Below are 60,948 nucleotides of genomic sequence, written 5' to 3'. Positions count from 1 at the left end.
CCAGCCGCTTGAATAGGGGGACTGGGAGAAGTGATATTTGAGGGAAAAAAGGCGCAAGCTAGGCAGCCATTTTATGACATCGTTATGCTCTAGACGGAGAGCGCGTGTTATGACGCGCTCTAGTCAGCGAACGCGCGCTGTGCAGAGAGCGCGCGCTGCCATATAAGGCTGTTTACCTTTGGCAGCAAGCGCGCGCTGCAGCGAGAACGGCTGTGAAGTAAGCGCGTTCTCGGTATATCCAGCAGCCTGAGTTCGCTTGCTCCTCTAGGATTCTCTGCCCGCGGCATATCAGGGCGGCGGAGTGAGAGAGAAGGAAGAGTGAGGAGAGCTTATGTTGAGTTCACTCGTGTGCAGAAGTGCACATCTTCTGTCCGCGGCGCTATCCGCGTGGCGGCAGTATAACATTCTCTGTCTGCGGCCCTTTTCAGGGCGGCGGAAGTAAGAGAAGGCGAGTGAAGAGCCCGTATGTCCGCGGCGCCATTAGCACGGCGGAGATAACGTTCTCTGTCCGCGGCGCATTTAGAGCGGTGGAGGAGAGAGAGGAAGGCGCGTGAAGAGCTCCGTATGTCCGCGGCGTCATCAGCGCGGCGAGGACATAACATTCTCTGTCCGCGGCGCGTTTCAGCGCGACGGAATGAGAGAAGGGGAGAGCTCCGTATGTCCGCAGCGGGGATATAACGTTCTCTGTCCACGGCCATTTTAGAGCGGCGGAGATGAGAGAGGAAGGCGAGCGAAGAGCTCTGTATGTCCGCGGCGTCATCAGCGCGGCGGGGATAACATTCTCCGTCCGCGGCGCTTCTCAGCGCGACGGAACGAGAGAAAGGGAGAGCTCCGTATGTCTGCGGCGCCATAGAGCGGCGTGGATATCACATTCTCCGTCCGCGGCGCTTCTCAGTGCGACGGAACGAGAGAAGAGGAGCGCTCTGTATATCCGTGGCTTTTATTTGAAGCGGCGGAAGACCAATGTTCTCTGTTCGCGGCGTAAACACGCTGAAGAAGAATTAATCTGACTAACCTTGCGAGACGGGGTCTTATATACCCTTGGCTATGCAAATTCTGTTGCCCCTTGTGGCGGGAGTTTAGAAGGACCTGATTGGTCCGTCCCGCCCCACAGTCTCGCCATAGGTTGCTGCAGTTGCAGCGGCACAGCCAATCAGCACGCAGCTGCTTCCTGCTGAGAGTTGTGCAGCTGCACTGCGTGTACATGGTATTTTTGGATAAAAATTTGCTTCAATATCTCGAGGAAAGGAATTCCCCCATAGCGTTTTAGCAAAACGCAATACGAGAGTACTCTCGTAAGGGAACTATGTACATAGTAATCATCAGAATATCTCTTCTCCAGTCTCTGTCCGAATCCATTACCTGGCGGGCAGACCCCCAAAATGGCGGAAGGGGGGCGGGGCGCTGTGTCGTGACGACATCTCATTCTCAATGCCAACTGCCAAAAAAAACTAACGAAGAAGAATATACATCTTCTTCGTCGGTGTCATCAGGGGTTGGCGGGCTTTTGTATTTCACCGGCGTCGCAGTTAACCGGCTAACATGGACATAACACATTTTTTTTAAAGGAACACTAAACCTCACCGGCCAGAGAGAGATTCAGCGTCAGACGAACCGCAGACAAGTGTTACAGGTTTGTGAATCCGCTGTTGTAACACTTGAGTTACATGACTGTATTGTTGGCTAGCTAGCGAGTTAACGTTAGGTGTTGCTTATTAAGGCGAGACACGACAGGTGAAAACATAGTCAATTTTGAGATTTTGGGCCAGTTTGCTCCCTTAACATATAAGCTTTCATGTCAAAATAAAAAAAATGTCAACATTACACATTAAGGTGGTTATTTCATTATATTTTGTCACCGTGCGCCTTTAGATTTCTACCCGAGATCATCAAACGTTATTCAAGCGCGATCTCTCGTGCCGTCTCCATTCACAGAAACATGTCATGCCTGGTATCATTATAAAGCTCTCAGTCTCACACACAGCGCTGGCTCATCCAAATATGGGCATTTCCTTTGTAGAACTAACCAACCGCGAAAGTTTGCAGCCGAAAACCACATCTGATTGGTCGATGTGAATTTCTCACTACGCGCTGCAAACTTGCTTGTGTTTTATTCTCCGCCTGATAGAAAAGTGCAGTCAACACCGAAATCAGCACATAAACGTTCACAGAAAAGATCAAGTAGCAAGAGCTAATAAAAAGAAAAGTAAACAACAACAGATTAGACGACGAAACCCCGTTAGTTATAGTTATAGATGGACATATACAACAAACAGGGACAGTTCGTCTGCAGTGTGTGTGACTGGTGTTATGTGTGTTTGTTAAGGTAGTTCTCTTAAGGTAGTTCTCTAATAGCTATTGCTATTAATAATTTATTCATTTATCAATTTCCACGTGTTTTAAATATTATACACTACTGATATTAATTAACTGAATATATATATTTTGTTTGTAGGTTCGGGGTTTTATAGAAATGTATGCAGTTATACAGTGTAAAACTTTAAAGGCCGTTTTCTCAAAATGAGTTTTTTCCTCACACTCAGAGTCAGATATATCCACTTCAGTAGCACCTACAAGCACCAACTTTTGCAGACTTATACTGAACTATAATCTATTATCTCAAACAGCCTGAAAAATAGTGCATTTAGCTGATGTAAATGGGAAAAAAATCTCCCCGGGGGAGTATGCCCTCGGACCCCCCTAGGTTTGGGCTAAGCCCTGAATGTTTAAATCGTCTGGCTCCGCCCCTGGTTCAGAAGGAAGCTTATGCAAGGACTGCAACGCCATGTTTATAGCTTGGTAGCGATCCTTAGCTCACGAGTCGGTGGGCAGGGCTACAGAAGCATATTTATCTGTAGATGCCGTCTAGGTCCTATTACGTAAGAGATCTGCATTTTCTGAGAGCTCTCGTTTTCTGGGCCAGGTGTCAATAAAAGCTTTTCTTTGACTAACAAGGAAGTTTTCAGCTCTGAAACTTACAGGATATTCTTATATTACCATAACCTTTTATGTATCAAAAGCTCAAGGAAAAGTTGATTTCTCAGTTCATCACCCCTTTAACACTGCATTATTCACTTGTTCCTGTGTAGTTATTCATTGATGATGGAACAATATTCTAGAGTGTTACCTTTATGTTGTTTGTTGTGGGACAATGACTATAAAACACACTAAAACACAGCATACACTGATCATGAATAATGATAATTTTATTTGTGCACTGTAATCCAAATTTTCCAAATAGAAATGTTTCATGCTCAAATGTTAATTTTTTTATCACAATGCAGAACAACATTGTGAGGAGCTCTGGAAACATACATAATGTAAACATAACGTGACGTTTCCTTTCAGCTGTTTTGCCAGAAACAGAAACTCAGCACACTTATGTAGAAATGAAAGTAAAAATGTGGCAGGTTCAGGAAACGCTGATGTATCAGGAAGCAATGATCAAAGAGCTCAAGTGCATCGAATCTGCTCAACTTGACAGCGGAATCGACGACAGTCTCCTTTCCCACAGACTTTATCTGGAGATAAAAGGTAACTTTACCTTCAAATTATGATGATGCATGAAGTTGACTAAAATAAAAAAAATTGTTTAACAATCATAATAGTAATAATAATAAAATACATAATAGTATTGTTGTTTAATTTATCCAACAAACATTTGACAAAGCAAAAAAGGCATTCATTAAAAAAAAACATTATTAAAAGGTCTATAACATTAAAAAAACAACTGAAGTGTTGCATTTTATTATTATTATTATTATTATACATTTTACATAAAGTGTGGTTCTATCACACATAATTACTTTTATATTTGGGCAGACACTTATTTAGTAATGTTTCAACAGACACTAAACATATGATAATGACGTATTGACAACATATAAAATTTTGTCTGTCTAAAAACAAATAACATTTCTCTAATTCATCAAAGCAAGGAATGCAAGAAGTGCTGCACGGAGTGTAAAATCTCGGTGCTCTTTGGTTGTGTGGGATAATTGAGTTTCTTTCTTTCTTTCTTTATTTTATTTCGAACAACAACCAATAAAATAATAAAAATAAAGTAAAACATACAACATTTGTGTTACCAAATAGACGCAATATCAAAAATAAAATAACATGTGTTCGAAAAGGAGCGGGATGAAGCAAAAGCTTGTTATTTTCCCACCCCTTATATAACCATACAAAATTTCATCAAAGTTCAGAAACAAAGGTAGTCCAAGGCACTCGATGGGTGTGTTGAAAAAGATAAAAAGCCTTTATTTTTTCATGGCTTAAACATTTAAAATTGGTGACAGGTACACCTACGCGTTGCGGCTTTACATGCCTTCATCAGGGTGTGTATCATACACACCCTGACGAAGGCATGTAAAGCCGCAACGCGTAGGTGTACCTGTCACCAATTTTAAATGTAATAACTAGTAATAACGTAAGTATTACTATCCAAAACCTTAAGAAAACCTCCAAAGTTTACAATGATTTCCATAATTACTATAGAGTTATGTTTTTCACTTCAGAATACTGATCTCAAAAAATAATGATTCCTTTAGAATGATGTAGTAACACAAGTTATTACTAGTGGGTTACCATTACATTCACATTATAATTAATTATATACTATACATTATTAATATTAATTATGAACCTGTATATAGTAGTTCTTAGTAGTCCTCTGGGACTACATTTTTACTTTCATTTCTACATAAGTGTGCTGAGTTTCTGTTGCTGGCAAAACAGCTGAAAGGAAACGTCACGTCAGGGTGAGTATGATACACACCCTGACAAAGGCATGTAAAGCCGCAATGCGTAAGTGTACCTGTCACCAATTTTAAATGTTTAAGCCATGAAAAAATAAAGGCTTTTTAACTTTTTCAACACACCCATCGAGTGCCTTGGACTACCTTTGTTTCTGAACATTTCTCTAATTGTTTACCCATTTCATCATGTAATATTTATTTTGTTTGCTGTGGGACAATGGCCATAAAATACACTAAAAACACAACATAAATAATAAATATAATTTTATTTGTGAGCTGTAATCTGAGGATGTAGTATTGTGGCTTCTGCTTGCATGTATGCTCTCTCTCTCCAAACGATCTTCTTACCCTTACATTTAAATTTAAATGTACATTACATTTACATTTACATTTAAATGTAAATGTACCCTGAGAGCTCTAAAGGGCCTCTTTTATAATCACTATTGACACACATTATCTCTACATTTACATACATTCTACTTGCGTTAAGATATTTCCTGCTTGCTTTATCTGTTACATTATTTGCGTCAATTGTTCATTCTTCACTGGCAGTGTTGGGAGTAATGTACGCATTACAAGTAACTTGAGTTACGTAATAAAATTACTTTTTCCAAGTAACTAGTAAAGTAACACATAACTTTTCAAATTGACAACAAAATATCTGAGTTACTTTTTCACATTAATTTGACTGACAGCTCTCCTGCCCCCATGTTGAGAAAAATAAGTGCAGAGGTGTTGTGTGTAAACATGATTGTTATTGTAGTTCTAGACTAAATGTGAGCATTTATTTATTAATGATTCTGTACTCCTCAAAATCAATAAAAGCAGTCAAATGCAAACCTCCAATAATTAAATGTTAAATAAAACAACTATTTTTATGCATTTAATCTACCTTTATATGTCTTGCTGCTGACCTTTAATGATGAAAATTACTAGATTGTTTGGTTTTTTTGGTAAAACTTTTTTCTCCTGCATCCTATTACCATTATCCAGAATGGCAGCACAGCAGAGCTGCGCCCTCTACTGTTAATTTTTACCTCAGCCTGGGGCTTATTATTTCAATTTTGGTATGAAGAGGTCTTTACTTTTGCACAAAAATATAACTTTTTTTGTTATAAAAAAACAACAAAAACAAGCCCAGGTAAGAAAAAGTAACGCAAATAATTACATTTTAAGGGAGTAACGCAATATTGTAATGCATTACTTTTCAAAGTAACTTTCCCCAACTGTTCATTGGACATTTTATCAGATTTCTACTTTCTAGACATTTAATTTTTAACTGTCTTCATATTTGGCAGTTACACACAACAATGTGCGTCTCCCCTCGAACTGCTTTCACTAAACAGTTCACCGCAACATCATCTTTACAGGTTGTGGTATATATGTATGTGCACAGTGTGTTTTGGCAACGCACTGTTGCCAACCCGAAGAAAAAATGAAAGACAAAGGATATAACAATAGGAAAGCAATATCTTTGAACGACACCAGCATGTTTAAAACTCAGTAATTCTCTCAGAATATAGAATGAATGAATGAATGAATGAATGAATGAATGAATGAATGAATGAATGAATGAATGAATGAATGAATCAATCAATCAATCAATCAATCAATCAATCAATCAATCAATCAAACAAACAGTCAATCAATCAATCAATCAACCCTACCCTCCATCACTTTTTGTTTTGACAGGGACTTGCGAGAGAAGAGAGCAGATCTGTCGATGGCTACACAGACAATTCATTTTATGATCTGGAATGTTAATGGACTTAAACGAAACAGAGATAAGAAATTTCAAAAACTACAAAATGCGGACATTGTTTTCTTTCAAGAGACGCATATTAAAGAGGGAGATTAACATATTATAGAAGGTCTAAAAAATGAGTGGCATGTTTTCTACACAAAGTTTACCTGCCAAAGGGGATCAGCCATACTAGTCAGGACAAGTCTAGATTTTGAATGTATAAGTGATGAAAAAGATAGCTGTGGAGCTTATATTGTGTTGAAATGTAAACTGGAAGGTCAGCTGTACACTCTGGTTAGTGTTTATAACCATGAAACAGACACAGAAACCCTTGATAAACTTTCAAGGTACCTACAGGCAATGACCACAGGACTCTTGGTGATTGGTGGAGATTTCAACACGGTTCTCAATCCATTTATCGACAAAAACCATTCAAAAGAGGTGAAAGACAGCACAATCCACAGAAATCTGCGCCGTTGTGTGAATAAGTTCATGAAATCTCTTCAGCTAATAGACATCTGGAGAAGAAGGAACCCTGTAAAGCAAGATTATAAGTTGCTTATAAGTTCCAAATTAATCAAATGATAGTTGATTATAAGTTCCAAGTTGCGTCCAGGCTGGATTACTTCTTCGTTCCAGAAGAGTGTATGTGGCGAGTCAAAAGTTGAGAAATCAGAGACTCAAAGACACGTGACCATCGTCCTGTGTACTTGGAAATCAACAATGTTTCCACAACCCTTTTTCAGAAAGATCCCCAGATACATTGAGTTGACCAATGGCTGAATCTAAAACAGGATCTTTTGACAGATGAGACAGGTTCATCACTGGGTGAAGAAACCTCACATGCAGTCAGTGAGGTTGATATTCTGTCAGCTGTACATTCTCTTCAAGTGTCAGACACCCCGAGACCAGACGGCATCCCAGTTTCCTTCTATAAAGAGAACATCAAGCATCTCATTCCATACATAAAGACACTCTATGACAGAATCCACAGTGGTTCATTTAACTGCTCTGAGAAACACTTTAATGAGACTGTGAAAAGTCCACATGACGATAATCAACATTTTTTTAATGTTGACTACCTCATCTGTCACGATTCTATGAGAGAGGACTCAAATGCAGGAATGAGTGATCAGGGGTTTATTGACAAACAGCAGACAAAACAAGAAATGGTGAGGAAGTGAACAGTCCAAACAGTAGGCGGGTTAGGAGCACAATCACAGGCAGGAAGAGCAGCCACAATAACTCGCTCCAGAAGGTGGTAGACGGGAGAGCAGTTCTGACAGAGCAGCATGAGACCAGAGGATACCAGCGATGACCAGGCAGGATTCCTAGGGTAATGCAGTCAGGTCATATCAGGAAACTCACCAAGCTTTCAGCTAGGCAAGGACAGCAAGCTGCCAGGGAAGCTCTACTTGCAGGACAGGAATTAGAGACAGAAAACAAGAGGAGACAAGACCAAAAGGCAGCACAAACACTTAGCACTACTAGTATAACACACGTAGGTATAACGTATAGTGAACCAGCAACCACATGAGGGAAAGAACACACCTTATAAAGGGAGCAGAGAACAAGAGGAACAGGTGAACACACTCAGACAAACAAGGAGCAGAGAACATGAGGAACAGGTGAACACACTCAGACAAACAAGGAGCAGAAAACATGAGGAAAAGGGTGAGCACACTCAGACAAGGAACAGGTGAGCACACAATCAGTGAATCAATGAGGACTAGACAAGGACTAAACAAGGGGGCGTGGTAACAGGAAACAAGGAGGCAGGACACAGGGAGCACATGGCAAACACAAACCAAGACAAAGCCATGTGTTCATGCACAACACAAACAAAGACACATTAAACAAAGACAAAACATACAGAGCTGTCAGAGGAGAACCCTGACAGTACCCCCTGTCCAATGGACGCCTCCAGGCGTCCAAACCAGGCAAAGAAATCCCCGGTGACACCAACTGGGGGGGCGGGAAGGGCATAAACATGGAAGTCCCAAACTGGCCAGGGAACACAGAGGGAGGGAAGGGGCAGGTGGGTACCGAACCTGGCAAAATGTTCATGGCAGCATTGAAAGGTGCTAGCTTAGGGAAACCATAACCAGAAAACATGGAGGGTGGGAAGGGAGGGATGGGAACTTGACTGGGGAGATCCTTAGATACAGGGAACGGCCTAACTGGTCTGGACTTCCAACTGGGCTTGGTAGACTTGGGGGAAATGACAGAATGGGAGAAGACTCTAGAAACAGTCTCTGGGACAGACACAGGACTTGACTCGGGAGTGCCCTCATGGGCTGCACTGACAGGCCCTGAAATGGGAGACCAAGTACTCTCAGGATTGGGGACAGAAGAAGCCATCACTGTGACTGCGCTCTCCGGAGCGGGAACGAGCTCTGTGACTGCGCTCTCCGGAGCGGGAACGAGCTCTGTGACTGCGCTCTCCGGAGCGGGAACGAGCTCTGTGACTGCGCTCTCCGGAGCGGGAACGAGCTCTGTGACTGCGCTCTCCGGAGCGGGAACGAGCTCTGTGACTGCGCTCTCCGGAGCGGGAACGAGCTCTGTGACTGCGCTCTCCGGAGCGGGAACGAGCTCTGTGACTGCGCTCTCCGGAGCGGGAACGAGCTCTGTGACTGCGCTCTCCGGAGCGGGAACGAGCTCTGTGACTGCGCTCTCCGGAGCGGGAACGAGCTCTGTGACTGCGCTCTCCGGAGCGGGAACGAGCTCTGTGACTGCGCTCTCCGGAGCGGGAACGAGCTCTGTGACTGCGCTCTCCGGAGCGGGAACGAGCTCTGTGACTGCGCTCTCCGGAGCGGGAACGAGCTCTGTGACTGCGCTCTCCGGAGCGGGAACGAGCTCTGTGACTGCGCTCTCCGGAGCGGGAACGAGCTCTGTGACTGCGCTCTCCGGAGCGGGAACGAGCTCTGTGACTGCGCTCTCCGGAGCGGGAACGAGCTCTGTGACTGCGCTCTCCGGAGCGGGAACGAGCTCTGTGACTGCGCTCTCCGGAGCGGGAACGAGCTCTGTGACTGCGCTCTCCGGAGCGGGAACGAGCTCTGTGACTGCGCTCTCCGGAGCGGGCTCGGGGACTGCCCTCTCGGGAAAATTCCACTCTGTAGCCATGACAGGTTTGACTGAAATCTCTGTGGACTTGAGAAGACTTTCAAGACATTTAGAGAAAGCCTCCACAGCACTGATAATGGGCAGCTTAGGGACGGTCTCTGTGACCGTGACTGGACTGGCATAAACTGTCTCTGAGGGCATGACATGACTAGTAAAAGGCTTAAATGACTTCACAGGACTTGATACCTCCGTATCCACTGGACTTGGAGCTTGAGGATGGAGGATAGTAGACTGCTTTGCACGGGCCCTCTTCTTGCGCTTTCGACGGGTTGACCCGGTGTGCTTAACTGCCTCAGTAGTATCTGCAGCTAACTCGGCCCACCCAGGCAGAATAGCAGTGACTTTCGTCGACTCAGTAGTGACTGAAACAGATCTGGCAGACTCTGAAGTAAAGGAAACAGACTTGATTGACTGAGGGACAACAATTGACTTGCCTGGCTCAGGAATGATCTTGGCAGACACCGGAAAACCAGAAGTTGATCTTGGAGACTCTGAAGTGGCTGGAACTGACTTAATTGTCTGACACATGACTGCGGTTGACTTGACTGGTGTTTGAATAATAGAGGTGGACAGGTCTGGTTCAAGAATGGCAGAAATTGACTTGGATTTAGTGACTGCAACTGACCTGGTAGCCTGGGAGAAGATAGCTGTTGGCGTGACTGACTCAGGGGTAGCCTGAGCAGTCTCAGCTGACTCTGGGGTAGGTGTGATGGACTGGACCACCCTTCGCTCTCTGGACCTTAGTTTCTTGGTAGAAGCCAGGTGAGGATCATGAACATGACGTGACAGGTGATGAAGGGCTGGGTGTTTTCTGCAAGCAGATTCTGGTCGACTAGGCAAACCTCCATGACTGCGATGACTAAGGTACCTGGAAAACCCCCAGAAATCCAGACTCCTGAGAGAATCCATCTCCCATGCTGGCAGGGGATCATCTAAGCAGTTGTTAAAGATGTCCTTGAGAGCAGCATCATTATAATCTAGCCCCACGGCCATGGTCCAGAAAAACTGGGCAAAACCCCCCTCATCCAAGCCCTCCTGGCGAAGAGCAGTCAAACCTCGATGACGGGCCACTCTCTCCTGGATGTTAGCAGGTGGCAGGATTCTGATACTCATTCTGCTGAGTCCAATGTTGGCTGGTTCGTTCTGTCACGATTCTATGAGAGAGGACTCAAATGCAGGAATGAGTGATCAGGGGTTTATTGACAAACAGCAGACAAAACAAGAAATGGTGAGGAAGTGAACAGTCCAAACAGTAGGCGGGTTAGGAGCACAATCACAGGCAGGAAGAGCAGCCACAATAACTCGCTCCAGAAGGTGGTAGACGGGAGAGCAGTTCTGACAGAGCAGCATGAGACCAGAGGATACCAGCGATGACCAGGCAGGATTCCTAGGGTAATGCAGTCAGGTCATATCAGGAAACTCACCAAGCTTTCAGCTAGGCAAGGAGAGCAAGCTGCCAGGGAAGCTCTACTTGCAGGACAGGAATTAGAGACAGAAAACAAGAGGAGACAAGACCAAAAGGCAGCACAAACACTTAGCACTACTAGTATAACACACGTAGGTATAACGTATAGTGAACCAGCAACCACATGAGGGAAAGAACACACCTTATAAAGGGAGCAGAGAACAAGAGGAACAGGTGAACACACTCAGACAAACAAGGAGCAGAGAACATGAGGAACAGGTGAACACACTCAGACAAACAAGGAGCAGAAAACATGAGGAAAAGGGTGAGCACACTCAGACAAGGAACAGGTGAGCACACAATCAGTGAATCAATGAGGACTAGACAAGGACTAAACAAGGGGGCGTGGTAACAGGAAACAAGGAGGCAGGACACAGGGAGCACATGGCAAACACAAACCAAGACAAAGCCATGTGTTCATGCACAACACAAACAAAGACACATTAAACAAAGACAAAACATACAGAGCTGTCAGAGGAGAACCCTGACACTCATCATTGCAACTATTCTGACAAAACGACTATGATTTCTTGGAGTCTCAGACAAAGGGTTGTGTACCAAAAAAGGGTTGTGTACCATCAGCTACTGTCATGATCACTTCCAAAACCTTCTGCACTGAGATAAGGTTATCTTGTATTAAGCATAAAATAGAAGAGCAAAAACGGTCAAACCCGACTCTGTATCAAGATTTCCTCATTGTGAAAAACCTTCTCAGAGATGCACCAGAAGTTGATACTGAATCTGTAGATGTTTCAATTGAGAGAGACAAACTGCTGGATCAGGGCTGCCCTTTGACCAGTTCTCATTACACTGGCTCTGAAATACTTTGCCTCCGCATTAGCTGGGCATTTAAAACACAATGATATTCTGGTTTTCAAAGAAAGCGTGATACTTTGCATTCCAACCTGAGGATCTTGGGGAAGTAATAGCTGCTGTGAGGAACAGAGATAATTAAGTTTATTACATTATAGAATTATCCAAAGGAAGCGTTAGTGGTAAAAAATTAAAGTGCTTGGGAAATTAGTCCAAGGATGAGGAATTGAATAAAAGGAAGGAGGAAATACTTGTGCATAACACAGAGGAAGAATCAGAAGACAGTTGGTCTAAAATGGACAAAAGCAATACAGAGAGGAGAGTGTGTGAAGAGAGAGATTTTCAGTCAATTATTAATGAGGAAAAATACCTTTTGACTGAGGGAGATGGAAGGTGAGGATCATGAAGATGACCAAGATCTCATTTGCTGATTTGTTATTAATAATATACAGTACATGTTTTGCATTCAGTGCGATTTTGCCTGTGCCCTAATTTGTGCAATTGAAGTAGCCCAACCAATGGAAGAAAAAAAACCTGTGAATTGTTTTTTTTTTCTGGGTATTTTGTCAGAATTTCATCCATCCCATGACTTTAAAATTATTTGTTTGGTTAACTTTTTTACTATCAAATTAACCATATTTATTTTTCAATCAGAGCTAAACATAATTCTTTCCCCCTTCACTAGATTGACCATGTACGCAGTTGTTACCTTGCAAGACTCAGATGAGGTGATGGTGGTTCCATCTAGCTGGTTGAGCACAGACAAGAAACAAAGTTACTGGCCCCCATTCAAATCACAAGAGAAGTGCATGGAAGCAGTTCAGAAAAAATGTAAACCTGAAACTTTAGGGAAACCATGGGAGAAATTAAATATTAGCTTTCACAAAGAATATGGTAATGATCACTATTTTAAAATATATATATTTTTCAATTTTTATTATTTTTATTAAGTTCTCAAATAATATAATAAAATATTGATCTTATTGCAGACTCTATTGATAAAGCACTTTTTGGGGGGCAAAAAGAAATTACAGAACAGAAAGAACGGTAAGTAACAGATAATTACACTTTGTTCCAAAAACAATTTTTAAAAAAAAAGGAAATTTCACCTACTAAATGGTCAAACAATTCATTTGTACCATTTTGTTAAAATATTGTTTATTTTCAAATAAAGATCTTTACTATTTGCCACTGGATTCCCTGAAATACTAAAAAGACAAAGACCTGAAAGCACTCAAGGAATGTCAAAAAACCCACTTCCTACTACACCATCCAGAATGTCAGCTGATGGTGAGTCAGATTCTTTTGTCATAATCAGTTTCTCTCTCTCTCTCTCTCTCTCTCTCTCTCTCTCTCTCTCTCTCTCTCTCTCTCTCTCTCTCTCTCTCTCTCTCTCTCTCTCGTTTTTGTAATTACAGCACAACTCATTTTACACAACAGACAAGGATGATCTCCTCCATATGCTGAGAGACATCAAGAGCACAGTTCAGGAAAACTCTACCATGTTAAAGAAACTACTGGAAGAAAATACGGTTTCTGAAGCCCCCAGCAGTACCAGCTTGCTCACTAAAGATGTTAAAACAAGCCTAAATCTGCCTCTAAGAACCTTTGAAGATGTGGACAGGATTGAAAGAGAGCTCACCACTGCAGCATCACGCAAAAAATATGTGAGTCAATGCAGCATTTATAAAAATTTAAAGGAAAACTGTAGACTGGGTAAAAACCAGCCTGATCTGCCGGCAATTTGATTGTGCCCTGCAACTCAGTCTGGAAACCTGTACATTAATTTCTACTGCTTCTGTTACACTTTTGTGGGAACCAATCACAGACTGGCTTATCCACCTTGCACGCTATTGGCGGGTTTAACGCGATGACGGAAAGAGAAGCGATGGGACGTTGCCTGTTGATCACGAATCTTGTGGTCTGACTGGCTGAAGGACTAATCGATTGCGTACAGTGTCAATTGAATAATGCTCGCCTCTTGTGCAGAAAATACAGAGCAGACTCCCCAGACCAATGCTCAATCCAAATTGAGCTTGGTCTGGTGATAGCCAGACAAGGAATACTGTACACTAAGCTGGTCAATATCACAAAATAAACCTTACTGGAAATGTCCCAAAGACTGACTGTACAATGCACTTGTTTCATGACTATTTACCAAATAACGAGAAAGATATAAAATATTTATTGGAGTCAAAATGTTTATTATCTTACATTCTTAAATCTTCTAACAGCAATAGCACGGGCAGGCAACAGTAAAGTGGTCAGTATACAAAATATTTGACCATTCAATGCCATGATTGACTAATTAGAATTAAATATTGCAGTGATTTGTAATAATAATAATAATAATTATTATTAAAAAATAAAAACTTAATACAATTCTCTCTACTTTCTTCACAGGTAAAATATTTGTCAGGGTTTGGAGGTTTTGGGCCCAAGGATGTGATTAAGAATATTATGCAGCAAATCCTCACAGATGATCTGGCAAAGGAGTTCAACTGGCTGGGGAGAAAAGATAAAAGGCCCTTCTCTCAGCTCAATTTAACAGATGTAATCAGAGGTAAACTCACTTCTGCATGAACACTTGCTAAATGTTTGTTTTTATTTAAATTTTGTCTGCATTTGTCTTTACTTTCAAATAAAAAAATAAACGGAATAAGCTTAAAACATATTTACAAACCTCAATTTCAACCATTTCTCATTTGTCCCCAAGAGCATAAAGGCATGTGCAATATGGACAAAATAATCAAAATAAACAGTTAAAAAAAAAAAAATGGAAACAGCAATTTTATTAGCAATTTTGGCAATTGTTTTCCCTAATTGATAAATAAACTGTATATAATCTAAAAGACTAGATACAATAAAGATAAGATAGATACCCAAATGCTTGTCCATTTCCAATAATTTTATCAAGTTTCCTTTTTCAGAGGCTGCATTTTAAAAAAAAGTAATCAGGGCCGACTGTGAAACTGAAATTAAAAAATATCTGAGTTACACATCTGATCGACTCGTTCGGAAGAGACCAAGAGAACAAGGAGGTGAGTGATAGATAGTATTTCAATTCACTCATGGGACTATTTAAAAAAAATATATATATAAATACAGATGATATTCTTCCAGGAATTTGTTGTTATTTGATGTTAAGTTCACTTCCATTTAAAAATAAATCATGCAATGTTGCTTAATTCGGATGCTTCTATGAAATCGGCTCAATGTTTAGCCATTTAAAACCATCTAATACAACTTTTTTCCCAAAAGGATGTTTTAAACAAATAAAATTACTGGGAAAATGTGAATTAGTTACTTGAGAAATACACGTTATGCTGATCTTCTCATGGTCTTCTTTTAGTCAAAGCCTAACTATAGAAACCAACTTTATATCTCGTGTAAATACTTCTCCCTGCAGGTATTGGTCCTGAGACCTATAAGGTGACTCCCACACTGATGGACAACCAGCCACTGATGGGAACACCTTGGAACTTTTTGGATGGAAGTTTTTGATCATGAATCCCCCAGCTTTCATCCACCTGAAATAAATACATTTGTAAGATTGTCATATTACTGCATAAACTTGATTTCCTCAATATTTAAACAAAATACCGAAATGTATACAGCTTTGGTTTTATTGGGCTATTTCTGTCTTTTACAATGTTTGTCAAATTCCATGTGATGATTCCATTCAAAATAAACCAACCCTTGTGAAAAAGTAGTGTGCTTAATTGTATTGAAAGTGTACTTTTTGTGTACTTAAAATCTTAAAAGTATACTTTTTAAAAAGTGCACTTGCAGATCATATGATATAACTTAAGTGCACTTTTTTAAAATGCACTTTGTAATAATATCTAATTAATTTTTACTTAAATAAAGTACACTTTCATGGCAATATTTATAAACACACTTAAGTGCACTTTTTATAAGTGCACTTTGTAATAATATCTAATTAATTTTTACTTAAGGAAAGTATACTTTCATGGTAATATTTATAAACACACTTAAGTGCACTTTTTATAAGTGCATTTTGTAATAATATATAATTAATTTTTACTTAAGGAAAGTATACTTTCATGACTATATTTATAAACACACTTAAGTGCACTTTTAATAAGTGCATTTTGTAATAATATCTAATTAATTTTTACTTAAGGAAAGTATACTTTCATGGCAATATTTATAAACACACTTAAGTGCACTTTTATAAGTGCATTTTGTAATAATATCTAATTAATTTTTACTTAAGAAAAGTATACTTTCATGACAATATTTATAAACATACTTAAGTGCACTTTTATAAGTGCATTTTGTAATAATATCTAATTAATTTTTACTTAAGAAAAGTATACTTTCATGACAATATTTATAAACATACTTAAGTGCACTTTTAATAAGTGCACTTTGTAATAATATCTAATTCATTTTTACTTACGGAAAGTATACTTTCATGACAATATTTATAAACACACTTAAGTGCACTTTTAATAAGTGCACTTTGTAATAATATCTAATTCATTTTTACTTAAGGAAAGTATACTTTCATGACAATATTTATAAACACACTTAAGTGCACTTTTAATAAGTGCATTTTGTAATAATATCTAATTAATTTTTACTTAAGGAAAGTACACTTTCATGGAAATATTTATAAACACACTTAAGTGCACTTTTAATAAGTGCACTTTGTAATAATATGTAATAATTTTTACTTAAAAAGTGCACTTTCATGACAATATTTATAAACACACTTAAGTGCACTTTTAATAAGTGCACTTTGTAATATGTCATTAATTTTTACTTTAAAAAGTACACTTTCATGACAATATTTATAAACACACTTAAGTGCACTTTTTTAAAAATGCACCTCGTAATAATGTCTACCTATATTTTACTTAAACATATTTAAAATAATTACTGTTATTTATATTTTATAAAGTACACTTATTTTTATATTGACATACTAAAGCACATGGAAAAAAATGTCCAAAATTACATTTGTTAATGTATTTGAAATGTGTTTAGTCTATAATGTATACTGTGTGCATTCATGTATTTCTTCTAGCTTCAATACACTTTTTTAAATTTGTATCACTAGCTCCTGCTCTATGAACTCAACTACAAGTGTCAGTTTTTTACATAATATTTGACATAAAGTGTAATTTATGAGAGGAGTAGCCTAGCTATTTGTGCTTAAAGCTACACTGTGTAACTTTTTTAGTTTATTCTTAGCTAAAAACACTTAGTTCTTTCAAAAATATATGTGCTCATTAATGTATATTTACTTCTTTCAAGTAATAAAGTATTCTCGTAAGTTTATAATATGCCATTTAAAATACATAGGGGTGAGGGGTTCGAATGCAGGTCGCCATGTTGCCCCTCCATCTTGAAAGTACATTAGCCAAAGAGGGACATACCCGTAAATTCAAGCTTAGCCTTTCGCGTTTTAACACTTGATGGCACTATACAAAATTCCCTGTCTCGCGCATGTGCGCGTCAACTTGTTCAGACTTGTCTGGTGCATGCGCAGAGAGTTTTCATCTCAGCAGCGTCCAGTAACAGAGTTATAAAGAGTTTTCCTGGCTTGTTTATTCCTCAAAAGTCTGTTTTTCCTTGTGTGGTATTTCTGTGCGTTAATAACTCCGTAAGTAATAATAGTTATTGTCATTGTAGATGTGTTTCAGAGTGTGTCATCGCGTAATTCAGTTGATGTCACCTCAGAAGTATTTTTGTGTCAACATACAATAGCGTAATGCTCACCTATTTGAATAATCATTCAGTTATTTTGTTATCAACAATGTTTATTCGTCTATTGAAAATATTTGCTTGTAATGTATGTTGATGGAAATATGTATCAGGTCTGATCGGCATATTATCCAGAGCGCACTGCAGTGCTAAAGCTGCACACACACTTTTGTAATCCGACACCGCTTGGTAGCAGCAGCAGCGGCAGCTCTGGTTTACGGTTACATTATACAAATGTAACTTATAAGTATAGTTATACAGTTCTTAACTGTGTATCTTCTGTCATGTCATTATCATGTATATTTACCATCCTTATTTGTTCTCTCACAGAAACCACATTTATGTACATATCCACGCAAACCTGTTTATGCCTTGCAATTGGATGACTGATTAAACATTACTATCATCAAAGTTCACTCTGGATTAGCTGCAGTTCTTTCTAGCCGAATAATTAGGCCAGTTGAGTTCCAACCATCCCACCGCGCACAGAATATCCCACAGGCACCGTGTTGAACGTGGACGAGGTCGAACTGGAAGCCATGTTAATCTTGGACTAAATCGGCCACCGTAGGAGTTAAAACGAAATCGGAATTGAGAGGAACAGAAACTAAAATTCACTGGATGGTCATATACCTTTTCACTGCTAGATGGGGGAAAATATCACACAGTGTAGCTTTAATGTAATAGCAATGTAGTACTTTACATCTGTGTACAGAATAGGCCTACTTTCAATATCATTATGTTGTTCTACGCCGATTAAACACACATTTAATTGCAAGCAAAAGTTGAACGAATCTAAACAAAATTAATCTGCATTCAAATTCAGTTAAAAAAACATTTAATTTTAATCAGACTACACTAGGGGAGAGCAGGGACGAAAGTACCATTTTTCAGAAAAACTTAATTTTAAAAGATAATATTTTATACTGAGATATATTTTTGTTGTGGTCAATAACTCACAAGTGTGGTCTATCAATAGCAGGTGGTATTTTGTACAAATGTAGAATGACTACAGTATCATTTCACTTTGAACATCAGCTGCACATTGTTACTTTTGACCCCATCAGGTGGGACGAAAGTAACACACAGGTGGGTCAAAAGTAACACAACAATACAAGCTAGATTTTTTTGTGTTACTCTTGTTTTTATTAAACATACCTAAATATGACCTTGTTAATATGTAACTGCAAACATATTTTGTCCTTTATCTTTGCAAAAAAAAAAAATTACATTTTCATTTTAAATGTTAAAGTTCATCAAATGTTTCAAATGTAACCTGACATTACAAATTTTTATTTGCAATGTAAATCTATTTGATAAGATTTTTCTTCAACAGTATAAACAATATTAAAATTAAATTAAATTAGCATAATATGCATTATATATATATATATATATATATATATATATATATATATATATATATATATATATATATATATATATATATATATATATATATATATATATATATATAATAGCGGGACAAAAGAAACAAGTGTTACTTTCGTCCCGACCGGAAGTCCTGACATTTAAACACGATTTACTTTTATACTGAAAAACTCTGAAAAGACAAACCTTCAGGGTGTGTAACAGCACTTAATAACCCATAGATTGATCATTACTGTGACACATGAAACAAGAAACACAACTTGTAATTAGAAAAAAAAGTACCGCTTCATTAATTTACTTGCCATATACTTGAAAACTGTATTTCGGACCTAACCGCGGAAAACGATGACGGAATCGCATGATATTTGGCAGATCCGTCAAGGGTTGTGTGCTGAACGTGCTGTCATAACTTGGAATGCAAATGTAGTCAAGGGCTCTGAGAAAATCGCTTTGTTACTTTCGTCCCGTGTTACTTTCGCCCCGGATCTCCCCTACACTGTAAACATGATTGACTTTTAGTTAGGTGAATGAGTCAAGTTCTTTTAACTTACAGTCCAACTACACAGTGAGTTAGAACATCTTCAACTTGAACAGAAATGGAAAACATTTATAATCAACATTTAACCATGCACAAAATATCTTTCTATTTCATATTTTAATGCGCATGCGCCAAAAATACTACGTCATGATTTTGAAAAATGCGCTGTCCGCCATGTTTCTGTGATCGCGATGCTTGAAACTGAAGCTGATCAAACAACAAGAGAACAACGGAGTGAACCTTTTGGATCATTGGATGATTACAGATGAGACGTTATGTGCTGCAAACGAGTCAAGTAAGTATATCTTGATTTAAGCTTTCTTGATTTTTAATTTTCACCGTAACATGGCAGTTCTTATTGCGATTAAGAGTGTATTTAGTTTAATTGCAGATAGACGCAATATGGACTCGGGAGGTGAATTAATCATGTTCCCTTTCGTTCAGTCACTACGACATACGTTAGTGACTAACGAATGGGGGTTTCGCCTAGAAGCCAATTACCTTCGAGGTGTTTAACAGCGCCCAATGGCGTGCCAATGCCATGGGCATGCGGAATTTGCATGCGTAACTCCGCCCCACCGCGTGGGTATATAAGGAAGTACGCTGGCAACATCGCATTATGTTTCTGCTTTGGAGCCAAGAGTACCTCTTCACTCCTTCAAGCCTACAACTGAGTCTTTGTCAAGCCTTCGAGACGAGCAGCTTTCCAGAGGCGTTGGATCTACGGCGCGTTCCAGTGATCGCATACTGCCTGCCTGCTGATCTGCGCAGTGGTCCGTCTGACAGCTGGTGTGTGGTCCCTGGGCGCTTCGGCGTCTCTGCGAAGCTTTCCTCTCCTAAAAGAGCTTACACGTGGCACGTCCTTTTCAGGATGTCTCGCCCGTGTACTTCTGGGTGTGGCCGGTCGTTGACTTCCTCTGATGGGCACGATCTCTGCTTGGTATGCTTGGGCGTTCAGCATGCTCAAGCAGCGTTCGTGGATGAGTCATGTTCCCACTGCGGGAACACGACCATCGCGGTTCTGCGGTCAAGACTCAAGGATCTTCGTAATGAAGTGAGAGTCCCCTCAACCACACCCCGATCTACCGTGCCCCCTGTGGCCGGTACTTCGGCTGGTGGTCAGGGTGACCTGAGGGTTACGGTGTGGAACAAAGCCCCGACGCTCATGCCTCACCCCCCTCTAGCGTTCCGCAACCCGTGAGCGTTCAGGCTGAAATCGCGGGGCCAGCTCCGGCTCCCCCGCGCATTTCGTTTGGCGCTCCAGAGGATGATGCGATGTCGGTCACCTCATCACAAGGTGGGCTCGAGTCCTCTGAGGATGATGACTCGGCTGTGCTGCCGCCTTCGGGCGCGCCAGCATTGCCCGAGTCGGAACCAGAGCTGACAGCCATGCTGTCTCGGGCAGCCGCAAGTCTAGGGATAGAGTGGAACCCTCCGCCCTGTCCCAAATGCTCGCGGCTCGATGATTGGTTTTTGGGAGCCCGCGCTGACTCACGTCAGTCCCCGCCCTCAATACCTTTCTTTCCCGAGCTGCATGAGGAGATTGCCCGGTCCTGGAAGTCCCCGTTGTCTTCCCGTGACCGGTCTGCAGTCTCCTCCGCCATCTCCATCCTTGATGGGGTTGCGGCCAAAGGGTACACTAGGGTCCCCCAGGTTGAACGTTCTGTTGCGATGCAACTGTGTCCTCAGAGCGCTTCGACCTGGCGAGGTGACCCTAAGCACCCCTCCAAAGCCTGTAGATTCACATCAACCTTGGTGGACGAAATCGCACAGAGCTGCGGGGCAGGCTGCCGCCTCTTTGCATGCCATCGCGATCCTCCAGGTCTACCAGGCCAGGATCCTCAGGGACATGCACGAGGGTGGAGTTGATCCGGGGCTCTAAAATGAGCTGCGTGCCGCCACCGACCTCGCTCTCCGGGCGACGAAGGTGACCGCACGCTCCCTGGGTCAAGTGATGTCCACAAATGTGGTCCAGGAGCGACATTTGTGGCTAAACCTGGCCGATATGTGGGACACCGAGCGAACACGCTTCCTCGATGCCCCCATATCCCAGGCTGGCCTCTTCGGCGGAGCGGTTGAAAACTTCGCCCAACAGTTTTCAACCGCCCAGAAGCAGACTGAGGATTGTGAGTTCTGCAAAGAAATTGGGAGCTAAATAATACATTTTGCAATGTGCTGCTGTTGCATCTGTTCAAACAATTGTTTGTCTTTTGTTTCTGTTTGATATCATTATAAATATATCTATTAAAATACTGGTATTGTGGTCTAAAACTCCCTGAACTTCCCCATGCCCTGTATCTTGCTCTCTCATTGACTGTAGGTCATCGCCGATGTAATTTCCAGTCAGAACGCATTTCACACTGCAGGATTTTGAATCACAGACAGGTCCAGATATTTAGCATGCCAAATATCTCACGGGTGTCGGCGACTCATCTGCGATTCTCTCAGAACTCGTATTTTATAATTCACACTGTGTGATTGTCACTTGCGTGAAAGAGCACCGATTTGCCTATGATTTCAGGCATTTTTTGCAGATTTTGCAAATCTAGCGGCGAGTCAAAATTGGGGCTAAAATTGTCTGACAACTACATGATCTTGGTTTTTTAACCTGTAGCCTGCTCATTGTGAATAACTAGCTTTTTTGGTAACACTTTATAATAACTACAAGCTATGAAACATTAGTTAAGCATTAGTAAATAGTTCATTCATCATTTATAAAGCATTAATAGACATTACTAAGCAGTTTATAAATCAGCTATAAATGCTTTATGCTTGATTTATAAGCATATCTATAATGTGTTTAATAATTATATTTTCATACTTTATAAATGATCAATTTATAATTTCTAAATTAAGTATTACATTATTTACAAACCAGTTATTTTTGGAGTTGTCAGTGGTTCATCAGATCATTTAGAAAGTGTAAGTAAAGGATTAATAAACTATTTAAATGTACATTTATACATATTATTTAGTTTACATATACATATTATTATAGTAATAGGCTATTTACTCACTGTGTTAATAAATGCTTTATTAACACATTCCTACTGTAATTCATGATTAATTCAGGTGGTAATAAAACATTTAGTAGTTGTCGGTTAACTATTTCTGTGAGTTCATCTAAAGTGAGGACTATGTATGCCTTGTAAAGCTTTTGTTCTGCTCAGTTCTCTTCTGAACAGAACATAGGGGGAATATAGCAGATATTTATTTCAAAATGCAACAATGGAGACTGTACAACTAGTAAATTATTATAAATTAAAATTAAACCTCTTCAATGTCATAGAAAATAATATTCCTGTAGACGGCCAGAAACCATAACTGCAGTCAAATGAAACTAAGCCTCTGCAATCTGATATATAAAAAAACTTTTCTATAAAGTGTAAACATTGCTGAATTAAAATGTACCAGTGGATTACACTGGATTACAGAACAGAAGTGTAGAAGAGAACTGAGCCTTTAAATCTCCTCTGTAAAAGCTTTACGAGGCATAAATAGTCCTCACTTTAGATGAGCTCACAGAAATAGTTTACTGACAACTAATAAATGTTTTAGAACTACCTGAATTAATCATGACTTACAGTAGAAATAAATGTTAATAAAGCATTTATTAAAGGTGAACTATGTAGGATTTTTGCAGTAAAATATCCAGAAACCACTAGGCCATTGTTATATATTTTGTTCAGTTGAGTACTTAGAATATCCCAAATGTTTTCAACTATTTGTAAATCGTGAGAAAATTGCTATTTTAACCAAGGAACCGGGACGTGTGAGGGAGTCGCCTGTCGATTGCGTCTTATCTGCGTCACCCTCGGTCTCCGGTTTTATTCAGTGAAACACTTTACTCTCACTGCATTGTGAACAAGTGTCATACACTCGAAAAAAAAAAAGGTTCTATATTGCACCAAAAATGGTTCTTGGCTTGTAATCATAGGGGAACCTTTTTTAGTGCTATATAGCACCAATTTTGGTGCTTCAGTGGTTCTTCAGCGGTTCTTCAGAGGTTCTTCACCGGTTCTTTGACTAAGGTGCTATATAGCACCTCTGAAGAACCGCTGAAGAACCACTGAAGCACCAAAATTGGTGCTATATAGCACTAAAAAAGGTTCCCCTATGATTACGAGCCTTTTTTTTTAGAGTGTAGCAGCCGCCGAGCGAACGTCATAACTTCCTTTTCAACACACTCAGATATATCTAATACGGTAAACAGAGTTGCGTTACCTCAAACTCATGACTGGAAAAGAGGAAGTTGCGCCGGCAACCGTGTCATAATAAAAGTCCCGCCAGCGACTATGCCCTAATAACAGTCCTGCTCTTCAATCGCTCCTGCGGCCTTGCTCCGCTCCACAACACTCGGTCCTGCTCTGCTTCACTACAGTAATGTTAATAATCGCATCCATGAACTTGATTTCTGCCCGAGTCCTATCCTGACTGTTTTCCACCGGCTGTGAGGTGAAGACCACATGTCCCGAGATTCTGCGCTCAAACGTGCCGTCATCAAACTACGCCTTTGTTTTGAACAGGCAACCTCTAGTGGACGGAAAAGTTACATAGTGTAGCTTTAAACTCAGTTTAGAGCTAATCTAGGATTTGTTGATCTAGGCTTTATTTTAAATAGAGTTGTGTTGCACCACTTAATTCATTTTAAACCCATATTAACAAATCGGGGATTAGAATTTAACCTGCGATTAAAACCTCCTTTTACGATTAATTTTCGCTGCCATGATGGATTCTCCATTGACAGCAACAATACTAATATTCAATTTCCTTCTTTATTGACCACCAGCAACTCTTTCTCTGACATAAGTACAGCTGTGGGCTGCGTTTCCCAAAAGCATCGTAAGCCTAAGTTGATCGTAATAACGATCGTACGAGTGATCTTAATATTAAGGTCTGTTTCCCAAAAGCATCGTAACTTTAAGTAGCACTTGAAAATGATCGTAGATCTACGAGTACTCTGGAGTAATCGTAAAGCTCTAAGTGTATCGTAAGAGGACAGAGTTATGAGGTCACCTACAGGACAACCGGCAGATTACACCTTTAACTTTATTCAAGTGCATTGTGATAATACTATAAGGTTTTGATTGTACTTAATTGTACACTTTTTTTTTATTTTTTATTTTATTTTAATATTCTCATTATTATCAATGTTGATTAAAAAAAACAACAGTTCTGCAGCTTAATATTTTTGTGGAAACTGACTTTATGATCACTGGATTGTTTTTTTTATTTTTATGAGGGCAGGTAACAAACAAAAAAAATTATAAATACACATCTGAATTAAATGTGGATATTTATTTCGTCTTTTTGAAAGGAATCTTTTCTTGGGTTTTTTTGTTCAGCCACTTTGTCAGTGCCTCAGCCTGTAGGTATTTGCTTTATATAGACGTGTTTTGATTGCTAATCCACATCAGATGACAATTATTAGGTGAAACGTTCAGAGGAAACGATTCCATATAAGGTTATATTTCAGCACTTCGCAAATGGACAGCGACTCTTAAGTGGCACTTAAGAGCGTGTTCTCGCGCGTTCATGTTAAGTAAATTTTTGGGAAACGCACGTGGAATTGCTGCGAGTGATCGTAACTTCGCTCGTAGAACACGCTCTTTAGAGCTAAGATACATCGTTATTGGGAAACCCGGCCCTGGCCGATAAAGTAGCCTATATAAACTTGTAATGAAAACATTGCGGCAGCGCATGCGGATTTCATAAGACTGGAAACATATTTATAGTATCAATTAACGGAGTAGCCTATATTATGGCAGCGTAATTTATGATGATAAACCACTGTCATGATTGGCGGAGTGACTATCTCCGCTCTTGACAGCGCAGCCTTGGTCGCTTGATCGCTGACGATTCCGTTTGATCGAGTGGAGCGGTCATTTCTGGTGCTCACCTCATCATCCACGCTGCCGTTAAATGCTAAATATAGGCTACTCCTGAGCTGGCTCAATTTGTTTTATTTTTCATTTTTATTAGTAACACCATGAGACCTGACGACACACACACTTTCTATCACTTTCACACATACAGTTTCTATCTCCGTTCAATCATCTGCATAGTTTAATTATAGGTGCACTTATTAGGGCCCAAGCCCAAAGGGCGCAGAGCCCTATTGTTCTTCCTCTGTTTCTTATTAGGGCCCAAGCCCAAAGGGCGCAGAGCCCTATTGTTCTTCCTCTGTTTCTTATTAGGGCTCAAGCCTGAAAGGGCGCAGAGCCCTATTGTTTTCCTTAGGATTATTATTAGGGCCCAAGCCCTGAAAGGGCGCAGAGCCCTATTGTTCTTCCTCTGTTTCTTATTATTTAGGGCCCAAGCCCTGAAAGGGCGCAGAGCCCTATTGTTCCCCTAAGGATTATTCTTTGTTTTTTTTATTTTTTTTTTCGACTTCCCGGGTACTTTTGGGGCACTTAACATGCTCGAAAACTCTTGAAACTTCGCACAGGCGTCGGAATGCGCGGCCATCAGAGCCGGGCTGAAGCTGGTACCCGGGCGTGGCAGGGGGGCTCGACAGCGCCCCCTTAAGTGGGGTCTGAAAACTTGGTCCATATATCAAACACACTTGCACGTACATGTATGAAACTTGGTACACATATAGACCTCATCGGGCCGAACAACTTTCGTGCTCATAGTTATGCGTCAGCCCAACAGGAAGTGAGCTATTATGGGTTGTTCCGAAAACGCATGCTCTGGAATTTAATATACTCCTCCGAGGCCATTGTTTCGATCATTGCCAAACTCGGTCAGCATTAAGTGAACATATCCAGGATGCTAAATTGCGAGCGGATTTTTGATATCTCGAAAAGTCTGGCCGTGGCGATGCAACGAATTTATGGCGAGAAAAGGGAAACAGGAAGTGTGTTTTAACTTGTGCAAACATTGACTGATTTGGATGAAACTTCAGCTGTGTGTTCGTTGTAAGAGGCCGATCACATGGATATGACTTTTGTGAGTCAAAGTTATAGCGCCACCAACTGGCAGCAGGAAGTGTGTCACTTTCAAAAATGCTTTGAATAACCATCTTATTTTCAACCGATTTATTTCAAACTTCATCAGTATAATGTGAAAACATGACAGATAGAGACGTATGAAATGGATTCCTGAAATTTCAAATACTGTTGCCATGGCAACGTGTCAAAGTTTAATAATCTTTTGGCTGTTCTGAGGCTCTTAGCATGCTTGAAATTGCTTGAAACTGCTTGAAACTCAACACACACATCAGAGATGTCAGTCAGTACACATTGGCAAAGCCTCAGAAACGGGTGGGGATGAGGGGCTCTATAGCGCCACCTTTTGACAAAAGTGAAGGGCTTCGTTTCATCTACAATCACCAAACTCAGTATATATATTGACCTCATCGAGCCGGACAACTTTCTAATTTACAGTCATTAGCTCCGACCAACAGGAAGTCAGATATTTTGGTTTGAAGGTGAAAATTTATATAATTCAGGGTCTGAGTTTTTACGTTCTCCTCGTAGGCGATTTATTCAATCTCCACCAAACTCGGTCAACATGAAACAAAGATATGGAAGATGCTAAAATGCGAACGAATATTGGATATCTCAAACGGTGTTGCCATGGCGAGGGATTAAATAAGGACAAAATAAGGGGAACAGAAATTGTCTCATATCTTGTAAAATCATATTTTGATTTCAATTAAATTAAGATTGTATGTTTGGTAATTGAACTTAGATTAATTTAAAATGACTGTACTATTTTTCAGATGAATATATATATATTTTATAAATATTTCTTTGAATCTATTGTGCCTGTCTGTGCTGCCCTTCCCTCAATGAACACAAGATGGCAGCATTGTGTTAGTTTTGAAGCAGGATTAAAAAAAACCTTGTTTCTCTCTCTCTCTCTCTCTCTCTCTCTCTCTCTCTCTCTCTCTCTCTCTCTCTCTCTCTCTCTCTCTCTCTCTCTCTCTCTCTCTCTCTGTGTGTGCTTCTGTGATTTCTGAGGACCTACATTTGTAGACATTTCATGTGTACCCGTACATATATTGTTCTCTTCGAGCCGGACAACTTTATAATTTACAGTCATTAGCTCCGACCAACAGGAAGTCAGATATTTTGGTTTGAAGGTGAATATTTGTATAATTCAGGGTCTGAGTTTTTACGTTCTCCTCGTAGGCGATTTATTCAATCTCCACCAAACTCGGTCAACATGAAACGGAATGACTATACTATTTTTCAGATTAATATATATATATATATATATATATATATATATATATATATATATATATATATATATATATATATATATATATATATATATATATATATATATATATATATATATGAACTCAATGTACACAAGATGGCAGCATTGTGTTAGTTTTGAAACAGGATAAAAAAATCCCATCTCTCTTTCTCTCTAAGGGGTTTGTCTGTGTGAGTGTGAGTGTGAGTGTGTGTGTGTGTGTGTGGCCACCAACTGGCAGCAGGAAGTGTGTCACTTTCAAAAATGCTTTAATTCACTGTCTAGCTTTCTAAACAATGTTTTATTCAAAATGTAAAAATGCAGAATGTTTTCTGTGATGGTAGGTTTAGGGGTAGTGTAGGGGGATAGAATGTACAGTTTGTACTGTATAAAAACCATTAAGTCTATGCAATGCCCTCTGCCTTTCCTTCCCCTCCCCCCCTAACTCTCACTTTCTCACTGTGTGTGTTTGAAGGGGGGTGGGGGTTGGCCGCTTAAGCATGCATCTCTGCCTGTGTATGTGTGTGTGTGTGTGTGTGTGTGTGTGTGTGTGTGTGTGTGTGTGTGTGTGTGTGTCTGTGTGTGTGTGTGTGTGTGCTTGTTTATGTGATTTATGAGGACACAAATTTGTATGACATGGGTATTACACTGGTATTACATGGTTTATGACATTTCATGTGTCCAAAAAAAACCAGACTAAACAATGTTTTATTAAAAATGTAAATGCAGAATCTATTTTGAAGATAAAACTTATTCCTATAGTAAAATAAAGTTTCAGACAATGAAATACCAACTCTCTCCCACTGTTTAGATTTTTTTTTTAAAAATGTTTTTATTCAATCAGAATCTCACTCTCTCTGTCCTTCCCCTCTCCTCCCCTCCCCCTCACTCTCTCTCTCAAAGAGACGATGAGCGTTGAGCGCACAAATCCTAGTCTACTATGTATATCGGTCCAAAAGGTCACTGATTATTCGTTTCTTCACAGTTTTAAATTCCGGTTATTTTGCGTGTGATGCCTTGTGTTGTCACCCGGGTGGCGAGCACAACATCGTTCAGAAACCGCTAGATAAACTCCAGGAAGATAAATTATTTTATCTACATATCAAGTATTATAACGGGAATATATCATCTTGGAGTGAGCTTTACCGAGACGCTGACTGACTGTAACCAAACGCGACGCGCAGTTTGAATTCTGAACGGAGAATGATGGACAGCTACAGCGGAGGAAAGACATTCAGACAGCTATGGAATGGCTTTAGATGACTTTGTACTAGCAAATCATAAAATAATAATAATGAATGCTGAAAGCTCATGTGACAATATATATTTCTGATGATTATTTAATTACCACGACATGCCTAATCTGAGCAAGGGACTGCCTGTCTTGAGTTTTGTCGACAGACAGCGGTGGCACGAAATTTGACGGATGCGGCCGCTATGCAGGAAAAACCATAGAAAAACCCTGCGGCCATTGTTTAAACTCATCCTTCTCCAACCAGGAGTCCGCAAATTTACATTTCCCCATTTCGGAGTCTGTTTCGCAATGTGTGGAGGGCGACACATCACCTAACCGCGCATTTCGCAAAATATGTGACGTCACCCGTAGACGGTGCGCGCGCCCCGAGCTGATCTCACTGACCGAGCAAACTGGTTTTTTTTTTTATATAGTTATGGGGATGAAAATAAATATATTCATGAATACTTTTTGGAGTCAAACTCTTTTGACAAAGCTTGAACAAAAAGTAATACCTCATAAAATCGTGATTAAGAATTTTTAATACCTTTTAAGGGCCTTAATTTTCCAAAAATTAATTTATCAACTTTTAATACTTTTCAAGACCCCGCGGACACCCTGATATGCATATGAAGAGAAGTGTTACAATAATACAACATTTGAATGGTATTGTGAACTCATTCCAATTTGACCTTTGACATCATCTGACATGAAATTAATTTAAATTTATTTGATCTCATAGATGTGGCTGTTGTGGTCATAGCAGCACCAACTGCTGCAGTTAATGTGGTGAATTCAGATAATTTGACATAGTCCTTTTATGTTTTCCCATTTTAAATGCCTATTGCCTGCAGTGCACAGTTAAACTGATGCCACCGGCGTGGCGGTGCCACCGGCTTGAGCCCGTCATCGCTGCTCGCAGCTTTAATTATTATTATTATTTTTCTTATCGACTATTCGGGCACTTTTGGGGCCCTTACCATGCTCGAAAACTCTTGAAACTTTGCAGATACATCGGAATCTGCGGCCATCAGAGCCGGGCTGAAGCTGATACCCGGGCGTGGTAGGGGAGCTCAACAGCGCCCCCTACAAAAAAATTGGTCCATATATCAAACACACTTGCACGTACATGTATGAAACTCGGTACACATATAGATCTCATCAGGCTGAACAACTTTCGTGCTCTAAGTTATGCGTCAGCCCAACAGGAAGTGAGCTATTATGGGTTGTTCGGAAAACGCATGCTCTGGAATTTAATATACTCCTCCGAGGCCATTGTTTCGATCGGCACCAAACTCGGTCAGCATTAAGACAAGATATTCAGGATCCTAAATTGCGAGCGGATTTTTGATATCTCAATCGGTTTGGCCGCGGCGAAGCAACAAATTTATGGCGAGAAAAGGGAAACAGGAAGTGTGTTATAACTTGTGCAAACATTGACTGATTTGCATGAAACTTCAGCTGTGTGTTTGTTGTAGGAAGCCGATCGCAAGGATATGACGTTTGTGAGTCAAAGTTATAGCGCCACCAACTGGCAGCAGGAAGTGTGTCACTTTTTTTTAAAAATGCTTTAAATCACTGTCTTATTTTGACCCGATTGACTTCAAACTTCATCAGTATAATGTGAAAACATGACAGATATAGACATACGAATGGATTCCTGATATTTGAAATACTGTTGCAATGGCAACGTGTCAAAGTTAATAATCTTTTGGCTGTTTTTGAAGCTCTTAGCATGCTTGAAATTGCTTGAAACTCAACACACACATCAGAGATGTCAGTCAGTACACATTGGCAAAGCCTCAGAAACGGGTGGGGATGAGGGGCTCTATAGCGCCACCTTTTGACAAAAGTGAAGGGCTTCGTTTCATCTACAATCACCAAACTCAGTATATATATTGACCTCATCGAGCCGGACAACTTTCTAATTTACAGTCATTAGCTCCGACCAAAAGGAAGTCAGATATTTTGGTTTGAACGTGAATATTGGTATAATTCAGGCTCTGAGTTTTTACGTTCTCCTCGTAGGCGATTTATTCAATCTCCACCAAACTCGGTCAACATGAAACAAAGATACGGAAGATGCTAAAATGTGAACGGATTTTGGATATCTCAAACGGTGTTGCCATGCCGAGGGATTAAATAAGGACAAAAAAGGGGAATGTGTGCTGCCCTTCCCTCAATGAACACATGATGGCAGCATTGTCTTAGTTTTGAAGCAGGATAAAAAAAACCTTGTATCTCTCTCTCTCTCTCTCTCTCTCTCTCTGTGTGTGTGTGTGTGTGTGTGTGTGTGTGTGTGTGTGTGAGAGTGTGTGTGTGTGTGTGTGTGTGTGTGTGTGTGTGTGTGTGTGTGTGTGTGTGTGTGTGTGTGTGTGTGTGTGTGTGTGCTTCTGTGATTTCTGAGGACATACATTTGTAGACATTTCATGTGTCCCCGTACATATATTGTTCTCTTCGAGCCGGACAACTTTCTAATTTAACTAATCTAATTTAACTAATTTAAAACTTTCTAATTTTAAATAAAAATGTCATGTGCGGTGTTTGCCAAGATCACGTATGATGCATATGCAGGGTATATGCAGGAATCCTGAAGTAAATTTTAATACCTTTTTAAGACTTTTTTAAGACCTTCTCAAAATATTTAAAGACCTCATCGCCGATGAGAACTACTGTTGAGCAATAAAATAAAAATATATAATCATAAGCTATGACAAAAATATATATTTAATTAGGTGAGTGGATAGTTAAAAAAATTTGCAATTACAAAAAGTAATTCTTGAAAAAACATCTCTGGACTAATTTTATAAAATCTAAAAATGTTAATGAAAAGGTACAAATTACTTTGTGTTCTTATTAAATACATTTATAAAAAAAACAATTTATATTTAATTTATTTATGAATGTAAATAATTATATGGGCCTACACAAATAATATAACATTTCAAGATTTATAGTTTATTGTAAACGTAATGTGCAGCTCTGTAAAGGGGCAACAAATATATGATAGATACGTGAGAACAAGATTTTTTTTAATCATCTTTAAGTGCACAAAACTATGAAAATATATGAAAGCGCGGCACAATGCGCTTATGCGCATCCCGGGTTCAGAATGATGCGCTTAAAGCAACATGGAGTCAGAGGGCGCAGTGCAACGCGAGTGCACATTGAAAAGTTAACGGCATAAAGAGACGATGAGCGTTGAGCGCACAAATCCTAGTCTATTATGAATGTCGGTCCAAAAGGTCACTGATTATTCGTTTCTTCACAGTTTTAAATTCCGGTTATTGTGCGTGTGATGCCTTGTGTTGTCACCCGGGTAGGGAGCACAACATCGTTCAGAAACCGCTAGATAAACTCCAGGAAGATAAATTATTTTATCTACATATCAAGTATTATAACGGGAATATATCATCTTGGAGTGAGCTTTACCGAGCATCTGACTGACTGTAACCAAACGCGACGCGCAGTTTGAATTCTGAACGGAGAATGATGGACAGCTACAGCGGAGGAAAGACATTCAGACAGCTATGGAATGGCTTTAGATGACTTTGTACTAGCAAATCATAAAATAATAATAATGATTGCTGAAAGATCATGTGACAATATATATTTCTGATGATTATTTAATTACCACGACATGCCTAATCTGACAGAGACAGAGGTGGCACGAAATTTGACGGATGCGGCCGCTATGCAGGAAAAACCATAGAAAAACCCTGCGGCCATTGTTTAAACTCATCCTACTCCAACCAGGAGTCCGCAAATTTACGTTTCCCCATTTTGGAGTCTGTTTCGCAATGTGTGGAGGGCGACACATCACCTAACCGCGCATTTCGCAAAATATGTGACGTCACCCGTAGACGGTGCGCGCGCCCCGAGCTGATCTCACTGACCGAGCAAACCGGTTTTTTTTTTTATATAGTTATGGGGATGAAAATAAATATATTCATGAATACTTTTTGGAGTCAAACTCTTTTGACAAAGCTTGAACAAAATTTAATACCTCATAAAATCGTGATTAAGACTTTTTAATACCTTTTAAGGGCCTTAATTTTCCAAAAATGGATTTATCAACTTTTAATACTTTTCAAGACCCCGCGGACACCCTGATATGCATATGAAGAGAAGTGTTACATCAGCATTTGAATGGTATTGTGAACTCATTCCAATTTGACCTTTGACATCATCTGACATGAAATTAATTTAAATTTATTTGATCTCATAGATGTGGCTGTTGTGGTCATAGCAGCACCAACTGTTGCAGTTAATGTGGTGAATTCAGATGAATTTGACATAGTCCTTTTATGTTTTCCCATTTTAAATGCCTATTGCCTGCAGTTCACAGTTAAGCTGATGCCACCGGCGTGGCGGTGCCACCGGCTTGAGCCCGTCATCGCTGCTCGCAGCTTTAATTAGGGCCCAAGCCCTGAAAGGGCGCAGAGCCCTATTGTTCTTCCTCTGTTTCTTATTAGGGCCCAAGCCCTGAAAGGGCGCAGAGCCCTATTGTTCTTCCTCTGTTTCTTATTATTATTAGGGCCCAAGCCCTGAAAGGGCGCAGAGCCCTATTGTTCTTCCTCAGATTATTCTTTGTTTTTTTTTTGTTTTTTTTATTTTTTTTTTCGACTTCTCGGGTACTTTTGGGGCACTTAACATGCTCGAAAACTCTTGAAACTTCGCACAGGCGTCGGAATGCGCGGCCATCAGAGCCGGGCTGAAGCTGGTACCCGGGCGTGGCAGGGGGGCTCGACAGCGCCCCCTAAAGTGGGGTCTGAAAACTTGGTCCATATATCAAACACACTTGCACGTACATGTATGAAACTTGGTACACATTTAGATCTCATCGGGCCGAACAACTTTCGTGCTCATAGTTATGTGTCAGGCCAACAGGAAGTGAGCTATTATGGGTTGTTCGGAAAACGCATGCTCTGGAATTTAATATACTCCTCCGAGGCCATTGTTTCGATCATTGCCAAACTCGGTCAGCATTACGTGAACATATCCAGGATGCTAAATTGCGAGCGGATTTTTGATATCTCGAAAAGTCTGGCCGTGGCGATGCAACGAATTTATGGCGAGAAAAGGGAAACAGGAAGTGTGTTATAACTTGTGCAAACATTGACTGGTTTGGATGAAACTTCAGCTGTGTGTGTTTGTTATAAGAAGCCGATCACATGGATATGACTTTTGTGAGTCAAAGTTATAGCGCCACCAACTGGCAGCAGGAAGTGTGTCACTTTCAAAAATGCTTTGAATCACCATCTTATTTTCACCAGATTTATTTCAAACTTCATCAGTATAATGTGAAAACATGACAGATAGAGACGTATGAAATGGATTCCTGAAATTTCAAATACTGTTGCCATGGCAACGTGTCAAAGTTTAATAATCTTTTGGCTGTTCTGAGGCTCTTAGCATGCTTGAAATTGCTTGAAACTGCTTGAAACTCAACACACACATCAGAGATGTCAGTCAGTACACATGGGCAAAGCCTCAGAAACGGGCGGGGATGAGGGCCTCTCTAGCGCCACCTTTTGACAAAAGTGAAGGGCTTCGTTTCATCTACAATCACCAAACTCAGTATATATATTGACCTCATCGAGCCGGACAACTTTCTAATTTACAGTCATTAGCTCCGACCAACAGGAAGTCAGATATTTTGGTTTGAAGGTAAATTTTTGGTTAAATCGGGGTCTGAGTTTTTACGTTCTCCTCGTAGGCGTTTTATTCAATCTCCACCAAACTCGGTCAACATGAAACAAAGATACTGAAGATGCTAAAATGTGAACGGATATTGGATATCTCAAACGGTGTTTCCATGGCAAGGGATTAAATCAGGACAAAAAAGGGGAACAGAAATTCTCTGTGTCTGCTGCTCTCCCCTCAATGAACACAAGATGGCAGCATTGTATTAGTTTTGAAGCAGGATAAAAAAAAAACTTGTTTCTCTCTCTCTCTCTCTCTCTCTCTTGTTTGTGATTTATGAGGACACAAATTTGTATAATGACATGGGTATTACACTGGTATTACAACGTGTATGTGTGTGTGTTTAAAACATACTAAAACAATGTTTTATTAAAATGTAACCAAATAGCTTTAAAATAATCATACTATTTTTCAGATCAATATATTTATTTTATTTAATATATTTCTTCTGAATATTTATTCTCTGTCTGCCCTCCCCTCACTAAAAGGTAGCAGTGTTGTTCTGAGGCTCTTAGCATGCTTGAAATTGCTTGAAACTGCTTGAAACTCAACACACACATCAGAGATGTCAGTCAGTACACATGGACAAAGCCTCAGAAACGGGCGGGGATGAGGGGCTCTCTAGCGCCACCTTTTGACAAAAGTGGGGGGGTTAGTTTTATCTTGAGTCACCAAACTCGGTACATATATTGTTCTCTTCGAGCCGGACAACTTTCTAATTTACAGTCATTAGCTCCGACCAACAGGAAGTCAGATATTTTGGTTTGAAGGTGAATATTTATGTAATTCAGGGTCTGAGTTTTTACGTTCTCCTCGTAGGCGATTTATTCAATCTCCACCAAACTCGGTCAACATGAAACAAAGATACGGAAGATGCTTAAATGCGAACGAATATTGGATATCTCAAACGGTGTTGCCATGGCGAGGGATTAAATAAGGACAAAAAAAGGGGAACAGTAATTGTCTCATATCTTGTAAAATAATATTTTGATTTAAATTAAATTAAGATTGTATGTTTGGTAATTGAACTTAGATTAATTTAAAATGACTGTACTATTTTTCAGATGAATATATATATATTTTATAAATATTTCTTTGTATAATGTATTGTGCCCGTGTGTGCTGCCCTTCCCTCAATGAACACAAGATGGCAGCATTGTGTTAGTTTTGAAGCAGGATAAAAAAAAAACTTGTTTCTCTCTCTTTCTCTCTCTCTGTGTGTGTGTGTGTGTGTGTGTGTGTGTGTGTGTGTGTGTGTGTGTGTGTGTGTGTGTGTGTGTGTGTGTGTGTGTGTGTGTGTGTGTGTGTGTGTGTGTGTGTGTGTGTGTGTGTGTGTGTGTGTGTGTGTGGGCATGTTTTTGTGAAATATCAGGACACAAATGGACACCCAACACCCAACACCCAACCTTTTTTCAGTCATTTTATCATACGTTACGCTAGGGGTGTAACGGTACAGATTGCTCACGGTTCGGTTTGTATCACGGTTTAAGGTTCACCGTTTCGGTACGGTTCAGTATTTGTTATGTTCAGGGAAAAAAGGACTACTGTCAAATAAAAAAAAAGAAAATAATAAGAACAAATCATTTAAATACAAGCAGCAGCACAAATAAATACTATTGAGCAAAGATAATAATAAAATAAACTATGCTTTTCAGGTTTTTCAGGTACGTCTAACATTAGTTTTCAGGTACAGAAATTGATCAAATGTAAAATAACATTGCATATATGACTGTATAAATTAAAGATTAATCCTATTAAACTTACGAAAGTTATTCAATCAAGAGCAGTGAGTGATGCCCTTGTCTTTTGTTTGACATTAAACAGACAGCAGTAAAGGCTACTGCCCCTTTAAGACCTCGGATATGCGTCGTCTTTTCTGGACTGTATAAAGCTTACTTAAGCCATATACAGACTATGTCTGCTAGAATACTCATCAATATGTTGACATACTTTTTGCGTGAGTTTGTCCGTTCAAGAGCAAGACTTGAAAGAGAACTCAATATTTGCGCGCTGAGAGACGTGTGCGCGCTCTTGGATGAGTGCACGGAAAATTTTCTCACAGTGCGCGCGACTTCTCATTCGCGTCTTCTGGCACTAAACCAGATAGTTGCGTGTTCTGAGTTAACACAATCAGAACTTAAAAATACGGGATATTTTACGGGAAAATACTAAAACGGGAAGACAGCGGGAAAAGAGCTAAAATACGTGAGAAACCCGGAAAAAACGGGAGGGTTGACAGCTATGGTGTGTGTGTGTGTGTGTGTGTGTGTGTGTGCGATATGTAGGCTTAGGGGTAGTGTAGGGGGATAGAATGTACAGTTTGTACAGTATACAAACCATTAAGTCTATGGAATGCCATCTGCCTGTCTTTCCCCTTCCCCCTCTCTATCTGTGTGTGTGTGTGTGGGGGGGGGGGGGGGGGTCTCTCTCTCACCCTGTGAGTTTGTGTGTGTGCCTTTCTCTCAGTCCTTCCCCTCCCCCTCACTCTATCATTGTGTGTGTCTGTGTGTGTGTGTGTGTGTGTGTGTGTGTGTGTGTGTGTGTGTGTGTGTGTGTGTGTGTGTGTGACTTTCTCTCTTGATCATAATTTAACCCTTTCATATAGGCTATCACAAATAACTATCACTTGAAATAAAAACGTCATGTGATGTGTTTGCCAAGATCACGTATGATGCACATGTCTTTAAATTAATTATTTACTGATATAATATAAATGTATTCAAACATAAATTTCACATGATTTTATAAAAGTGGCTATTTATAATAAACTTCCATAAAATGTAGACACGCATCTTACTCTTACCTGACACTGATATTAAAATCATCTTTGCAGTTTCTGTGATTTGGCTCCATTTATACATTTTTTATTAAAATATTAAAAAAAATTTATTGGACCACCCATATTGAAATGAAAGCATGTTTTATGGTGCATAAGATTGGTGCACAAACGGTAGCTAAGGTAGCTCAAAAACACATGAAGAGAAGTGTTAGAATAAAACAACATCAGCATTCGAATGGTATTCTGAACTCATTCCAATTTGACCTTTGACATAATCTGACATGAAATTCATATAAATTTAATTGATCTCATAGATGTGGCTGTTGTGGTTTGTGGTCATAGCAGCACCAACTGCTGCAGTTAATGTGGTGAATTCAGATGACTTTGACATAGTCCTTTTATGTTTTCCCATTTTAAATGCCTATTGCCTGCCGTGCACAGTTAAACTGATGCCACCGGGGTGGCGGTGCCACCGGCTTGGGCCCGTCATCGCTGCTCGCAGCTTTAATTATTATTATTATTTTATCGACTTCTCGGGCACTTTTGGGGCCCTTACCATGCTCAAAAACTCTTGAAACTTTGCACACACATCGGAATGCGCGGCCATCAGAGCCGGGCTGAAGCTGGTACCCGGGCGTGGCAGGGGGGCTCGACAGCGCCCCCTAAAGTGGTGTCTGAAAACTTGGTCTATATATCAAACACACTTGCACGTACATGTATGAAACTCGGTACACATATAGACCTCATTGGGCCAAACAACTTTCGTGCTCTAAGTTACGTGTCAGCCCAACAGGAAGTGAGCTAATATGGGTTGTTCTGAAAACACATGCTCTGGAATTTAATATACTCCTCCGAGGCCATTGTTTCAATCAGTGCCAAACTCGGTCAGCATGAAGTCAAGACACAGAGGATGCTAAATTGCGAACGGATTTTTGATATCTTAAACGGTTTGGCCGTGGCGAAGCAACGAATTTATGGCGAGAAAAGGTAAACAGGAAGTGTGTAATAACTTGTGAAAACATTGACTGATTTGGATGAAACTTCAGCTGTGTGTTCGTTGTAAGAGGCCGATCACATGGATATGACTTTTGTGAGTCAAAGTTATAGCGCCACCAACTGGCAGCAGGAAGTGTGTCACTTTCAAAAATGCTTTGAATCACCATCTTATTTTCACACGATTGACTTCAAACTTCATCAGTATAATGTGAAAACATGACAGATAGAGACATATGAATGAATTCCTGATATTTCAAATAATGCTGCCATGGCAACATGTCAAAGTTTAATAATGTTTTTGACTGTTTGTGTGCCCTCCCCTCTATCACCAAAAGGGGGCAGTGTTGTATTATTTTTGAAACTCCCTTTCTCTCTCTCTCTCTCTCTGTGCTTGCTTATGTGATTCATGAGGACACAAATGTGTATGATGACATGGCTATTGGTATTACAACGTAGTGGTTAATGTGGACATGAACTATGACACTATATCACTACAGAACTCATTTTCTAAATGACATTTGAGTTACAATTCTTTTCACCTGACAGCCGTGATTTCATGTACTCATTCAGACAGAACTCTTTTTTTTAAAACAGAGGAGTGTGAGTGTGTTTTCTATACATGTGCTTTACAGAAGGTCATGTGCTGTGTTTGCAAAGATCACTTTTGACACATTTGTCTTTAAATTCATTATTTACTGACATAGTTCAAATTTATAAAAAAAAAAAAAAATTCACATTATTTTCTACAAGTGTCTGTTTATAAGTGTCTTTTTTCACAGAAAGTTTGTTTGAACGTGAATATTTGTATAATTCAGTTTCTGAGTTTTTACGTTCTCCTCGTAGGCGATTTATTCAATCTCCACCAAACTCGGTCAACGTGAAACGGAAGCTTAACGCATTAAAAATATTTAACGCAAATAACGCAGCGTCCGTTTTTATATCCATTTTTGCTTAGCGTTACATGATCACGCTCCTATTCATGTAAATGCTTCCAAGCGCGACAAGACACAAGAGAACACGCTGTATGCCAATGTCCTGTGTGTGTGTGTGTGTGTGTGTCAGTGTCCTGTCTGTGTGTGTGTGTGTGTGTGTGTGTGTGTGTGTGTGTGTGCAGGCCCGTCGCGACAAGGCAGGCAAACCAAGCAATTGCTTGGGGCCTCGAGCTGGCCTGGGGCACCAAGACAGCGACAGGTTAAGAATAAAATGAAACGACAAACTGTGTGAGCGCCCCATTGATAGTCAATGCAGTAAAGTGCAATGACACTGTTATCGGGATCCCCCTTAAGGGGCCCCTCTCAGAAGTCGCTGACAGCAGCCAGCCAACAACGCGATCTCTGCTGTCGGCAAAATACAAAATCTTCGGATTTGAAGCGGAATTTTATGCTTCAGGAAGCCAGAAAAGAAAAAAGAGAAAGGAAGAGGAGGATAAGAAAAAACAAGATAGTGGTATGTGATAAATTACACTGGATAAAATAGCTCTACTTGTCTTGTACAAAAATGGTGTAAGTTTGCAGCAGGTGGGCTAGCAAAAATATGTTTATGTTAGCTATCGTTACCTGTCTGATGGCAAATGCTGCTTGTAACGAACAGTTAGTGCAACTTTTTTTTCGAACAGACGGAATGACATGAGATTGCTATAGCTTTGTAATATGTTTTGATGAAAGTGGCATAGCATGCTATACTAACTATTATTTATGCTATGCATAAATAACCTGGAATAGTTAATATAGCATGCTATATTAACAATTATTATAAACATTATTTAACCAGAAAGAGGCAGAGGAACATGATTTTTTTCATAGCTTATCTTAATGTGCTAGTGTCGGGATATACGGTAGTGACAGTTTATGCAAATATGACATTATTTTTATGAGTTACCAATAGATCTTGAACAATTACTTTATTCTGTGGCAATTTTTACACTATTACATTTTGAAGTACAGTATCAGGACAACCCACATGTTTGACTGGTACTGTTTACATGTTTTACTGGTACTGCCCACGTTTTACTGGTACTGTTTATTAAACTATTTAACAAGGTATTATAGTCATCGGTTGCAACTTTACAATAACCATCCAGATAATGTTTATAGACAGTTTACAAAACAACTAGTAACCCTAAAGTATTCCCAAAGTGTTAGGAATATCTGGTCCGTCTATCTATGTAAATGTAATGTTTATAGATGTTTAAAAAATGGTTACTTAAAGGTTTAAAAAAAAAATGTAATGATACAGTGGTGTTTTTTGCAAATGTTTTCAAATTTTATGCACAGTATTTGCAACAACAGTATTTGCACTGTAAACCTTTTTATTAATATATAGTGTGGGTGAACTTAAACTGTATGGCTATGCTGCGGTGTGTGTGTGTGTGTGTGTGTGTGTGTGTGTGTGTGTGTGTGTGTGTGTGTGTGTGTGTGTGTCTGTCAGTGTCCTATCTGTGTGGATGCGTCTCATGTCAGCTAATCAAGGGACACTGACACACACACACACACACACACACACACACACACACTCGACGCATAGATAGACTCGCGTCAGTTTCCTGCTCACATCGAGTTCTCTTTTGCTCTTGAACAAACAATAACACAGAGGATTTTGAGTATTCTCATATTAGAGTCTTAAATTAGTTAAATAACGTCTTAAATGAACTTTAAAGAGTTGTGAGGAAATGAGATGCGCGGGACCGCGCGTGAGATCCGCGGTTGTTCTTAAAGTGACAGGAGCACTGATGATGCCTGTCATTAATGTTCATCAAAGAACAACGGGAATAGAGAAAATTGTAGCTTTAATGATGATTCATCTATATTTCATTTATTATTTATGCAGTTAAGGAAGGTTTGATAACTATTACATTTCTGTATAACAGGGAAGGCCATGGGTAAATATAACATTTATTATTTTGGGATATAATCATGGTATATATAACATAATATATATATAACATATATAGGTGGAGGGGTGTTTATTACAACATAATCATGGTTTATGAAGACATTTCATGTGTCCCCGTAAATCAAAATAGCTTTAACAGCATATTAAACAATTTTTTAATAAAAATGTAAAAATGCAGAATGTTTTCTGTGATGGTAGGTTTAGGGGTAGTGTGTGTGTGTGTGTGTGTGTGTGCGATATGTAGGCTTAGGGGTAGTGTAGGGGGATAGAATGTACAGTTTGTACAGTATACAAACCATTAAGTCTATGGAATGCCATCTGCCTGTCTTTCCCCTTCCCCCTCTCTATCTGTGTGTGTGTGTGTGTGTGTGTGTGTGGGGGGGGGGGGGGGGGGGGGGGGGTCTCTCTCTCACCCTGTGAGTTTGTGTGTGTGCCTTTCTCTCAGTCCTTACCCTCCCCCTCACTCTCACTCTATCATTGTGTTGTGTGTGTGTGTGTGTGTGTGTGTGTGTGTGTGTGTGTGTGTGTGTGTGTGTGTGTGTGTGTGTGTGACTTTCTCTCTTGATCATAATTTAACCCTTTCATATAGGCTATCACAAATAACTATCACTTGAAATAAAAACGTCATGTGATGTGTTTGCCAAGATCACGTATGATGCACATGTCTTTAAATTAATTATTTACTGATATAATATAAATGTATTAAAACATAAATTTCACATGATTTTATAAAAGTGGCTATTTATAATAAACTTCCATAAAATGTAGACACGCATCTTACTCTTAGCTGACACTGATATTAAAATCATCTTTGCAGTTTCTGTGATTTGGCTCCATTTATACATTTTTTATTAAAAGAAATTTATTGGACCACCCATATTGAAATGAAAGCATGTTTTATGGTGCATAAGATTGGTGCACAAACGGTAGCTAAGGTAGCTCAAAAACACATGAAGAGAAGTGTTAGAATAAAACAACATCAGCATTCGAATGGTATTCTGAACTCATTCCAATTTGACCTTTGACATAATCTGACATGAAATTCATATAAATTTAATTGATCTCATAGATGTGGCTGTTGTGGTTTGTGGTCATAGCAGCACCAACTGCTGCAGTTAATGTGGTGAATTCAGATGACTTTGACATAGTCCTTTTATGTTTTCCCATTTTAAATGCCTATTGCCTGCCGTGCACAGTTAAACTGATGCCACCGGGGTGGCGGTGCCACCGGCTTGGGCCCGTCATCGCTGCTCGCAGCTTTAATTATTATTATTATTATTATTTTATCGACTTCTCGGGCACTTTTGGGGCCCTTACCATGCTCAAAAACTCTTGAAACTTTGCACACACATCGGAATGCGCGGCCATCAGAGCCGGGCTGAAGCTGGTACCCGGGCGTGGCAGGGGGGCTCGACAGCGCCCCCTAAAGTGGTGTCTGAAAACTTGGTCTATATATCAAACACACTTGCACGTACATGTATGAAACTCGGTACACATATAGACCTCATCGGGCCAAACAACTTTCGTGCTCTAAGTTACGTGTCAGCCCAACAGGAAGTGAGCTAATATGGGTTGTTCTGAAAACACATGCTCTGGAATTTAATATACTCCTCCGAGGCCATTGTTTCAATCAGTGCCAAACTCGGTCAGCATGAAGTCAAGACACAGAGAATGCTAAATTGCGAACGGATTTTTGATATCTTATACGGTTTGGCCGTGGCGAAGCAACGAATTTATGGCGAGAAAAGGTAAACAGGAAGTGTGTAATAACTTGTGCAAACATTGACTGATTTGGATGAAACTTCAGCTGTGTGTTCGTTGTAAGAGGCCGATCACATGGATATGACTTTTGTGAGTCAAAGTTATAGCGCCGCCAACTGGCAGCAGGAAGTGTGTCACTTTCAAAAATGCTTTGAATCACCATCTTATTTTCACACGATTGACTTCAAACTTCATCAGTATAATGTGAAAACATGACAGATAGAGACATATGAATGAATTCCTGATATTTCAAATAATGCTGCCATGGCAACATGTCAAAGTTTAATAATGTTTTTGACTGTTTGTGTGCCCTCCCCTCTATCACCAAAAGGGGGCAGTGTTGTATTATTTTTGAAACTCTCTTTCTCTCTCTCTCTCTCTCTGTGCTTGCTTATGTGATTTATGAGGACACAAATGTGTATGATGACATGGCTATTGGTATTACAACGTAGTGGTTAATGTGGACATGAACTATGACACTATATCACTACAGAACTCATTTTCTAAATCACATTTGAGTTACAATTCTTATCATCTGACAGCCGTGATTTCATGTACTCATTCAGACAGAACTCTTTTTTTAAAACAGAGGAGTGTGAGTGTGTTTTCTATACATGTGCTTTACAGAAGGTCATGTGCTGTGTTTGCAAAGATCACTTTTGACACATTTGTCTTTAAATTCATACTGACATAGTTCAAATTTATTTAAAAAAAAATTCACATTATTTTCTACAAGTGTCTGTTTATAAGTGTCTTTTTTCACAGAAAGTTTTTGTTTAAACGTGAATATTTGTATAATTCAGGGTCTGAGTTTTTACGTTCTCCTCGTAGGTGATTTATTCAATCTCCACCAAACTCGGTCAACGTGAAACGGAAGCTTAACGCATTAAAAATATTTAACGCAAATAACACAGCGTCCGTTTTTATATCCATTTTTGCTTAGCGTTACATGATCACGCTCCTATTCATGTAAATGCTTCCAAGCGCGACAAGACACAAGAGAGCGCGCTGTATGCCAGTGTCCTGTCTGTGTGTGTGTGTGTGTGTGTGTGTCCTGTCTGTGTGTGTGTGTGTGTGTGTGTGTGTGTGTGTCAGTGTCCTGTCTGTGTGGATGCGTCTCATGTCAGCTAATCAAGGGACACTGACACACACACACACACACACACACACACACAAACACACACACACTCGACGCATAGATAGACTCGCGTCAGTTTCCTGCTCACATCGAGTTCTCTTTTGCTGTTCAACAAACAATAACACAGAGGATTTTGAGTATTCTCATATTAGAGTCTTAAATTAGTTAAATAACGTCTTAAATGAACTTTAAAGAGTTGTGAGGAAATGAGATGCGCGGGACCGCGCGTGAGATCCGCGGTTGTTCTTAAAGTGACAGGAGCACTGATGATGCCTGTCATTAATGTTCATCAAAGAACAACGGGAACAGAGAAAATTGTAGCTTTAATGATGATTCATCTATATTTCATTTATTATTTATGCAGTTAAGGAAGGTTTGATAACTATTACATTTCTGTATAACAGGGAAGGCCATGGGTAAATATAACATTTATTATTTTGGGTTTATGTAAAGATTTTTTTAAGTTCACTTAAATTAAAAGTTGTTTTTTTAAGACTAATAAATGTTGAAATTGGGAGCTTTCAGTTATACTGTAATGTAACGTCATTAATGTTTCATAGAGAATTTAGTATCAGTGATACTGGCCTTCATTCATAAAAAATGACAATACAACACATATTTACAATATGCTGTCTTTAAATTGTTTCTAAATTAATTTGGAGAGTAACTGAAATTATTACAATATCAAAATATTACAAACTTAAAATATTAAAAACTTGCGATTAATCGTGATTAATTACAGAAAAAAATGTGATTAATTAGTTAATTTTTTACTTTACAGTCATTAGCTCTGACCAACAGGAAGTCAGATATTTTGGTTTGAACGTGAATATTTGTATAATTCCTCTTAGCATGCTTGAAATTGCTTGAAACTCAACACACACATCAGAGATGTCAGTCAGTGGAAATGGGCAAAGCTTCAGAAATGCGTGTGTTGGAGGGGTGTTTATTACAACATAATCATGGTTTATGAAGACATTTCATGTGTCCCCGTAAATAAAAATAGCTTTAACAGCATACTAAACAATTTTTTAATAAAAATGTAAAAATGCAGAATGTTTTCTGTGATGGTAGGTTTAGGGGTAGTGTGTGTGTGTGTGTGTGTGTGTGTGTGTGTGTGTGTGTGTGTGTGTGTGTGTGTGTGTGTGTGCGATATGTAGGCTTAGGGGTAGTGTAGGGGGATAGAATGTACAGTTTTTACAGTATACAAACCATTAAGTCTATGGAATGCCATCTGCCTGTCTTTCCCCTTCCCCCTCTCTATCTGTGTGTGTGTGTGTGTGGGGGGTCTCTCTCTCACCCTGTGAGTTTGTGTGTGTGCCTTTCTCTCAGTCCTTCCCCTCCCCCTCACTCTCACTCTATCATTGTGTGTGTGTGTGTGTGCCTTTCTCTTTTGATCATAATTTAACACTTTCATATAGGCTATCACAAATAACTATCACTTAAAATAAAAACGTCATGTGATGTGTTTGCCAAGATCACGTATGATGCACATGTCTTTAAATTAATTATTTACTGATATAATATAAATGTATTAAAACATAAATTTCACATGATTTTATAAAAGTGGCTATTTATAATAAACTTCCATAAAATGTAGACACGCATCTTACTCTTACCTGACACTGATATTAAAATCATCTTTGCAGTTTCTGTGATTTGGCTCCATTTATACATTTTTTATTAAAAAGAATTTATTGGACCACCCATATTGAAATGAAAGCATGTTTTATGGTGCATAAGATTGGTGCACAAACGGTAGCTAAGGTAGCTCAAAAACACATGAAGAGAAGTGTTAGAATAAAACAACATCAGCATTCGAATGGTATTCTGAACTCATTCCAATTTGACCTTTGACATAATCTGACATGAAATTCATATAAATGTAATTGATCTCATAGATGTGGCTGTTGTGGTTTGTGGTCATAGCAGCACCAACAGCTGCAGTTAATGTGGTGAATTCAGATGACTTTGACATAGTCCTTTTATGTTTTCCCATTTTAAATGCCTATTGCCTGCCGTGCACAGTTAAGCTGATGCCACCGGCGTGGCGGTGCCACCGGCTTGGGCCCGTCATCGCTGCTCGCAGCTTTAATTATTATTATTATTATTATTATTATTATTTTATCGACTTCTCGGGCACTTTTGGGGCTCTTACCATGCTCAAAAACTCTTGAAACTTTGCACACACATCGGAATGCGCGGCCATCAGAGCCGGGCTGAAGCTGGTACCCGGGCGTGGCAGGGGGACTCGACAGCGCCCCCTAAAGTGGGGTCTGAAAACTTGGTCTATATATCAAACACACTTGCACGTACATGTATGAAACTCGGTACACATATAGACCTCATTGGGCCAAACAACTTTCGTGCTCTAAGTTACGTGTCAGCCCAACAGGAAGTGAGCTAATATGGGTTGTTCTGAAAACACATGCTCTGGAATTTAATATACTCCTCCGAGGCCATTGTTTCAATCAGTGCCAAACTCGGTCAGCATGAAGTCAAGACACAGAGGATGCTAAATTGCGAGCGGATTTTTGATAACTCAAACGGTTTGGCCGTGGCGAAGCAACGAATTTATGGCGAGAAAAGGGAAACAGGAAGTGTGTAATAACTTGTGCAAACATTGAATGATTTGGATGAAACTTCAGCTGTGTGTTCGTTGTAAGAGGCCGATCACATGGATATGACTTTTGTGAGTCAAAGTTAAAGCGCCACCAACTGGCAGCAGGAAGTGTGTCACTTTCAAAAATGCTTTGAATCCCCATCTTATTTTCACCTGATTGACTTCAAACTTCATCAGTATAATGTGAAAACATGACAGATAGAGACATATGAATGGATTCCTAATATTTCAAAAAATGTTGCCATGGCAACATGTCAAAGTTTAATAATGTTTTTGGCTGTTTGTGTGCCCTCCCCTCTATCACCACAAGGTGGCAGTGTTGTATTATTTTTGAAACTCCCTTTCTCTGTATGTGTGCTTGTTAATGTGATTCATGAGGACACAAATGTGTATGATGACATGGGTATTACACTGGTATTACAACGTAGTGGTTAATGTGGACATGAACTATGACACTATATCACTACTCATACAGGACTAATTTTCTAAATGACATTTGAGTTACAATTCTTTTCACCTGACAGCCGTGATTTCATGTACTCATTCAGACAGAACTCTTTTTTTAAAACAGAGGAGTGTGAGTGTGTTTTCTATACATGTGCTTTACAGAAGGTCATGTGCTGTGTTTGCAAAGATCACTTTTGACACATTTGTCTTTAAATTCATTATTTACTGACATAGTTCAAATTTATATAAAAAAAAAAATTCACATTATTTTCTACAAGTGTCTGTTTATAAGTGTCTTTTTTCACAGAAAGTTTGTTTGAACGTGAATATTTGTATAATTCAGTTTCTGAGTTTTTACGTTCTCCTCGTAGGCGATTTATTCAATCTCCACCAAACTCGGTCAACGTGAAACGGAAGCTTAACGCATTAAAAATATTTAACGCAAATAACGCAGCGTCCGTTTTTATATCCATTTTTGCTTAGCGTTACATGATCACGCTCCTATTCATGTAAATGCTTCCAAGCGCGACAAGACACAAGAGAACACGCTGTATGCCAATGTCCTGTGTGTGTGTGTGTGTGTGTGTGCGTGTGTCAGTGTCCTGTCTGTGTGTTTGTGTGTGTGTGTGTGTGTGTGTGTGTGTGTGTGTGTGTGTGTGTGTGTGTGTGTGTGCAGGCCCGTCGCGACAAGGCAGGCAAACCAAGCAATTGCTTGGGGCCTCGAGCTGGCCGGGGGCCCCAAGACAGCGACAGGTTAAGAATAAAATGAAACGACAAACTGTGTGAGCGCCCCATTGATAGTCAATGCAGTAAAGTGCAATGACACTGTTATCGGGATCCCCCTTAAGGGGCCCCTCTCAGAAGTCGCTGACAGCAGCCAGCCAACCACGCGATCTCTGCTGTCGGCAAAATACAAAATCTTCGGATTTGAAGCGGAATTTTATGCTTCAGGAAGCCAGAAAAGAAAAAAGAGAAAGGAAGAGGAGGATAAGAAAAAACAAGATAGTGGTATGTGATAAATTACACTGGATAAAATAGCTCTACTTGTCTTGTACAAAAAAAGTGTAAGTTTGCAGCAGGTAGGCTAGCAAAAATATGTTTATGTTAGCTATCGTTACCTGCCTGACGGCAAATGCTGCTTGTAACGAACAGTTAGTGCAACTTTTTTTTCGAACAGACGGAATGACATGAGATTGCTATAGCTTTGTAATAGGTTTTGATGAAAGTGGCATAGCATGCTATACTAACTATTATTCATGCTATGCATAAATAACCTGGAATAGTTAATATAGCATGCTATATTAACAATTATTATAAACATTATTTAACCAGAAAGAGGCAGAGGAACATTATTTTTTTTATAGCTTATCTTAATGTGCTAGTGTCGGGATATATACGGTAGTGACAGTTTATGCAAATATGACATTATTTTTATGAGTTACCAATGGATCTTGAACAATTACTTTATTCTGTGGCAATTTTTACACTATTACATTTTGAAGTACAGTATCAGGACAACCCACATGTTTGACTGGTACTGTTTACATGTTTTACTGGTACTGCCCACGTTTTACTGGTACTGTTTATTAAACTATTTAACAAGGTATTATAGTCATCGGTTGCAACTTTACAATAACCATCCAGATAATGTTTATAGACAGTTTACAAAACAACTAGTAACCCTAAAGTATTCCCAAAGTGTTAGGAATATCTGGTCCGTCTATCTATGTAAATGTAATGTTTATAGATGTTTAAAAAATGGTTACTTAAAGGTTTAAAAAAAAATGTAATGATACAGTGGTGTTTTTTGCAAATGTTTTCAAATTTTATGCACAGTATTTGCAACAACAGTATTTGCACTGTAAACCTTTTTATTAATATATAGTGTGGGTGAACTTAAACTGTATGGCTATGCTGCGGTATGCTGTGTGTGTGTGTGTGTGTGTGTGTGTGTGTGTGTGTGTGTGTGTGTGTGTGTGTGTGTGTGTGTGTGTGTGTGTCTGTCAGTGTCCTATCTGTGTGGATGCGTCTCATGTCAGCTAATCAAGGGACACTGACACACACACACACACACACACACACACACACACACACACACACACACACACACACACACACTCGACGCATAGATAGACTCGCATCGAGTTCTCTTTTGCTCTTGAACAAACAATAACACAGAGGATTTTGAGTATTCTCATATTAGAGTCTTAAATTAGTTAAATAACGTCTTAAATGAACTTTAAAGAGTTGTGAGGAAATGAGATGCGCGGGACCGCGCGTGAGATCCGCGGTTGTTCTTAAAGTGACAGGAGCACTGATGATGCCTGTCATTAATGTTCATCAAAGAACAACGGCAACAGAGAAAATTGTAGCTTTAATGATGATTCATCTATATTTCATTTATTATTTATGCAGTTAAGGAAGGTTTGATAACTATTACATTTCTGTATAACAGGGAAGGCCATGGGTAAATATAACATTTATTATTTTGGGATATAATCATGGTATATATAACATAATATATATATAACATATATAGGTGGAGGGGTGTTTATTACAACATAATCATGGTTTATGAAGACATTTCATGTGTCCCCGTAAATCAAAATAGCTTTAACAGCATATTAAACAATTTTTTAATAAAAATGTAAAAATGCAGAATGTTTTCTGTGATGGTAGGTTTAGGGGTAGTGTGTGTGTGTGTGTGTGTGTGTGTGTGTGTGTGTGTGTGTGTGTGTGTGTGTGTGTGTGTGTGTGTGTGTGTGCGATATGTAGGCTTAGGGGTAGTGTAGGGGGATAGAATGTACAGTTTGTACAGTATACAAACCATTAAGTCTATGGAATGCCATCTGCCTGTCTTTCCCCTTCCCCCTCTCTATCTGTGTGTGTGTGTGTGTGTGTGGGGGGGGGGGGGGGTCTCTCTCTCACCCTGTGAGTTTGTGTGTGTGCCTTTCTCTCAGTCCTTACCCTCCCCCTCACTCTCACTCTATCATTGTGTGTGTGTGTGTGTGTGTGTGTGTGTGTGTGTGTGTGTGTGACTTTCTCTCTTGATCATAATTTAACCCTTTCATATAGGCTATCACAAATAACTATCACTTGAAATAAAAACGTCATGTGATGTGTTTGCTAAGATCACGTATGATGCACATGTCTTTAAATTAATTATTTACTGATATAATATAAATGTATTAAAACATAAATTTCACATGATTTTATAAAAGTGGCTATTTATAATAAACTTCCATAAAATGTAGACACGCATCTTACTCTTACCTGACACTGATATTAAAATCATCTTTGCAGTTTCTGTGATTTGGCTCCATTTATACATTTTTTATTAAAAGAAATTTATTGGACCACCCATATTGAAATGAAAGCATGTTTTATGGTGCATAAGATTGGTGCACAAACGGTAGCTAAGGTAGCTCAAAAACACATGAAGAGAAGTGTTAGAATAAAACAACATCAGCATTCGAATGGTATTCTGAACTCATTCCAATTTGACCTTTGACATAATCTGACATGAAATTCATATAAATTTAATTGATCTCATAGATGTGGCTGTTGTGGTTTGTGGTCATAGCAGCACCAACTGCTGCAGTTAATGTGGTGAATTCAGATGACTTTGACATAGTCCTTTTATGTTTTCCCATTTTAAATGCATATTGCCTGCCGTGCACAGTTAAACTGATGCCACCGGGGTGGCGGTGCCACCGGCTTGGGCCCGTCATCGCTGCTCGCAGCTTTAATTAGGGCTCAAGCCTGAAAGGGCGCAGAGCCCTATTGTTTTCGTTAGGATTATTATTATTATTTTTCTTAACCACTTCTCGGGCACTTTTGGGGCCCTTACCATGCTCGAAAACTCTTGAAACTTTGCAGATACATCGGAATCTGCGGCCATCAGGGTCGAGCTGAAGCTGGTACCCGGGCGTGGCAGGGGGGCTCAACAGCGCCCCCTAGTAAAACTTGGTCTATGTATCAAACACACTTGCACGTACATATATGAAACTCGGTACACATATAGATCTCATCGGGCCGAACAACTTCCGCACTCATAGTCATAAACTTAGCCCAACAGGAAGTGAGCTATTTTGGGTTGTTTGGAAAACGCATGCTCTGGAATTTAATATACTCCTCCGAGGCCATTGTTTCGATCAGCACCAATATCGGTCAGCATGAATTCAAGACAGGGAGGATGCTAAATTGCGAGCGGCTTTTTGATATCTTGAATGGTTTGTCCGTGGCGAAGCAACGAAATTATGGCGAGAAAAGGGAAACAGGAAGTGTGTATTAACTTATGCAAACATTGACTGATTTGGATGAAACTTCAGCTGTGTGTTCGTTGTAGAAAGACAATCGCATAGATATGACTTTTGTGAGTCAAAGTTATAGCGCCACCAACTGGCAGAAGGAAGTGTGTCACTTTTTAAAAATGCTTTAAATCACTGTCTTATTTTGACCCGATTTAATTCAAACTTCATCAGTATAATGTGAAAACATGGCAGATATAGACATATGAATGGATTTCTGAAATTTCCAATACTGTTGCCATGGCAACGTGTCAAAGTTTTATAATGTCTTTGGCTGTTTTTGAGACTCTTAGCATGCTTGAAATTGCATGAAACTTAACACACATCAGAGATGTTAGTCAGTACACATGGGCAAAGCCTCAGAAACGGGTGGGGATGAGGGGCTCTATAGCGCCACCTTTTGACAAACGTGAAGGGCTTCGTTTCATCTACAATCACCAAACTCAGTATATATATTGACCTCATCGAGCCGGACAACTTTCTAATTTACAGTCATTAGCTCCGACCAACAGGAAGTCAGATATTTTGGTTTGAACGTGAATATTGGTATAATTCAGGCTCTGAGTTTTTACGTTCTCCTCGTAGGCGATTTATTCAATCTCCACCAAACTCGGTCAACATGAAACAAAGATACGGAAGATGCTAAAATGCGAAAGGATTTTGGATATCTCAAACGGTGTTGCCATGCCGAGGGATTAAATAAGGACAAAAAAGGGGAATGTGTGCTGCCCTTCCCTCAATGAACACACGATGGCAGCATTGTCTTAGTTTTGAAGCAGGATAAAAAAAAAACCTTGTTTCTCTCTCTCTCTCTCTGTGTGTGTGTGTGTGTGTATGTGTGTGTGTGTGCTTCTGTGATTTCTGAGGACATACATTTGTAGACATTTCATGTGTCCCCGTACATATATTGTTCTCTTCGAGCCGGACAACTTTCTAATTTAACTAATCTAATTTAACTAATTTAAAACTTTCTAATTTTAAATAAAAATGTCATGTGCTCTGTTTGCCAAGATCACGTATGATGCATATGCAGGGTATATGCAGGAATCCTGAAGTAAATTTTAATACCTTTTTAAGACTTTTTTAAGACCTTCTCAAAATATTTAAAGACCTCATCGGCGATGAGAACTACTGTTGAGCAATAAAATAAAAATATATAATCATAAGCTATGACAAAAATATATATTAAATTAGGTGAGTGGATAGTTAAAAGAAATTGCAATTACAAAAAGTAATTCTTGAAAAAACATCTCTGGACTAATTTTATAAAATCTAAAAATGTTAATGAAAAGGTACAAATTACTTTGTGTTCTTATTAAATACATTTATAAAAAAAACAATTTATATTTAATTTATATATGAATGTAAATAATTATATGGGCCTACACAAATAATATAACATTTCAAGATTTATAGTTTATTGTAAACGTAACGTGCAGCTCTGTAAAGGGACAACAAATATATGATAGATACGTGAGAACAAGATTTTTTTTAATCATCTTTTAGTGCACAAAACTATGAAAATATATGAAAGCGTGTCACAATGCGCTTATGCGCATCCCGGGTGCAGAATGATGCACTTAAAGCAACATGGAGTCAGAGGGCGCAGTGCAGCGCGAGTGCACATTAAAAAGTTCACGGCATAAAGAGACGATGAGCGTTGAGCGCACAAATCCTAGTCTACTATGTATATCGGTCGGTTTCTTCACAGTTTTAAATTCCGGTTATTGTGCGTGTGATGCCTTGTGTTGTCACCCGGGTGGCGAGCACAACATCGTTCAGAAACCGCTAGATAAACTCCAGGAAGATAAATTATTTTATCTACATATCAAGTATTATAACGGGAATATATCATCTTGGAGTGAGCTTTACCGAGCAGCTTACTGACTGTAACCAAACGCGACGCGCAGTTTGAATTCTGAACGGAGAATGATGGACAGCTACAGCGGAGGAAAGACATTCAGACAGCTATGGAATGGCTTTAGATGACTTTGTACTAGCAAATCATAAAATAATAATAATGATTGCTGAAAGATCATGTGACAATATATATTTCTGATGATTATTTAATTACCACGACATGCCTAATCTGAGCAAGGGACTGCCTGTCTTGAGTTTTGTCGACAGACAGCGGTGGCACGAAATTTGACGGATGCGGCCGCTATGCAGGAAAAACCATAGAAAAACCCTGCGGCCATTGTTTAAACTCATCCTTCTCCAACCAGGAGTCCGCAAATTTACATTTCCCCATTTCGGAGTCTGTTTCGCAACGTGTGGAGGGCGACACATCACCTAACTGCGCATTTTGCAAAATATGTGACATCACCCGTAGACGGTGCGCGCGCCCCGAGCTGATCTCACTGACCGAGCAAACCGTTTTTTTTTTTATATAGTTATGGGGATGAAAATAAATATATTCATGAATACTTTTTGGAGTCAAACTCTTTTGACAAAGCTTGAACAAAATGTAATACCTCATAAAATCGTGATTAAGACTTTTTAATACCTTTTAAGGGCCTTAATTTTCCAAAAATGGATTTATCAACTTTTAATACTTTTCAAGACCCCGCGGACACCCTGATATGCATATGAAGAGAAGTGTTACAATAATACAACATCAGCATTTGAATGGTATTGTGAACTCATTCCAATTTGACCTTTGACATCATCTGACATGAAATTAATTTAAATTTATTTGATCTCATAGATGTGGCTGTTGTGGTCATAGCAGCACCAACTGCTGCAGTTAATGTGGTGAATTCAGATGAATTTGACATAGTCCTTTTATGTTTTCCCATTTTAAATGCCTATTGCCTGCAGTGCACAGTTAAGCTGATGCCACCGGCGTGGCGGTGCCACCGGCTTGAGCCCGTCATCGCTGCTCGCAGCTTTAATTATTATTATTATTATTATTATTATTTTATCGACTTCTCGGGCACTTTTGGGGCCCTTACCATGCTCAAAAACTCTTGAAACTTTGCACACACATCGGAATGCGCGGCCATCAGAGCCGGGCTGAAGCTGGTACCCGGGCGTGGCAGGGGGGCTCGACAGCGCCCCCTAAAGTGGGGTCTGAAAACTTGGTCTATATATCAAACACACTTGCACGTACATGTATGAAACTCGGTACACATATAGACCTCATTGGGCCAAACAACTTTCGTGCTCTAAGTTATGTGTCAGCCCAACAGGAAGTGAGCTAATATGGGTTGTTCTGAAAACACATGCTCTGGAATTTAATATACTCCTCCGAGGCAATTGTTTCAATCAGTGCCAAACTCGGTCAGCATGAAGTCAAGACACAGAGGATGCTAAATTGCGAGCGGATTTTTGATAACTCAAACGGTTTGGCCGTGGCGAAGCAACGAATTTATGGCGAGAAAAGGGAAACAGGAAGTGTGTAATAACTTGTGCAAACATAGAATGATTTGGATGAAACTTCAGCTGTGTGTTCGTTGTAAGAGGCCGATCACATGGATATGACTTTTGTGAGTCAAAGTTAAAGCGCCACCAACTGGCAGCAGGAAGTGTGTCACTTTCAAAAATGCTTTGAATCCCCATCTTATTTTCACCTGATTGACTTCAAACTTCATCAGTATAATGTGAAAACATAACAGATAGAGACACATGAATGGATTCCTAATATTTCAAAAAATGTTGCCATGGCAACATGTCAAAGTTTAATAATGTTTTTGGCTGTTTGTGTGCCCTCCCCTCTATCACCAAAAGGGGGCAGTGTTGTATTATTTTTGAAACTCCCTTTCTCTGTATGTGTGCTTGTTAATGTGATTCATGAGGACACAAATGTGTATGATGACATGGGTATTACACTGGTATTACAACGTAGTGGTTAATGTGGACATGAACTATGACACTATATCACTACTAATACAGGACTAATTTTCTAAATGACATTTGAGTTACAATTCTTTTCACCTGACAGCCGTGATTTCATGTACTCATTCAGACAGAACTCTTTTTTTAAAACAGAGGAGTGTGAGTGTGTTTTCTATACATGTGCTTTACAGAAGGTCATGTGCTGTGTTTGCAAAGATCACTTTTGACACATTTGTCTTTAAATTCATTATTTACTGACATAGTTCAAATTTATAAAAAAAAAAAAAAAATCAAATTATTTTCTACAAGTGTCTGTTTATAAGTGTCTTTTTTCACAGAAAGTTTGTTTGAACGTGAATATTTGTATAATTCAGTTTCTGAGTTTTTACGTTCTCCTCGTAGGCGATTTATTCAATCTCCACCAAACTCGGTCAACGTGAAACGGAAGCTTAACGCATTAAAAATATTTAACGCAAATAACGCAGCGTCCGTTTTTATATCCATTTTTGCTTAGCGTTACATGATCACGCTCCTATTCATGTAAATGCTTCCAAGCGCGACAAGACACAAGAGAACACGCTGTATGCCAATGTCCTGTGTGTGTGTGTGTGTGTGTGTGTGTCAGTGTCCTGTGTGTGTGTGTGTGTGTGTGTGTGTGTGTGTGTGTGTGTGTGTGTGTGTGTGTGTGCAGGCCCGTCGCGACAAGGCAGGCAAACTAAGCAATTGCTTGGGGCCTCGAGCTGGCCTGGGGCCCCAAGACAGCGACAGGTTAAGAATAAAATGAAACGACAAACTGTGTGAGCGCCCCATTGATAGTCAATGCAGTAAAGTGCAATGACACTGTTATCGGGATCCCCCTTAAAGGCCCCCTCTCAGTAGTCGCTGACAGCAGCCAGCACACCACGCGATCTCTGCTGCGGCAAAATACAAAACAACCTCGGATTTGAAGCGGAATTTTATGCTCCAGGAAGCCAGAAAAGAAAAAAGAGAAAGGAAGAGGAGGATAAGAAAAAACAAGATAGTGGTATGTGATAAATTACACTGGATAAAATAGCTCTACTTGTCTTGTACAAAAAAAGTGTAAGTTTGCAGCAGGTATAGGCTAGCAAAAATATGTTTATGTTAGCTATCGTTACCTGCCTGACGGCAAATGCTGCTTGTAACGAACAGTTAGAGCAACTTTTTTTTCGAACAGACGGAATGACATGAGATTGCTATAGCTTTGTAATAGGTTTTGATGAAAGTGGCATAGCATGCTATACTAACTATTATTTATGCTATGCATAAATAACCTGGAATAGTTAATATAGCATGCTATATTAACAATTATTATAAACATTATTTAACCAGAAAGAGGCAGAGGAACATTATTTTTTTCATAGCTTATCTTTGTGTGCTAGTGTCGGGATATACGGTATTGACAGTTTATGCACTATGATATATTACTTTTATGAGTTACCAATAGATCTTGAACAATTACTTTATTCTGTGGCAATTTTTACACTATACATTTTGAAGTACAGTATCAGGACAACCCACATGTTTGACTGGTACTGTTTACATGTTTTACTGGTACTGCCCACGTTTTACTGGTACTGTTTATTAAACTATTTAACAAGGTATTATAGTCATCGGTTGCAACTTTACAATAACCATCCAGATAATGTTTATAGACAGTTTACAAAACAACTAGTAACCCTTAAGTATTCCCAAAGTGTTAGGAATATCTGGTCCGTCTATCTATGTAAATGTAATGTTTATAGATGTTTAAAAAATGGTTACTTAAAGGTTTAAAAAAAAAATTTAATGATACAGTGGTGTTTTTTGCAAATGTTTTCAAATTTTATGCACAGTATATGCAACAACATTATTTGCACTGTAAACCTTTTTATTAATATAAAGTGTGGGTGAACTTAAACTGTATGGCTATGCTGCGGTATGCTGTGTGTGTGTGTGTGTGTGTGTGTGTGTGTGTGTGTGTGTGTGTGTGTGTCTGTCAGTGTCCTATCTGTGTGGATGCGTCTCATGTCAGCTAATCAAGGGACACTGACACACACACACACACACACACACTCGACGCATAGATAGACTCGCGTCAGTTTCCTGCTCACATCGAGTTCTCTTTTGCTCTTGAACAAACAATAACACAGAGGATTTTGAGTATTCTCATATTAGAGTCTTAAATTAGTTAAATAACGTCTTAAATTAACTTTAAAGAGTTGTGAGGAAATGAGATGCGCGGGACCGCGCGTGAGATCCGCGGCTGTTCTTAAAGTGACAGGAGCACTGATGATGCCTGTCATTAATGTTCATCAAAGAACAACGGGAACAGAGAAAATTGTAGCTTTAATGATGATTCATCTATATTTCATTTATTATTTATGCAGTTAAGGAAGGTTTGATAACTATTACATTTCTGTATAACAGGGAAGGCCATGGGTAAATATAACATTTATTATTTTGGGATATAATCATGGTATATATAACATAATATATATATAACATATATAGGTGGAGGGGTGTTTATTACAACATAATCATGGTTTATGAAGACATTTCATGTGTCCCCGTAAATCAAAATAGCTTTAACAGCATATTAAACAATTTTTTAATAAAAATGTAAAAATGCAGAATGTTTTCTGTGATGGTAGGTTTAGGGGTAGTGTGTGTGTGTGTGTGTGTGTGTGTGTGTGTGTGTGTGCGATATGTAGGCTTAGGGGTAGTGTAGGGGGATAGAATGTACAGTTTGTACAGTATACAAACCATTAAGTCTATGGAATGCCATCTGCCTGTCTTTCCCCTTCCCCCTCTCTATCTGTGTGTGTGTGTGTGTGTGTGTGTGTGGGGGGGTCTCTCTCTCACCCTGTGAGTATGTGTGTGTGCCTTTCTCTCAGTCCTTCCCCTCCCCCTCACTCTCACTCTATCATTGTGTGTGTGTGTGACTTTCTCTCTTGATCATAATTTAACCCTTTCATATAGGCTATCACAAATAACTATCACTTGAAATAAAAACGTCATGTGATGTGTTTGCCAAGATCACGTATGATGCACATGTCTTTAAATTAATTATTTACTGATATAATATAAATGTATTAAAACATAAATTTCACATGATTTTATAAAAGTGGCTATTTATAATAAACTTCCATAAAATGTAGACACGCATCTTACTCTTACCTAACACTGATATTAAAATCATCTTTGCAGTTTCTGTGATTTGGCTCCATTTATACATTTTTTATTAAAAGAAATTTATTGGACCACCCATATTGAAATGAAAGCATGTTTTATGGTGCATAAGATTGGTGCACAAACGGTAGCTAAGGTAGCTCAAAAACACATGAAGAGAAGTGTTAGAATAAAACAACATCAGCATTCGAATGGTATTCTGAACTCATTCCAATTTGACCTTTGACATAATCTGACTTGAAATTCATATAAATTTAATTGATCTCATAGATGTGGCTGTTGTGGTTTGTGGTCATAGCAGCACCAACTGCTGCAGTTAATGTGGTGAATTCAGATGACTTTGACATAGTCCTTTTATGTTTTCCCATTTTAAATGCATATTGCCTGCAGTGCACAGTTAAGCTGATGCCACCGGGGTGGCGGTGCCACCGGCTTGGGCCCGTCATCGCTGCTCGCAGCTTTAATTTTATTTAAACCTCCTCACATTTTTAATATTTTAAATGAATCCATAATTGAGATTTTTAAATCTGAGTTTAAAGTTATGGAGCAACATGATTAAAGTTAATCCATTTTAAATATAAATTAAATCCATGTTCAAAATGATGGTTTAAATGTAAACCTGCTTATTTTTAAACAAGGTTTAAAGTTTGGCACCCTATAAGTCTTTAAAAAAATCATTTAAATGGATAATATGTGCACATCCTGTGTACCTACTGTTTGTCTGATGAGTGTCCAATCTCTAACTGATTTCCCCACACAAATGTTAATGCTTTGATGTTAAAGCTAGAATGTCACTGTGTTTATTCACAAAAAGGCATGATTTTTATTTTTATATATATTATAGCAATTTTAATTTTTATCTAGGCTACATTTTCCATACCAACAAAGAAATAAAAAAAGGACAAAATAAATAAGCTGATCTTTAGCATGTTAAATGTGGCAGGCAGCCTGTCTATTAATGGGACACCCCTCTAAGCTCGCAGAATTGGTTAGACCCAAGTCTTCAGCAGCCAATGACACTGACCCGGTCAAACTGAATTTTAACGCGTATTTTACGTGTATTTTACGCGTATTTCACGTGTTAAATACGCGTGAAATACACGTGAAATACGCGCTGATTCGTCACACGCCTACACGTATTTCACGTGTATTTAACACGTGAAATACGTGTTAAATACACGTAAAATACGTGTTAAATACGTGTTAAAATTCATGTGTTTTTGGCCCTGTTGGCTTTCGATAGCTGTCAAATCGCACGCTTTTGACGTGTCAATGTGATGTGTCAATATGAACACTTTGGCTTGCCACCGGCGCCAGGCGCGCCCACTCGCGATATTCTATTATTATCCAAAATTCTATTATGGAATCTTATGAGGGCGCCTACTCTAGCCTATTAGTCCTCTAAAATGTTATATAATATTGAAGAAATACAGAAATTACTTAGAAACGCACAGCAGCTACACAAAAAATACCACAAAAAAAAACTGTTTTTCATACCATCGCTTTGGCGCCCCCAAGGTGCTGCGCCCCTATGCGACGCATATAGCGCATACCCCCATTTTGCGCCACTGTGTACGAGTATATGTACGAGTATCATACATACCTGTCAAGTTTTGGATTTGAAAATAAGGGAAATTTTTCGGCGCCCACCGCAAGCAGTCCCACCACCCCAACCAAGCTCCAGTATCCCTTACATTTTAAGACAGGTGTTATAGCCCAAATGAAAACACAAAAGGGTATATATGATGAGCATTTATTTAAAGGCTTATTTGCATATTTTCTGTTCATTTAACATTGCTTGTCTTTACATTTTATTTTCATTCCACACATTCTTTTCATTTCATATTGCTTTTCTTTTACAGTTTTTCTTTTCATTTCACATAACTTTTCTTTACTCTTTTAGTGAGTTATTGTACAAATGTGTTGCAGACATTGCATTCTTTAAGACTGTTTTGGAAGGAGTGTATTTGTGGGCTGGGCCAGAGTGGTTCATTTTACACGAGAGTAGAGCACAAACAGTTCTGTTGTCTAATGTCATCCTATTCTCTGTAACAATCTTTCGTACCATGCTAAATACCCTTTCTGAACTTTGCTATGGGCAGGGCTCGACATGAACGCTTGTCCGCTTGTCCGGGACAAGTGGATTTTTTGAAGGGGCAAGTGAAAAATAATTTTACTTGCCCAACGGACACGGCAAGTATCCTGAGTAAAATGTCAAAACAAAAAATAACTAGGGAATCACCAAAGTGCAATAATG

At 39.3% G+C, this 60,948-nt stretch overlaps 1 protein-coding gene across 2 annotated transcripts; it reads left to right on the top strand.

The window, feature by feature from the left end:
• Positions 1-3,415: 3,415 nt before the first annotated feature.
• LOC307133629 (uncharacterized protein) lies at positions 3,416-15,606 on the top strand. 2 transcript variants are annotated; one of them, XM_079828770.1, is made up of 8 exons: positions 3,416-3,534; positions 12,588-12,796; positions 12,892-12,949; positions 13,077-13,192; positions 13,343-13,569; positions 14,306-14,465; positions 14,833-14,943; positions 15,312-15,606. In XM_079828770.1, exons 2-7 carry the CDS (start codon positions 12,595-12,597, stop codon positions 14,844-14,846), a joined length of 777 nt encoding a protein of 258 aa, XP_079684896.1. In that variant the 5' UTR covers positions 3,416-3,534; positions 12,588-12,594; the 3' UTR covers positions 14,847-14,943; positions 15,312-15,606. The 2 variants fall into 2 exon arrangements, with proteins under 2 accessions (XP_079684896.1, XP_079684895.1); XM_079828769.1 differs by lacking the exon at positions 3,416-3,534 and having other exon boundaries at positions 12,224-12,796.
• Positions 15,607-60,948: the final 45,342 nt, after the last annotated feature.

The sequence above is a fragment of the Gobio gobio genome (genome assembly GCF_949357685.1).
Source record: "Gobio gobio genome assembly, chromosome: 11".
Lineage (NCBI taxonomy): Eukaryota > Metazoa > Chordata > Actinopteri > Cypriniformes > Gobionidae > Gobio > Gobio gobio.
Note: the sequence above shows the minus strand (reverse complement) of the source record. Positions and strands in the feature narration are given on the sequence as shown.

Coding starts and splice junctions, on each gene's coding strand:
- LOC307133629 (XM_079828769.1), top strand. CDS start 12,358: ATGTTTTGCATTCAGTGCGATTTTGCCTGTGCCCTAATTTGTGCAATT. Junction 13,193..13,342: donor ATCCAGAATGTCAGCTGATG/GTGAGTCAGATT, acceptor TTTACACAACAG/ACAAGGATGATCTCCTCCAT. Junction 13,570..14,305: donor CAGCATCACGCAAAAAATAT/GTGAGTCAATGC, acceptor CTTTCTTCACAG/GTAAAATATTTGTCAGGGTT.